Source organism: Ixodes scapularis, unplaced genomic scaffold (assembly GCF_016920785.2).
Source record: "Ixodes scapularis isolate PalLabHiFi unplaced genomic scaffold, ASM1692078v2 PGA_scaffold0__279_contigs__length_252992795, whole genome shotgun sequence".
Classification (NCBI taxonomy): Eukaryota; Metazoa; Arthropoda; class Arachnida; order Ixodida; family Ixodidae; genus Ixodes; species Ixodes scapularis.
Window position 1 is genome coordinate 149,425,391 of NW_024609835.1, and position 72,089 is coordinate 149,497,479.

The 72,089-nt window shown below is 44.8% G+C and overlaps 2 pseudogenes; one reads left to right on the top strand and one right to left on the bottom strand.

The window, feature by feature from the left end:
• Nucleotides 1–7,014: 7,014 nt before the first annotated feature.
• Nucleotides 7,015–8,215, bottom strand: LOC115330214 (annotated as a pseudogene).
• A 2,898-nt stretch (nt 8,216–11,113) lies between these two features.
• Nucleotides 11,114–39,056, top strand: LOC120848859 (annotated as a pseudogene).
• Nucleotides 39,057–72,089: the final 33,033 nt, after the last annotated feature.

Here is a 72,089-nt window from a genome sequence, read left to right on the forward strand (position 1 = left end):
TTTTTCTGATAAACGTTCGGTTTTTGTGGTGTGAGAGGGGACCTTGAGGCTGGTGCTGGTGTCCGCCTCGTTATGCTGTGTAGTGTCCCAGTAGTTCAATTTCCTTTTCGTTCAGTGCAATGGATGGATCGCTGACACACGTGCCGTGCTTCCCTGACACCATGTGGAAGGCTTCTAGATTTCTTCGCTTCTTTCTATTTTTTTATCTCTCCATGACTGGTGTATTTCCAAATAGCGGTTCGCAGCTGCATATTGCGCAATGCGCCGCTAAGTTGGCAGGTGCTTGCAATTGCCCGCATGCATATTTATGTTCTCAGAGTCTGTCATTTCAGCACCTCCCCATCTGCCCGATGTATGAGTTTCCGCACGTCAATGGTATTATGTAGACGATCCTTTCTACGCATTCTACGAACTTGCTTTTTTGCTTTACCCGACACGACTAAGTTGGTGAAGAGGCGCGTCGCCTCTGGGTGCGTATGGGAGGCCATAAAGAAATCTTGCCACCACAGAATGTCAGAAGGCCTACAAAGGCAAATCACCCGACTACAAGCAAGCGGCTACCCAGAACTCCTGCTAGTAGCTGTGGCAAAGAAATGCATAGCAACACTCGGAGGTAATCACAAAATCAAGGAAAAGGACTCAGTCAAAAAACCACTGGTAGTGATGCCATATATTTATAAATTTTCGCACCAACTGAAAAAGATCGCCGAAACGCACGAGGTAAAAGTGGCCCTATCCGCCCCTTTTAAGCTAAAAGGACTGTGCAAAAAGGTTAACAAAGAGGAAGGCGGCACATCGGGTCAATCGTCGTGCCGTGGAGTAACTGGTGCAGATTGAATGTCATTGCTGCAGCTCCATACAGCCTCGCAGTCATGCCCACAATGGTCCAGAGGAGTTTCTCTGAAAGCACAATATGACATTATTAAAGCGATACTTCAACGAAATATACCCGTCGTGTTCAAAAATAGGTTGAATATGATCCACAATATCCGCAAATTACAATCGCACGTTTGTATTTTGAGCCTGGTGGCTGCATTTTTCGTTATAAACGACGTACTCTGGCAAGCGCTCGGAGAGCAGCCAGCAGAGAGAACGTGACATCCCCCGCAATTGTGACGTAGTTGGTCTCGAGACGAGCAAAGCAATGGCGAGGCTGACGTCGAGAGGATGGCCTTGTCGTTCCAGCCACCGGAGCGGCTGCTTTTGTACGCATTTTGAGTAACGGGTTAATCTTCTATGATCTTGTAGAGGGACAGTAGCAACTTCTGGGTTACACAAAAGAGATTCTTGGGGAGAGGGGAGTTCCTCCTTCCCCTCTTCTCTTGTGGTGGCCAGAGGCGAGACAGGCATTGTCACTGCCTGTCAAGGTTCCTAGATGAGCAGTACAAACGGGGCGTTAGCGATATCCACCAGGTGCTCTTTGCTAAGTGTTTAATTTGTTTTAAAATTCCCTTTCGTGTCTTTCTGAAGAGAATATTGGTGTGCCCGATGTAATACTGCTTCTTTGAACACGTATGGACCAAAAAATAAGCGCCGAAGTTTCGTTGTAGTATTCCTTTAAAGCTGGCCCGAAGCAGGACACAAAGAAACCGAAGGGGGAAGTACTCACCAGCAACATCAGTGGATGCTGGTGTTACAGAGTCCCTCAAAAGTGAATGGATGGTCTCCACCAGCTCCTTTATGTGCGGCCAGTATTGGACCGGAAAGACCCCATACATGTAGGGAAGTAGTATAGGAGCCAACGGCGCCATTCGGAAGCCTTCCAGAATTTCCGTGTGCTCAGTGCCCTTGGGAGTCTCGTAAAGCTGTGTGGTGACTCGATTTCAGCCAGCCGGCTGTTGATGACAGCAAGAGAGGCAGCGTTTCCTGTAAATAAAAAGTTAAAAAGTTACTAAATAAATAAAAGCATTTGGCAGCCTCTTTTTGAAAACTGGAGCAGAATCTTTCGCACTTACCAATTAATATGAAACAATTGGCTTAGATAATTTGTCCCTCATAAAAGAGTGCAAACTCTGATAAAACATACACTTGCTTTTCTAATACAAACATCTAGCTTTATGGTGGCATCCGCCCAATATGTAAGTGAAATCAGTGCACACTGCCTGCTAAGGATGGAAAAAAGCGCAGCAACAAAGCAAAACAGTTTAGACGAGACAAAGCACAAATTGCCTTGCGTGGTTTAGTTCCCCAGTTTTGCTCATGATCTTTTCCCGCTTTAACTTCCTATGTTACACAATCTAGCCAAATTATTCGTCTTATTGCTCAGTCCAGTCAGTCTGCAGAAGTCGTTCCAGGCTTACCGCTGATTTCACAAACATCAGTCCAATTGAGGCGCCCCTCCACTTTCTCAAGAAAGCCTCGAGGACCGGCGCACGCCAATCGTGGCCGCCTACTCGTCGTCGCGATTGGTCAGCGCCGGCCCTCGCGCCTTCCTCGAGGAAGAGGAGGGGCACCTCAAATAAAGTGTGGTTTGTGTATTCGGAGATTAATCTTCACAATTCTTTGAGCTCTTTCACAAATTAATAAGCTAGTAAAGTACCTAGAAGCCACATTGACAGAAGTAATAATCTGGTTCCAACCGGCTTGGTGTCTTGCACTATTCTGTTGTGAAATCTCTAGAATTGTATAGCGAACTGACATAATACTCCTCCCCTTTTTCCTACTTTGTGCTAAAAGTTATTTAAAGATTGTACAAACAGTTTTGAAATTGGCACCCTGCATTAGAAAGAATGAAACCGCAGATTTTCTTGATGTTCGCTGCCAAAGTCTCTTATTTAAGCTACCGCGACATACTGTGCATGAACCATACGTGCATAACTGCCTACCCCGTGCTTTTGAAACGTTTGTAAAATAAGCAAAGAGCATACAAAGGACTACAAAGGACTCCTATTAAACAAAAAGGAAAGAAGTCATTCCTAACGAGGAAGAAAATTCCACTGATGTTGATATACTTTTTAGTAAGCTGACCTCTCCGCTTCTTCCATATAACAGAACTATGTAACACTGGACGCAAATGTCACTACATGATGTGAGAAGAGCCTTAAAGAACTGACAGCTGCAGCTTGCGTTGAGGACAGTGCTCAAGTGACAAGTTTAGGCATTTGCCTCTAAATGTCTAATGTAACGTTGCAGCCCAAATGCAGCCCAAAATTTGTTTCTAAACTTAACGACATAGTACCGCTCTCGAGAGTTGAAGGTGCTGAGGAGCAGTTCTGCGATCTGTCTGACCACCCCCAATAGCACGGCGTGCATATATTCAACTGTGAACCCCAAACAAGGTTGAAATGTGGGAGGTTCACAGCTTGTGATGGACCAAAGTACCCATTGACGGGAAAGGTACCGCCCAAGCTCAGGGCCAATTTCATGTCCCTAAGGACACCTGCAGATGTGCGGGGGGTCGTGTCTTCTAGGTTGGTGTACCGCATGCTTCCTGTAAGATTACAATGGGGACAAAATTAAAATGTGCTATTTTTGACAGAATGTGATAACAGATAACAAAGTCAAAATCTTGCCATCGACCATACCCATTTTCACATAAAGTGTGGTTCGCAGCAAGCCTAAAAAACATTCAGAAATAGCCTCAAGCACACATGCTTCGATTGCAATGGGAGCATTGGCTACGTAGCTGGTCATGTTGTTGTAGTATTTCCTTTAAACTAAAATAAAAGTGATTACGCACTAATCTTAGCGGGTGTTTTTGAGGTCGCAAACAAATACATGCATCGAGTTAGTGCGGAGTTCATCGTAAGTCGATCTACTTTTTCTTGTCTTCGTCATTGCGGCGTATTCAATCGAAATTATACATGCCAATCTATAATTTCGTTATTTACGAATTATTATTAACGAAACAATTGTTTCGTTATTTACTATCTGACACGGCCAAGAGAAAAAAGAGTGCTTACTTCATCAAGCAGGGACGTGGGGCAATGCCCGTCAACAGCGTCAAAGGTGTTGCCGAGATAAAAATGAAAACCGTTTACAACTCCCTGTAATGCCGAATTAGAGCGCAGATCTTGAGGAAGAGGAGGGAAGGGTATTGAGGGTCACGTGTTCTCGGGGGGGAGGGTCACGTGACCTCGGGGGGGGAGGGTTCACGTGACCTCGTATCACGTGACCCCCAGAGAAAGTTTCCCGCTAGATTTAGCGGGGAAATTTTTCCACTAGATTTAGCGGGGAAATTTTTCCGCTAGATAATTTTTCCGCTAGATTTAGCGGGAAAAATTTTCCGCAAAATTTATCGGGGAAATTTTTCCGGTAGATTTAGCGGGAAAATTTGCCGCTAGATTTAGCGGGGAAATTTACCCAAATGCACCGCGCGGTTATGCCGACGGCGACGCCGCTCGAGCCGGAAACGGGCAACTAAGAGCTGCGCTCTAAAACAGATGATAGATGCATAATGCGAGGAAACTGAAACCGAAACACTGCGTGCTCCCGCTCCCAGGATGCACCTAGGCGTTCCAGTTTCGCCTATAGCCCATTGAAAATACATGGTCTCTTTGCGCGTTTTCACTTCAAGTACCATAGTAAACAATTATATTATTTTAGAAACACGGGCAAACAATGACATGGGAGTATTTTGTTGAGAGTGCATAGCCGACAATGGCGCATCACAGCGATTTACTACTGGCGCACCCAGAGTGAGTTCAAAATTCCGAGCCGGATGCGGCGTCACGAATAAACTAGGTCCCTTTTCGATGCATGAGCTTTTCGTGCATGCACCCCTTCGTACTTCATGTAAGACATTGTCACATCAAAATGTAGACGACTTAGCAACAGTCCTACCATGAACTCGATAGGACACAGACTCCACAGTCCGCTTCACAATTACGTTGGAAAATGGAGGGGGGAGGAGGGGGACAGGGGTTGCGATTTTCCCACCAGACATTTCAGTTTCCTAGTAAACAAAACAAGGGAAGGAAGCGGTCGTACCCCCTTCCCCCCATCCTTTCCACCTCCCAATCCCCATCTCCCAAAAGAGTTCCGCCGCCAGTACCGCTTCACGACATTAGGCACGAAACACCAACATGCTACAGCAAGGTAATATCTTATCTTGCGCGACAACAGCCGACAACCAATAAGCTACCATATTCAGGCGCAAAGCCAAAGCACTAGTGTAATACAGCATGCTCAAATAATAATTGGGGTTGTGGGGATATTTATACAGCGTGTAGTTGGTCATTAAAGTTGCGACGAGTCACACGCTGTAGATGAGCAATTTAGCCAGTGCAGTACAACCGCTAGCCTGGGGTCTTTAACGTGCATCACGCAGTAGTGATACACGACCGCACGCCTGTACGATGCTCATCCAGATCGAAACGGGCAGGGGTGGGGCTCGAACCCAGGATCCCTGGGTTCTGCAGCGCGCTCAAATTTAGTATTAGCAGTGAAATGCGTCTAGGCTGGATATACACTCCATGCCAACCGTTAGCACGAACGCGGTATTAGCGCTCTTCCAAATTTTGCCGAATCAAGGTACGCTGACGCACAAGCTCGAAATAAGCGGTTTCCACTACACTAGTAGTTTTGACAGCAGCAATATAATTTTTAAAGGGAAAAACTCGGTAATCACTTGCTCGTGATAACAGTGTTGCGCTGTGTACCTGAACGGTGAATGCTAGTTCAGACATTTGTTGAAGTACGACGGACTGAGTTACAACCGTTTGCGACGAGACGCTACTACGACAGTGTTTCCAAAACTGTGGTGCGCTACACCCAGGGGGTGGTCGGGAACAAATTCAAAAACATTCTTGAGCCATGCTGCATGCTATTATGCATAGTGAAGAGCTTGTAGACGCGGACCCCAATGTCTTTCTCTGCTTTGGAGGAGCACAGTGGCATGCGAGCTTCGATGCGTGATTTATAAAAACCCAGTGGCCCAGGCTACGTCGTCTACCCTGGTGCATCACGCAGTGCCACTTTCACTGTATAATCCAGACATTTGTGGTGCCAAAATGGAGAGACTCTCAAAGTTCCAGAATGTATGTACAGGGCATGACCCTAAAACCAGCGTAACTGGCAGGTCTTGCAAAATTCGAGTTTCGAACGTATATACCTCAAATTTGGCATGCGAAAGTCGTTTCACAAAAAGTAGATGTGGTGAAGTCTGAGAAAAATTTATCGGCTATTTACGCTTTTGTGTTCAGAGCTCGGGATCCGCCTGTCATCTCTCCTTCTTCGCTGCGCATTCTGGGGTCCACAACAGTGGATCTGCATAAGATTGCCGCTTGAGTCGCAATAAGTGGCATCCCTTGTACGCACTTTGAACTTTTTCCAATGTTGTTGATTTCGGTCCTTTTTCCGCTCTAAGTTCCGCTTCTCGGATGCAGAGCATACTTTACGTGTGCAAGTCATCCACAATGCATTCACATAAAAAAACCATGGATGACGTCCCCGTAGCTGCTTGCATTAGAGTCACCTGCCACTCCCGTGAATGAACGTGCGAGATACTAGCACCACCCCGTAGTCACCCATGTCCTTGAGTGACCACAAGGAGTGCTTCGGAAGAATGCTGAAAGTGGAGCGCAACCGACGACGCGAAACTGCAAAGTATCCCACTATCTTCTGTTGCAGTAATAAACAAGAAACGACATGCAAGCATTTGCTTGCATGTCGTTTCTTCTTTACCGTCTGAAAACTGGCTGATGAAGGTGGCCTTCTGAGTAAAAGAATGCTGAGAACACTGACAGAGGCTGGCGACAATTGCAAGAAACAATGATTTTAAAGAAGTATGATTTTAATGAACGCAAGCCGCAGCCTCTATGTGTGCATGTGTGTGTTCCTTGGAGGAGGGATCAAGGCAAGCTTAGTTACATACTTGGTGGCTCGCAGGCTAGAATAGTTTGGGGAGCACTGTACGACGGATTACTATAGCAACTAAGCATAATGGAACACAACACAACTTAGTGCAGTGCAGTCAATGCAAATGTCTGAACCGGCCTTAAACATACTTCGCAAAAATTGTAACAATCCCACCCTTCATGTCTAAATTTAAAAAAAATAATCTAGAAATGTTTTCTACAGCGAGCTACTTGTCTTACCATCCAGGTGCTCCCCTCTTGTTAGGCACCACGGGCACCCGATGTAATCGTTGAACAGGGTGCAGTTCCGCACAGCCGCTCTTGCGGGGGCGGCCAGGCACCAGCACAGGATGTACGCCCGAGAGGCATGACTGCGCCCGTCATGCTCCCACGGCACAGGATCCATGGAGTTGAGTCCATCAACAAACTGTTCCAAAAACAGTGCCACGTTATGATGGCCCCTCCCAAACCAGAGCCCCGCAAGTGTACAGTGCTTGAACCTCTCCGGTGCAGGCAGTTCATTCACCAGAAACTGAATAGGCCAAACTGAAGCGCCCGACGATTAGAACACTGGGCTTCCATCCGTGCTTACAGTTTGTGTGACATCATCATTGTTCAATATCCCTGAACTTCTCATCTCCCGGCAGGCTCGACCTTCTGTGACATCAGAGATATCACCAGGGGCAGGGAAAACCTTTGTCAGGGCGTCTTGAAGGAATGTCTTGGTCTTCGTTATTACATGCTGCAGCTGCATAATTAGCGTCACGAAGAAGGCACCCTCATTCTTTAGTTGCCGAGCACTGGTGTGGTGACTGCAGGTTCGGCACGTCAATTCTTCACTGTCAGGTGTTCCAGTCATGCGGTCAGAGCAGCGTGTGCAATAGAAATAATACTGGATCAAGGCGTCAATCTGTTTTGACCATAACTTTCTGAACAAATACTTGCTTCGGGGCAGAACATCTGCAGCTAGTTCAAACATGGTATTCATAACTACTAGGAGGTGGTCGAGGTCGGCTCAGCTTGGCCCGCCAGCTACCAAAAATGACATCACCATGACAACTGCCGTCCCCTTGGGGGTATAACAGTGGGGCAAGCATTCCCTGCCGAATTCTTTGAAGGCGGATGTTAGTGCATCTGTGGCTGGTCGCCGCACCAGCTCGAGGAGGATCGCCGCCGCTCGGTTCTGCACTCGAGAAGCTTGTCGATTCGACATCTACGACGCTCAATTCCAGCTCGTCACTTGCAATGTCACTTTCAGAGATATTCCCCCATGAAGTATCATGTCCGCTGGAGCCGACATTGCAGGCATCGGAGGTTGCATCGCGACTGCCCAAGCTGCTGCCGAGACCACTTAGTCCTTCCTTTCTCATGCGACACAACGTTGACTTGGGGATAGAAGGAGATCCACCCTTCTCCATGTACAACGGCCGTCTGCGTCGCGTTGGCGGCGCGTCCGCCTTGTAGGTAGAAGATGACTGAACCGATGTAAACATACAAAAAGAAAGCCCAACTGCGATTTAAAAAAAAAGTTCGACGCCGCGTTGAGAGCACATCAACGTAGCCACAAGCAACGGCTCTCTACAGCCTACATCAACACACCGTTGACGTTACGGTCGCGAGCATTGCTGGATAGATAAACAGTATGCGTGCGTAGGGGTTATTTTTAAACTTTTAAATGGACGACGTTTAGCGTTAGCTACTCAATGACGAAAATGTCTGAATAATACAAATTTGTTTTTTTCTTCGAATGTACAGGGTGTTTTAACATAAATTTTTGACTCTAAAATCACCCTAAAAAATCATGGTTTGACGAATCAAGTAGAAACTTACATTGAATAAGTCTTTTACCGGTCGAATTTACACAATAAATGTTTAAGTCTCACATCAGAGTACAAAAAAAAAAAAAAAAGTCTTATATGCTTTTAAACGGGTAATTTGTTTTTTTCTTCGCACTTCAAGTAGATAATAGACTACTTCCATAAACCCCTGCATGCAACACTGCGCGCGTTGCACTCTGGGTACTCATTGGCCACGGAGGAGAATGGTATGGTTTCCGTTTCGATCGACACGTCGACAAGAGAATATACACAGCGTATCTCATGTTTTCTTGTCCCGAGAGCGTCACTTTTGGTCTCTAAACTAACCTAAATGACCAGACCTCGAAGCTTTAGCACAAGCCCAATACGTATAGCTTGTCTTAATGCATGCTTGTTGTATTTTTGTATTCGAGCCTTTCTGTTAGCGTTTCGAGGTATGGTGAACGAGCCAGTGTTGGGAATCTCGACGCTGTGAAGCTCGGAGATATTGCTTGTGTACGAGTCAACAAGCTGTAACAACCAATAAGTACGCATACATCGATCTCGCACCTTTAAATTAGTGTTGCTGGTCAGGAAGTTTGTTTGTTTTGTGCGTCCATAGACGAAATATAACTTTTTTTTCAATTACTGCTTTTCTTAATACGCCTAAGTATGCGAGGTAAAACTCGGAGGCGCCATTGAAAAGCTCTAATCGAACACACTTGTTGTCTCTTATCAGTACTGACCCGCAGCACTGCACGAAGCGAAGTCCCCACACGCTTGCATTCCACTAATATTCAACATCGCGTATGCGCATAAAGTTATCCTGCCCAATCCTATAGGCACATTCACACATACAAACCGTTTAAGAAAGCAAAAGTCGAGCACTTGTGTGAAGAATGTGGCACCGTTCGCCGGAAGTGCGCCGGACGGGCATCAACCCCTATGGGGTGTGCCAAGCGAACGAAATTATTCAAAGCGCATTTGACGGTTGCTAATGGCCAAAATATTTGTTATGTGTTTGCTTTCTTCCTGCCTGAGTATGCCGAGATAAGTTCAATTTTCAGACACACCCTTAAGGCACAGATTTCGGGCGTCAGTAAAAGCTCGTCCAAAAAGGCTTAGCAAGGAGTAGGGGACGCTTGTTAGGGCCTCCGTCGTGGCTAGCCGATCTCAGCGTTTGCAAAAATCTAATCCCTATCAGCATAAAATTTCAGTGAGCGAAACATGACGACACGACGAAGACATCATATTAACGTTTGTGCAGTAGTGAGGTCGAGTTGATTGCGTGTCTCTTAAAGTTCATGCGCCAACGCTGCCTGACTTTGATACTCCTGTGAGGATGCTGCTGGTTTTTCGTCGAATGAAGTAACAAGAAGCGGACGTTTGGCAAACAGAATACATGTAGGGCTCATGGTGACATAATTTCAGTTGTGGCTCACTGGTACTAGACAGGATTATTGAAATTGAGCTCAAAGATGCAATCGTGGAGTAAAGTGACTAAGCCACGTCTCACTGCGTTTGTATACGCACGCACAATATCCGGCGTTTCGGGAACCAAAGAAAGCGCCCCGCTATTCGTTTTGTATCGCTCGAGAATGAGAGTATTGTACATTTGTGAAAAGTAAGATAATTGAAAACGCAAGCAGCGCATTCGGCCGCGGCGTGATGACAAGGAATGAAGCTGCATAATCGAAACCAAAACTGATTGGCCAACTACAGGGTGAAACAAGGTGACGCCAGGATCTTTAAATCTTCCGGAAAATTCGGTTTCTTAACCTATCGCGCTCAGACTTTGTGCAGCGTTGCCCACAGATGGCGCATTTTTTTTTTGTAAAATTTGCAAAGAGCGAACTTACCTGAGGAAAAAGTAAAGAAAGAAAAAGGCTTAGCTCCTATGGAAACGCAGCGACGCCACCGGTCTGCAAACAACACGGCGCCGTTTCGCACGGCAGACAAGAGATGGCGCAAGCGGTCGCGACGCCAACTGCCGCCAACGAACGAGCAGACGACGGCGAGAGCCGGCACTTTTGCCGACAAGGAACTGTAGTTCCTTGCTGTTACCGCGCCTGTCTTTTTTGTTTCTGCGACTGTCGCCGCCTGCGGAACGCGCGCCGCTTTTGAGTCGAAAAGATCGTCTGCTAAAAAGGCCTGCTCTCGGCGCCGTATGCTCGTTCGTTGGCGGCGTTCGTTGCGCCATCTCTTGTCTCCCGTGCGAAACGGCGCCGTGTTGTTTGCAGACCGGTGGCGTCGCTGCGTTTCCATAGGAGCTAAGCCTTTTTCTTTCTTTCCTTTTTCCTCAGGTAAGTTCGCTCTTCGCAAATTTTACAAAAAAAAAATGCACCATCTGTGGGCAACGCAGCACAAAGTCGTGGCGCGATAGGTTAAGAAACCGAATTTTCCGGTCGATTTAAAGAGCCTGGCGTCTCCTTGTTTCACCCTGTAGTGTCCAGAGTGCACGGCGTGGTATTTCGCCGCGATGGGACGCTTCGATGTTGGAAAAAGTCTATTGAAATCTTCATGTGTAAACATGACAGGAAAAATGTGTATTCGAGGTAAGTTGTGTAAATGCGTCTAGTAGTAAAAAATCAGCGACAGAACGTACCTAGTTGCACTTACATTGAATACGTATTTTACAACCACCATTTACACATTAAAAATTCGTCTGTACGTTACCAGTGAAACAAATAAAAAATAAAAGAAAAATCCATTTAGTGCACTTTTTTATTTTTTTTTTTTTTTTTTTTTCAATTAGGAATTGAGGCTTAAAGTTAGATGTGTAAATTCGACCAGTAAAAGACGTATTCGAGGTAAGTTTCTATTTGATAAGTTGAGGTCTTGATTTTAACGGGTGATTTTAGTGTCGAAAACAGGGTGTAAGATAGACAGGTGGAGAAACGAGAGCCAAATGAGCGACCGGATTATGTACCCCTCAGTTTTCTCTTTTTCTGTGGCGCCATCTATGTGGAGCACCGCGAACTCTCACTTCAGGTGGGCGACCGGTGGCGACCGGCTAAACTGACGGACATGGTTCCTCGTGGATTTTCGATAGAGGGCTGTCGTGCTCTCGGTTTATTTTGCGCACTCTCTCATAAAGTTCCATGCAAAATCAGATTCCAATTTTTTTCCTCTCGCCGCAGCGCCATCTGTCGCAAATCGGGAGTAACCGCAGGCAGACGAGTACACAATCCGGTCACGGCGCTGCGGTAGGCTTCTATGGGCCGTTTCCCCACCTGCCTATCATACACCCTGGTCAAAACTTTATTTTGAAATACTCAGAATAGCCTGCGCTTTACAGGAAAGACAGAAAAATGAGGCAAATCAAAACCAATAAGTTAGCTTAAAAACTAAAAAAATGAGCATTTAAGAGCAATGATATAATATTACTGTAATAGTTAACTTTTAGAACCAAGTGTACACTTTTATGGGTAGTATTTAGTCGTGTAAATAATTTTTACGCCAACCCGAATTTAGATACTTCCATATCCAATCCAAGCCAAAGTCATAGCCCGGTTTATGCACGTGTTGGCACTTACGCGTTTGTTTTTGGCTGGGAAAGTTCTTTGTGCAAGTTACCTTAAACCTTTCGCTATGTTTGCGATAATGCCGGTTTCTCTAAGGCCCGTGTCCCACTAGAGCAACAGACAGAGGAAAAGAGAGCGACAAGCCTCAAACACATGCAGCATGCTCGCAATGGTACCTTTGGCAGGCGTTTAGTCGTTCGGTGCTCCTGAAGTAAACACGAACGATTGCAAGCCTGATAAAGCCACCCTCGCGTGCATGATGCTCGTGTTTGAGCATAGCCTCCTTTATTCTACAAAGCCTCTCAAATCGCGAACGACTCCGGTTTGAGGCTTGTCGTTGGCTTTTGTTTCTGTATATCACTCTAGTGGGACACGGGCATAATAGAGAATTTCGCTCTAAACTGTACTTCAGACATACCTCCGAAAGTTGTTAGTGCGTATTGGTGCCTCAGTGATGGAGAAAAAGAAGGATATTACGATACAAACGTCGTAATCCTTGGAGGTAAGAAATCGTCTTTTCTAACTAATAATTTTTTTTTTGTTTTGCTTTGTTGCCTGGTCATTTAGAGCCTTGTGCGCCATCAGAATAATGCTCTTTTCATTCCGGAACTATAAGACCGTAAGATCGAGATGTTCCCTGTCAGTTCCTTGCCGAGGAAGCAGCCTGGTACTTAGCTGTGTGGAAGTTGTGCAAATGAACACCTATAAACTATGAACCTATGTTCAGGCCGCGACCGACTTTCAGGCGCCGTAGAGCGCTGGCGAAATCGCCCCTCTACAGCGCTGTAAAAAATCGGAATAATCTCGGGCTTGCTAAGCCTATGATACAACTTGGCTTGATTGAGAACGTTCGAAAGCCAGGTGGCTGACCTAAACTTCTTTGTTCCTATCCGTTCTGTGGATATTATAAGCCCATACTTTTAAGAATGTGTCTACAGTGCCGTCCGACGGCACTCCACTCGCGCCTAAAGTGCCTTCCGAAAGAGATTCGAACGACGCGTGTATCACTGGGGAGCTCCTTAACACCCCCCCCCCCCCCCCTGCGTTCACGCCGCTTCACAGCGACAGTATGCGGCTACTAGTTATAAAACCATTAATACACTTGGCCCCGTCGCACACGCCGTCCATCATGTATCTCCGGAAAGGAAGTCCTATTTTTTTTCCAGCAAACTTTTGTCGAGAACATTCGTTTATTTTCAGTGTAAATCGTAAAAAAAAATAATAATAATAATAAAAAGAATGTTGCGGAAAAAAAAGACAGAAAAATCTTACCACTAAGCTACGCTACCGCTTCGAAAATTCCGTTTTGACAATGCGCTTTACACGACACTTTCGGACAGCACTTGAACGTGTGAGTGGAGTACCGTCGGACGGCACTTGAAGGCTCTGCAAGAGTGCCGTCGGACGGTACTCTAGACACTACATATTTCTTTTTAATTCCAATGAGCCATTACTTTAAATTTGATTGACCAGCTGCTTATTGGTGGTTGGTCTTTGCCTTGCGTCGATGCCTCAAAGATATTTCTTTTTGGATCGCAGATTGAAGAGAGACTCTGATTACGGTACTCAGCAAAAAGACCCGGATGGTGGTTCCGAAAATATTTGAAGACAAGGGAAGCAAGGTATGTTATTTGATAGTTTTTGTTATTATTGTACAGTATCTTATATCATATTCAGTAATGTTACCATAAGCCGCGTTTACATGAATGCGACTTAGTCGCATCGAATCCAGTTGTCGCATTCAATACGGTCATTTAAACGGCTTAATGCGCTAGGGAAGCGCATCGCATTCAAGTCGCTAGACAGAGGTGGATCGAGACGGCGAATACGCATTCACTCAATCCATGTAACAGCAGGTTGCATAGCATTCTGGAATGGGGAGAATTATGGGAAGGCGCTCGTTGGGGGAGCGAGTGTACAGCTGAGAACATAGCGGCGGGCAACCTTGGCGGCGGTCGAGAGCGGTTCAGTGTGGTCACCCGCAGTTTCTCCCGAGAAGAAACGCGAGCTCTTATTGTCAAACTAAATGAGCGGAATATGAGCGGCACGGAGAGGGCGGCCTCCGTCCAAGCCTTGCGATATACGACTTGCGCGTCCGAGGGAGTGTGTAGAGGCTTTGGTGCAAGCACGAACAACGCCGAGCGCTCCGAGCACTGACTGCAAGGTAGCGCAGAACGAGCAGCTTTTACTTCGGTGCCGTTCCTGGCTGCGCCGAAGTCTTTCGGCCCCGGGGTCCGGTTGCGGTTGGCAAGGTTTGGTGAGACGAAGCGCGGTGGCGTCCTGAGGGCGGTTGGAAACTATTTTACTCGCCAGGCCGTGTGCACGCACATTACCTAAACACGCCCAATACTAAACCGAAACTTTCTATACCGGAAACCGACGCGGAAACGGAGTAACGTCTTTCAACATCCGCCATGAGCGGTAGCTGTCAGGCGGGCTAAGTGGACCGCTGGGCCCTATGGGCGTCTCCGCCTCTTTAGGTTTACTATATTACTCTATGATATCTCCCCACCGCTAGCCAACCCGATGCCAGGCCGCGACATTGCGGAACGCACGTTCTTTGTCAAGCAGATCAATTGAGGCCACGCTGACACATGCTGCCCTGCCCTTCTTAATCTCATCCGCCTCGACTATCTCCCTCACAGTTGTTTCCCTGTGCCTCGTCAAAATCTTGCACTCGGAAAACAACGGCACACACTTGCAGCTTTGACTATGATCAGACAGATGACCGTCCCGATAATTTCCTGTTCCCTTAGCCTATCATTAACACACCTACCGGTCTGACCTATATACTTGTTTTCGCATGATAAGGAGATCTCATACACTACTTCCTCCGCACATTCAACGAAGGGTTCCCTGTGTTTCACCGCACACCCAGAAGGAGCCTTGCGAAAAGCATCTGTCATCCTCATAATCCACTAAATTTGTTTGGTGCGGAAAGCATGACTTTTATGTTCGATCTATTGGCCACTTTTTTCAGGCCTTGCGCCGTTTTATGAATATACGGTATCACCGCGACTTTTGTTAATCTCTGAGAACCATTGGGCGAGTGCAATCTTCACTACGCAATCTTTTTAATACGATCTCTTCAACTGACACCACTACATTCTTCGGGAAGCCAGCTGTCAACAACCGCCTTTACTGCGTTCCCAGGCCTTCAGACATCACATGGTGGCATGATTTTTTGAAGGCGTTCAATACGCACATATTGGCAATACTTTTTACCAGTTTCGAATGAGCTGAATTTTAAGGCAAGAGGGGTTATCGGGCTCTAAGGTGCTACATCCAACACACATGTCGTTCAGAGAAGGTAAGTAGGATATCAAGGAACTGCAACACACCATCTACCGGTAGTTCCTTGGTTAGTATAAGGGGGTGTAAAACGTTTTTAAAAACCGTAAAGACGTCATCCACTCTCGACTGGAATTCTGCAGGCCCATGGTTGAACAGAACTAAAAAATCATTCACAAATCTAAAAACTTTGATTTCATTAAAATCGTTGAATTCATTAAAGTGTTCAAAAAGAAGTTTGTCCTGATGGGCTAAATATATGTTACTGAGGATGACTGGATGTTACTGGGGGTTACAAGGGCTATACATGAGCCAATGCATAGCCCTTGTTTTTGCATATAGACCCCGTCATTCCATTCCACAAAAGTCGATTTAAGATAAAACGAGAGCATTTCAATAAAACTCTCTTCCGCCATGCCGATTTTATTCTGGAAGGTCACTGTGCCAAAGCGATCGATACAACGTTCCAAGGATATGAGTAACTTGTCGTGCGGCAAATAATAATATAAATCTTTAATGTCAAATGAACAGGCTGAAAATCCTTTGTGTGAGTTATCTTTCAAAAAAATCTAAAATATCGTCAAAATTTCTTACAAAAAATGGATCGTTAAGGCCCAAAACTTCCAATTTGTCCTAGAGAAAAATCGCGACCGGCTTCTGCCATGAGCCTATCTCTGATAATATGACCCTCAAGGGACATTGTTCTTTGTGGGTCTTGGCGCTAAACATAATCTGCAAGCATCCATCTTTACTCTTATTGATGCTCTGAGCTAGCTGAAGGTTCAACATTTTGCATCGTCTCACTGCCTCTAATCTCAGCTTTTTTAGAGACACATCATCTCGGCGATTAAACACTGATGAGATCACCTCTAAGCTTTGCTACCAAATTCCGCTTCCGTTAAAATTACGAATCCTCCTTCCTTGTCAGCTGGAAGGAGATAAATCCGGTGTTCTTTTAAAAACGACACAACTTTTTTAACATGATTTTGAGACACCGCTGATTTGTTTCGAACAATCACGTCCACTCCCTCCGAAATACACCTTTCTATCTCGCCTTCTGAAGCAAATCTCGAAACTTTACGAACAAGTCCTATAAGTTCTGGTGGACTCAACTTTGGTTAAATGGCGAATTTTGGCCCAAAATCGAGAACTCGTCTTACATCATCCGGGACTGGCACTTGAATCACAGATTGGACATTCCCGCTGGCCACCTAAATGGATGACCTCTTTACTGTTTTTAAAAACGTCTTGCACCGCCTTATACTAACCTTGAACGCCCTCAAAAAGTCATGCCACCATGTGATGCCAGAAGGTCTGGGCACGAAGTATAGGCGGTTGTTGGCAGATGGCTTCCCGAAAAATGTAGTGGCGTCAGTTGCAGAGCTTGTAATAAAAAGATTGCGTAGTGAAGATTGCCCTCGCCCAACGGTTCTCAGCTATAAACAAAAGGTCGCGGTGATACCGTTCATTCACAAAACGGCGCATGGCCTGAAAAAAGTGGCCAATAGATTAACGTAAAAGTAGTGTTTTCCGCACCAAACAAACTTAGTAGATTATGAGGATGACAGATCCTTTTCGTAAGGCTCCTTCTCGGTGTGCGGTGAAACACAGGGAACCCTTTGTTGAATGTGCGGAAAAAGTAGTGCATCAGGTCCCCTTATAACGCGGAAACAAGTATATAGGTCATACCAGTAGGTGTGTTAATGATACGCTAAGGGAACACAAACTTATGTAGGAACGTATTGGGAAGGTCATCTGTCTGATCATTGTCAAAGCTGCTAGTGTGTGCCGTTGTTTTCCGAGTGCAAGATTTTGGCGGGGCACAAGGAAAAAACTGTGAGGGAGATAGTCGAGGCGGATGAGATTAAGAAGGGCGGGGCAGCATTTGTCAGCGTGGCCTCAATTGATCTACATGACAAAGAACGTGCTTTCCTCAATGACGCGGCCTGGCATCGGGTTGGCTAGTGATGGGCGATATCAGAAACTCGGATGTATGTAAGTGTCGTTTCATGTAATAAAGTCAGTTGTTAGTAGCACACTATGGTGTGTGATTCTCTTCTTTTTGTCCTTGTTTTTGAGCGCTAAAATGTATTCCAAGTTCCAAAACCAACTAGCACAACATTCTACTCTACTTCAAGGAGTACTGCACCAGCTGTCCGGGGGGGTTCTTTGACACTGTGGAGCCGCATGGTTTCGCCCGTGAAGAAGAAATGGAGGGCCAACTAGTGGAAGCTGGATGTTCATGTAAGATTGATTACAATGCTGGGAACATAGTGCTCACCATCTTTTGTCTAATTCGAACTATTTGCCTTATATGGGTAGTAATAAATAGTTGAGGTTTGCGAATACTAACATTTTGACTGTGAACTGAGCAGAATATTTTCAAATACGATTATTTTATGTTTACTGTGACCTCCACACCTCCGATACTGGCTTTATTAAGATTTATATATGTACGGGTCTTTAAAGATCTTTTAAAGTGTTTACGTGGCAGAATGCCATTGGCTTTCTCTGACATTGCTGCCAACCTGAGCGTGAACCGGCTGCTTAATCACCGTGCCGCCACTTCGTGAAGTGGCGAAATCCACGAGACTAGCGTGTATGCAGAAGGCATGCACCAATGTTGGCATCGTCTGCTACTCTGTTACCTCAAGCATGATCGCCCCTGCCCCGTCATCCGGTCTGCGCTCTCTCCACTCTGAATCGGGGATAAGAGGGGTGCGTCACCTCGCGCTGTTCGCATTTTTTCTCCCTTGATATGGCTTGCCGCTTTTAAAAATTGAAAATAAAAAAGGGCGTGAAAGTGTGTTTCGTGATGAAATCACGCTACATCAGAAATGAAAGAAACCTTCCACCTGCACTTTACGAATCTCCCACGCTGCATAGCTGGTGTTGGTCGGTCAGCTTGGGCCTTCCAGGGTTGCTGAGTAATGTGTTAATACCTAACATTGACCGAATGTTTTTGATAACCCGAATTTAGCGCATGACATTCACCAATAAATTATTCATGAAATGAGATTTTTTTTCTTTCAGCAAGCAGCGTAATTTTATGAAATTACAATAAACAAGAAACCTGTTTTGCGTGATCCAGCAAAACTCGCTTCCACGCCGTTTTCTTAACTTTTAGTTATTTCTTTGCACATACAAGAAACTGACCGGCGATTACTGGTAAGGGGACAGAGCTGATAACAGGAGTAGCGCTTAAGTTTCGTTAGAAAACAGCCTCGCAGACGTTCTCCACAGTGGCCTCTGCACACGTGCCTACTTGTTGATAATACCACTTCATACCGTGATACTTCGCTGATGTAGCGGCAGGTTGGAGGTCGCGTTATATTGTTAAAAATCTGGAGGTTGTACATTTTTTCTGCACCCCATCCGCCTTTGCTTAAATTTTATTGCTGGAGCCACCCCTTTTGCAGTCTTTTCATGGGTGGCCTGACTGACACGGCCTTAGAGCTGCAGACATAACTATTGAACTTCAAAGAGCTGTTAAAAAAGGGGGGGGGGGGAGGGGAGAGACTTTGAACAGCGCCTTATAGCAAGGCCGTAGTGCTGAAATTCATTGTGTCACCAAGAAAGGCCACCACATGGCATGGATTGAATACGAGTGCTGTGTCAGTGTTTGCCTGGGGCTCGCAACTAATCAGCGCGAGCCCGACTAGATAGTCTGGTTCCTCTCTTTAAATCGCTTTTTCTTTTTAGCTAGGTAATTATATTATTATTCTATAAATTTATATAATTGTGTAAATACTCCCCAGAGTTTTTTTCACATTTTTTGTTATCACAGATGATCCTGACAAATTTATTATAGGTATTTCAATCGATCATTGATGCAAATATTCCCGATTGTAAAATTTGGGAGTAACGACGCCATTGAGCTACTCATCATCGGTACTGCATGACCACTATTAGCTTCTGCAGTGCAAAGGTAAGCTCAGATAGAAGTGTTACTTAAGTAATGTATGTTGTGTTTTGATAATTTATAGTACTTTATAGCCTTCCTCCTACATTTGCATGTCTTTTTCTAGCTGTACTGACATTTGCCTGCTGTGAAATTACCCGGTGGTTATTGCAGATGCTGCACCACCTCAGGCTGGCGCACGGTCCAAGACTGTCGCAATGGCTGCGACGTTTCTGGCTTGCGCACGGCCTGGGATTGTTTCAGAGACTGGGCAAGCACGAGCTGGTGCTCAACCAGAGTTAGTCGCAGCGGCTGCACCGCTACCAGCTGGTCCTCGTCCTGAGCACATCGCAAAGGCAAGGCTCCAACCTGGTGGAGCACAGCCTGAGGAACTTCTGGATGTTGCACGGCGCCCAAGCAGCACAGAGTTGGCCAATCATTGTCCAATGGCTGGCAACGGTCCTTGGCCAAGTGGCCAGACAGTGGCCGGACACTGGCCGGTGACTGGCTTTTATCTGGCCATGGGCCAATGGCCACTGGCCATCAGCCATCGGCCAAGCATTGGCCAATGAATGGCCACTCTCTGGCCACTGGCCAAAAGACAATCGCCAGACATTGGCCATTGCTTGGCCGAAATCCTTGCTGCTTGGGGGCGGGCGGTGCACTGCTACGGCCACTGGAAATAGCCCCAGGTGCTGCAGCACAGCAGAAGCAAGTCCCTTCTGACTGTCCTCATGAGCTGGCGGAAGTTGGTGGCATGGTAAATAGAAAGAAACGAATCATTGCTACACTGCTTTCTTGATTTCTTGTATATTCCAAATGTACTGGACCCTGCCAATCTCTGCAAGTTTCTTTTAGAATGCTAGGGCAAATTTAATAAAACTTTGTTTATATGTCTTTTTGATGGGGTACCGTAAAAAACCCTATTATTCGGGAAGACAAAATATCCAATAATGCTCAGCAGGGCTACAGATGAGGTAGGAAGCAAGTCTAACATGACAATTTAATTTGAATAGAAGTTTACGATTGTGGGGAATTTAGACAGCATTAGAGACGGCTTATGATCGCTACCCGGCGTTTACTGCATATGGTCAACAACACGTTTCTTATCAAGCAGGTGCAGCATCGAACCGGAGGTTGTGATTGCTACTTTGTGCTTAGATCAAATCTTCAACAAGAAGAACAGTCTAGAGCACTCGCGGCCCGTCCTCACTTTCTGTGCAGCTGTGGATATTGACAAACATTTTTAAAGTATCGAGGGCCATGATCCCATCTGCAAACGTGAGCTTTGCGTGATCACTGGTTTTTTGTCTATGTCCTCTTTGCTTTCAACTTCTTTAGTCATAGTGAGATCGGCGATGATGTCCAACATGCTTTTGCAGTTCTGGGCTAACGACATTCTCATTAATTGACGCAGAATTATGAGTGTCGTGGGCTCCCATTCGTGTTGTAGCGTCGTCTAGATCTTGCACATTAAAAGGTTCGTCGGAGGTAAATCCTGCGCACCTTCGGCATTCTACTTCATTACTGCTCAGCCTTGTTCTGTATGTTGTAGCCGTACATTGGGTAGTGCACTACTTTGTCACCTTGCACGAAAAGCGCCATCTTGGAGTACAAAATAAAACTACACTTACAGAACTAAGTCAGAAAGCGTAACTAAACGGTATGGCGGGCCTGTGCATATATTTGGCTCATTTGTCAACGTTTTACACTGTTAACCCTTTCATGGTCGTGTTTGTTTCCAAAGGATGTGCCCTAGTGGTCGGGTTCTTCCCCAATGCTAACGCATAAAAAGCATACTAGCTTATTGCTGGAGGCAATAACCTTTAATAATTAATTCATGGCTGGTACTAACTTCAAAGCTGTTATAAAACACTTTCTTCTTGTGTCTTACTTAGAGTCGAATGTACTTTCCAAACATTTCTTGATTGGGCGGTTAGCTCTTATCCTGTCATGTCCCAGAGGAGTCAGAAGTATGAATTGGAAGAACTGCCGCTTTAATCGACACTAGTACCCAAGTAGCCAAGGCATGCGGGACGCGCGATCGAGTCATTTGTGCTCAGGTGTGGTGTTTGCAAGCCTAGCCTATAGCATGGTGATGTCAACATTCTGAAATATAATCTACCAACGTGCAAACGTAACTAAACATGACAACCATTAGTTAAAGTATACACATGCTAACTGGGACTTCAAAATACCACCTTACTTCCTGACACATCTATAGAAGACTCGCATAAACAGGTAGATCCCTTATCGCTTCTTTCTTGTATCACATACACCTTGACTTTCTCATGCAATAGTTGCTTTCTGTAGTCTAAATATATGGCCATTTACACGAACACAGTTTGCTAGCACAATCACGGCAATGCGCCGGCAAGCCTAAGGACCGGCATCCTTTGTAGGAACTGTCATGGTCTTTTAATCAATTATTCAAGTATTGTCCCGTCTGCCCAATTTACACTAGCCTGTCTGTAAAAGGGATATCATAAACTTATAATTAAGGCTCAACGAACCATCTTTGTGCCATGTATCGTAGCACAACCACTGCATCTGGATTGTTTTTATTTTATTGAATGTGCGCGTTGTCAAAGCTGAGAAAAATCTGGCTCAGCCTATTGAGACGTTGTCTGCCCCCTTTTCATTCTACTTAACGATTTTCTGTTTTTCAAACCACAGTCTCGGGTTTTCAATCATCATGTATAGCTCAGCTTGTTACGGCTCTAAAATGCAATGTCTACCCAGTATCGTTATGCAGCTCATTTGAACCCGCGCGGAAGACTGTGAAAATAAAAGTGGGAGCCACGCCTTCGTGCACTCTTCATCAGCTTTTTCTGAGTGCATTCTTGCAAACCTACGTTGACATGTATGTATAATTTCTCACCGCCCAGCAACTGGCACTTTAAGGAGCTTAGGTTTCCTGCTGTCAGTGGCACGTCAAGAACGGTGTATAAGCTCGAGAGGAGGAAGCTCGGATGGGACAGGAGGAACCTTTCCTTCACACCAAGTTTCTGCCTGCTTCTTCCTTCAGCTCGTACACTTTCTTGACCTGTCATTTCCCATAAGTCTGAAAATAGGCACTGAAAGATTTTCTTTTGTAGTGTCGATGAGACAACTGCAATATCGGTTTCCACAAGCAATCAGTTTCTGGCGAGCAATTTACTCAAGATTTGTTTCTGGTAGAAAAGTATTAACCTGTGGATGTTTTGCTTTTGTAGTACTAGCACATTATTCGAGCCCATATAACACGTACAAAAGAGACGTACAAAAGAGACTTTCTGCTTCTTGGACACCTTTTACTGGATGATGGTGTATCTCTGGAATGTTTTTGTTTTTTTCGACATTTATTTGTAGACACCTTTTGTTTTACAAAGAGCCAACACTTCTTTGTTTTCCTTTAACTTCTTTCAGGCGCACCTGAGGAATGGAGTATTCATAACCAAGAGGCGGATGGACATTTCCCTAAAGATGGCTAAAACTGAATCAAAGTTTATTGCCTGGATTGCCCGCAGTCTGTGGGAGCCGGAGGAACTCTTGGACAGGAGTGTCAAGGGGCTGCCCTGCCGGCGCTTGGTGAAGGATGGGGCCACAGCCAAGAAAGAGCTGACCCGTATAAAGTTTGATGCCATAGTAGGTGAGTGGCTTAAAACAAATCCTGGTACAAACTTGAACTATGTAAAAGGCATGCTTACATTTATTGCAGTGCATTAAGAGTGTTCTTTCAGTTGGATCGGGAAGTTTGTACAGTGAAACAAAATAAAGCAATAATGCATTCTAACAGGCGGGGAAGTGCTGCAAAAGAAAGTGATCACTTTTGCTTGCTTGCCGGTGTGCAACAACTTTAGGCGAGTCCTGCCTCGCTGTCGCACTTTGAAGAACGCTATGGGATTGTTGGGAAAGTAATGTACCGGGAGCAGAGACATGGACAGGCTCAAAGCTGGTGATTGGCTTTCGGGAAACGCTTGCAGGCTACAAAAGCTGCGTGCACCTGCTATTTAAAAGGCGCTAACAGGCAAAGATCACAGGCTTTTTTGAAAGAAATAAATCTGTCGTTTTCTCGAGAGTTCAGGGCTTATTTCCGTTTTATGCCCAAGTGGTGTGGGTTGCTTTTGATGATTGATTTTATAAATGCACGGCTGACATTTCCAGTGTGTGTAGACTGTTCCTACAGGACCACGGTACTTTCTTGCAGGGTTGAGCAGAAATACCCAAAAATGTATTTGGAAATACAAATACTGGGATACATTAAAATAGTAGCTAAAATACTGATACTGAAATACGTATGTAAAAGTGTATCGTGATACGTATGGGAAATACATTTTAAATAGGGGCAACAACTCTTTGGAAATACAAATACAAGAATACATTTTAGGGAAAACAGAAATACAAATACAGAAATACTGATACAGCAATATATTTTTCAAAATTGTTTGAGACGCCAAATGAGATGAAGCTTGAAGTTGGAGGTGGAAGTTTTTGATCCCGATATTTCTTTCTCGTAAGCTTGGCACTTTGCTCTGAAGTTAGTGGTTTCAGACGACGAGAAGTCTTCAATGGGCTCAAAAGAAAGGTTCCATCAAGGACTGACCGCGGTCCCTTCCCTGACATCCTGTCTGTCTGACGAGGAATGCGAAAAGGCTTCGACCTCTAAATAAATTCTATGTCACCCTGAACTTCATCAAAACGTCACAATGCCACTGTCCAAAAAGAACGCCACTGCCCTATTGAAAAATTCACCAGACCGGTTTGGTGTGTCCTAGTGTTTTCTGACGTAAACATCAGACCGGCCTGGTGTGTTCTGGTGCGCACATCAGACCAGCCTAACGTGTTCTGTTGTCCCCACCAGAACACGTTAGGCTGGTTTGGTGTGCCCATCACATCATCCTAGTGTGGTCTGATCTGACGTGCACATCAAAACACACCAGGCTGGTCTGCTGTGCACAACACAGCACACCAGAATGGCTTGATGTGCACACTATGCCACACCAGACTGGTCTAATGTCCACACCAAGGCACACTAAACTGGCCTGACATGCACACCAGGGTGCCTCTGGTGAGCATACATTACGGATATATGTATGGTGTTGAATGAAAACATGTTTTCTTGTAAAATTAAATAAGATGTACAGAGCTCAAACACCACATTTGATTTTATAAGGTGCTTAATTGAAGGGGCGATGCAGCGATTCACTTCAAATAATATGTACTTTGCGTAAGCATGTTGGCACAGTGTAACAAACGTTTACCTATATGCAATAGCCTGATGGAAAGAATACAGGTTTGTCTCGTCAACAATCGTCAGCAGCTTGTCATCAATGAAAACTTGAAAATATTTCAGTCGGCATTTGACATCATCAGAGGCTATAAACATGGGTTCCGCAGGCTCCAGAAAACACCGGTCTTCTTTTCCCCAGTCAAAAACCTGCGGCGGTGACTTGTGCTTCTTTCTTGACGTTGACAGAAGTAGACAGGCGGGCGTTCTGCCTTCAGTTTCGTTATCGCTTGGAAGTTCTCTTGTTAGGCCTTTCGTTGGAAAGTTCTCCTCGTCACTGTCACTCACTTCACTATCACCAGGTCCCGCATCAGACACTGTTCCACTTTCTGGAATCAAAACCACACAGGGACGATCGCGACACCGTGTCTGGTAGAAAGATCCCGATGGAATTTTCTTCGGGCAGCAGTAGAATACGAAGCCTAAAAGGAAAGAGCACCACGTCAAATTCTACCAGAAAACAGGGATGTACTAAACCACGCCAAACAGGAAGCTTTCTCCCGACAATTACAGCCGATTCCTCGTGCACAGGTATGTAAAATTCAGAGTGAACGCCCGCCCCTAAAGTAAACTACTGAAACACTGCCAAATCTAATCACGTAACGGAACACCACAGAAATCGCAGAGCTACTATGCGACTCCTCTCTTAAGACAGTTTCACATGCAACGACTGTGCGGAAAAAAAAAATCGGTGCGACAGCCTACGCAGCGAGTGCGATCGCAATGTTTGGTTTCACATGCACCAACAACCGCGCGATTTCTGTCGGAGCGGCTGGCGCTTCGGGCACGGACGCGACGCGTTTCACTTTGTCTAAAATACAACAAAAACGTCTTAATAAGCATACATGTTTTAGGAATGCAATATGTAACCAGAAATTTATAATAACGAAGCATTAAATCAGAAACTTTTATGTGCCTCCATTTATTTGCGCAGATGAAAGCTGGCTAATGAACGGCTGATTGACGAGAAAGCGATCGCACCGGCTCTGCGGCAAAATACCAGCTTGGTGGAAACCAGTTGCAGAGCCGCTGCGACAATGCGACTGCGATTTTCATCGCACATATACTAGAAATCGCACCGATTTCGGGCCAGAATCAGAGCATGTGAAAGAGCCTTCGCATATCTACTATGTACTTTTTTTTCCTCGACCTTCATACGTTTTAGGGTAAAATACGTCAGCGCTATGGAATCCAGAACTTGTAAAAATTCAAAATTAGCATATTTCAGAGCAAAGTACTGCTTACCTTTGTAAAAGCAGGTCGCAGTGCGTAGCACGGCGTGGACGATACGCATCTTGGGCGCCGCCATGCACATTGCAGCCGACGGAGCGACGGAGTATTTGGAAACCCCTCGCGGCGAAAAGTCGAGACCGCGAAACCGAAACCAGACAATGTATTTCCTAAGATACGTTAAACATTTTGCATGAGTATTGCTTTGTGTCCCAAAAACACTATTTTTATATCGAATGTGTCCTAAAAATACACAAACATTTTTTAAAGTACCTAAAATGGTTAATAAAAATAAAAACGAAAGGAAACCTTTAGTGTTGCTAGAAGTGCTAGCAATCATCGGCGGCGTCTGTGCACACTGGGCAATTTGCCCCGCCAGCGAGCTGCTGAGCGCGAAGGAAAAAACGGTCGTGGGAGAAAAGGTAAGGATTAAGGATATTTCTTTGTTTCTTTTTGTGCTTGCTGCATTACCATGTGGGGATTTCGCATTATTAGGTCTGCTGAGACACTTGTAGCTTTATTTTCAGTGAACGATTCGAGTCTGAATGTATAGCTTTACAGAAGAAAAATTTCCGGGCGGCTATCAGTGCGAAAGTCTTTGTTACCCAGTATTGCTAGCCGGCAAGCATATTCTAGAGTTGTCATTTGGGCACCAGTTTGAGTTCTTCACCACTTGTGGGGTCTCTCTGTAATAATCGCCGCGCGATCGGCATGTGCTTCGCTCGTCTCCCAGGGAGTGACACAATACAACGAGAAGATTGCGAATCGGTTTACTATACTTTCCAGTTGTCCGTCTTCGAGAGCCGGCACTGCGGCCCGCCGAGCCGGGTTGTCGCCCGTCATTCAGAGCTCGCAGTCGCTGTCCGTGTCCAGGCCTGCGGATCGTCCTCCCCACGCCAGCGCTGCGTAAGCAAGCTGTTCCGGGCTATCACAGCCCGAGTCTCGCTGCGGAACCACTCCGGGATCGTCATGGCCTAGGTCGGTGTGGCCAGGGCTCGCTGTTTCCGCCGGTCCTGATCTGAACCTCGCTGGCGGAACGCTCCAGGAGTCGCCATGAGCCAGACCAGCCAGAACGGCTCCATCGTTCCTGCGCAGCCCCAGCCTGGTGCGGCACGCTCTTCCTGTTTCCTCGCGCTCGCCCCCGGCTAGAAAATGTGAGTAATTAGAAACATACTCTGCATGCTAGAGAACAGTATGCGCGTTACAATGGCTGTACCGTGATATGCAAGCCTGGTGTGAAAAGGTGACAGGCAACAAAGTGCACATGTGAGAAGGATATTTACGCTTCACTTGAGCTTTTTCTAAGGAAAAACTTACGCATCCTGTTTTCTGCATGCCGTCACATTTGTTACCAGATTCAGCGTTAAATTTTGTTGCCGAAACAAACAAAGCTTTATGTGCTGCGAAAATTTACTATTTGAGAACTCGCAGGTTTGGAAGGTTTTGGTTACGACCGTGCGTGTGCCGAACGGCTATGCGCACATACAACTACGATTGCCGGGACGGGCCTCTTGCTTCTTGAAGGCCTGATCGCCTGATTGTGGACGTCACAGCGAAGCAACAATCGGCCCAATCGTTCCTATTGTATTTCCCTATGTGGTGTCTATAGTCTGTTGCAACCTAAGAACGAAGGGCGAGGGTAAGACGGGCCGGGGAGGAGGAAGCAGGCGGAACGCTAAAGAGAGAAGGAGGTTTTCCCCTCTCTTTTCCAGCGTTCCGTCTGCTTCCTCCTTCCCGACCCGTCTTACCCTCGCCCTTCGTTCTTAGGTTGCAACGGACTATAGTGACTCGTAGAACAACTTGTATAAATTGTTATTCTGCTGAGTAGTCTGCAAAACAAGTTCGTCAGACCACTTTCCAAGCCTGCACATCTATTTTCGTTCACTTCAACAGCAACATTTACTGTAGAATTTACTTACCTGATGCATCACACTGCAGTGATCCCCTTCTGTGGCCGTGTCACTTCCGAAGATCTCGAGGGGAAGCGGTATAGTTTTACGCTTGAGTAGCCTTCGTGACTGTGACAGTCTTTCACGCAGCAGTAGCGACATTTATTTTTTGGGGGAACCCTATCGAACCCCAGCGCGTTCTATAGGAGTAGGCAAGATGCTACAGAAACCCGCTGGGTTCATGGAGACGTGAAGCCGGGACTTACTTTTAAGAAGAACGGTTCCCAAAAAGGCTGATGCCGATCCAAAATGCCACATTCACACTTGGTATCTTAATGCACCCGCCTGCAGTCCTTGCGATCCGGGCTATCCTGGCCTACCCAGTCTTTTATTTTGCAGCCGCTAGATGGCGCAATACGTAGTGACAAATTGCATTGCGGGTTAATATTTGGGTCACTTAAAGTGAGGGGAGTGGGTGGAGTGGAATGGGGGGGAGAGATTTGTATTATCGAGATTCTGCTGAGTCGTTGCCCAAGACGCCTCCGACTGTACGTTGCAAATCTTAATTTGTTTTTCATCTGTATAAAAGCAGATATTAATTTACTGACAGGATGACAGTGCTGGTGGGCCCAAATCTAATTATGTATTTGCAACCTGAACTGCTGATAATGTAGTTGCAGGTAGTGACAATTTCAATTTAGTGGAGCAAGTCAATTGATTGTTCAGGAGAGGCTCTGCCCAGTACTGTTATTCACATGCTTAAGGCCCTTCTACCGTTAAGAAAATAGTGTTTCGCCCTCTTTGCACACAAGAGCAGAGGGATCAAAAGTCGCTTTTTTAGGGGCAGGACAACACTGTCATACTACTATAGCCAGACTTTTAACTCAACAAATGGTTGATGACAGAACAGGAAGACATCATTTCATGACTTCTTTGTGCAGCGTAGCATGATACAGTCATTGCTTACCTGACAGGCGAGTAGTTGTAATAACGAGAGTTGGTAAGGTTGCCAGTATCCCACATGAATAAATACTATCTTAAAGGCGTGATTTCAAAAGGTAGTGTTCATTTATTTAGTGCACAAAGCAGCCTGGCTGTGGCAACATCATAAGCAACAATACCACCTTAATGGTAGTGACCGCAGCCCTTGTGTCACCTTACTAAAAGTACCGCAAGAAAGAGCTGACATTACCTCTACAGGTTTGCATCGTAATGAATCAAGTTAAAGCGATTTGCTAATGTTCTGAAAATCCTAAAACAAGTGAAAGTGATTTACTGGTGGAGTGAAATTACGAAACATTTTGAGGGCATGCATTGCTGAAATCTCACCCTATTAGCAACTGTAGCATACATTTTGTTTGGGAATACGCATGGTTCCTGCTATTACTACAACAAAGAAATGGGGTTCAATGTTTTGACTAACATAGCTCCTGAGCATAGGGCTAGATTGACGTTGTGAAGGAATATTGTGCTTTATTTATACTGCCTTGCACGTCATTTTGAATATGTTGTGCGGCTATCTTTTTCTTTATTACAGCTACAGTATGTCCTAGCGTATAAACAAATCAAGACATTGATGTTACTCGTCGCTCTAACCTTTAATTTGGTATCCTAGGTGCTGCAGTGGCTGCTCCACCTGGTGAGGCCGTGGCCTCCTCTTGGCCACCTCTCTTTGCTGTCCAAGATGGTGAGGTACGTATCTGGGCCTACAACACATTTTGTTTATTGTTTTCACTTCATTGACTTGTTCAGGAGAACAGACTAATGGCAGAAAAAACAAGGACGCAAACAGTCAGGCACACAAAAAGGCAAACACAGGTACTGACTTAAAGGTGCACTAAAGATGTTTCTCAGATTGTCTCTTCTTGGTGATAACTCATTCGACAGGCTCTAAGCATCCTAAATATCCCAAAAATTATGCTCGTTCCATTCCTATTTTTCTTCTAAAAATAAAAATAAAAGAACATACTTAAGTCTTGCCATAGGACGAGCAGGTGAACTATCTTTGAAAAAGTGTACATGCGGATGACAGTGACATCAATGCTATCTGATAGCCGTGTCCCACAAATTACAGTTTAGCAGTGCCAATAATACCTTTCCAGGGGTTAGTAAGCTAGCCCGCTTCACTAGTATAGACTAGCAAAGAAGACAGAGTATGGATGGATGGTAAGGGCTATATTCTTTGTAATGGGCGGCTGCTTGTGCCACCTAGCCTTACATTTGGTCATCCCTTATTTTTTTTTAAATTGTATAAATTTTGTTCTAACACAACCCCACGTCCCTTTTTAAAGTGATTATATTGCTTATTTATATCATTTTGTTTATCCTTCCCTAGATCTTTTCCACAAATCTTCCAATCTCCTCTTAGTTACCGCAATTCTTTCTCTATCCATTTGTCTATCCATGTCCGGAAAACCCAGTGCCCCCTCCAAATCCGTAGTTATCTGCTCAAGAGGTTGGGACGAAGCCCCGTGCGCCTTAAAATTACATGTTCTATAGTTTCCCTTTCGCGGTTACATACGTCGCACAGAGCGTCCACTTCCTGGAATTTAGCCCTTTACATTCTCGTTCGTAGCACCCCCGTTCTAACTTCAAACAACAAAGAGCTCCCCACTGAATTATCATACAGCTGTTCCTTCTTTATTTTTTTGTTTTTATGCCCTGTACATTGTTAAAGCTGATTTCCCCTGCATTCTCTCTTCCCACAATTTCCTTTCTATTTCCTTTACTCCCTTTTCTTCTGATATGCTCTGATCGGCTCCATTTCGTTGAATGTACTTAAATATCAGCTTGCGGGTTCGGTTTGTCCACTTAGTGTTTAGACTTTTTATATATAGCTACTTGTACACTTTCCTTGCCCACCGTGTCTCCTCAATTTCACCTAGTCTTATTTCAAATTTAACTTTACTTATCGCCTCTCTACTCGAAAGATGCCCAACCCATGTCCCCCTCTACTCCCTCATTTGTAGTATTCCCATGTGCCCCCAAGGCCAACCCCCCCACACTCCTTTGCTGTATCTCTAAACCTGCCTGGATTTCTGACCTCATACACAATACCGTATTCCCAAATCACAGTCCTGGCACCATGACTCCCTTCCTTTCACCCCTAACGACTTCACATCTATTATAGTTCCATAGTGCCCTGTGTTTCATGACAGCTGAATCTCGTTTCCCCTTTTTTATTACAATATCTTCATGGTCTTTTAGGCACTGTCTTCCTTCACTTAACCGTATTCCCAGATATTTGTACTTTTCTATGTGTTCTATCAATGTGTCCTCTATCTCAAGAGGTTCCCCCTTCTCGTCTTTACAACCGACTGCGATTATACCCGACTTGTCCATACTAAATTTTAGTCTTAAATTGTCCCCTTCTCTGCTGCAAATCCTGATGAGTTCCCGTATTGTGTCACGACTTTCTGATACTAGTTCAATGTCGTCTGATACATTAACCGTGGCAATATTTGATTTACTTTATGTCCTTCCTTCACGTTAGCCAGATCAAAACCAAGGTTGCACTGTTCTAACTTTTTCCCATCTCACTGTCTGAGATATCTTTTTATTGCTGCTGGTCTTGTAGTTTCGGCTTCCCATGTTATAATCACCCCTATTTTCCGTATAAACCTATTCTAGAAACTTAACCATGGTTCCCTCTAGCCCATATCCCTTCAATTGGTTCCAGAGTTTTTCCTGATTCACATTGTCATATGCCCCTTTGATGTTTAAAAATGCTACCCATAATGGCCTTTGACTTGTCATTGCTATCTCTATGCACTGAGTGATTTTGAATAAATTTTCATCCAGTCGTCTACCTTTCCTGAAACCATTTTGAAGCTCCCCCAGAATCTGTTTTCTCTTTGCCCATTCTTCCATTCTTCTTTTTACAATTTGCATAGCTAGTCTGTATATTTCTGAAGTTACTGTGATTGGTCGGTATGATTTGACACTGTCTTTTTTTCTCTTGCCCTTATATAATAATCTCATCCTGCTCAATTTCCAGTCCACTGGGTACCTCCCTCCCATAAGTATCTGGTCAATCACCTGCCTTAGTTTCAATTTGCTTGTTTTGCCTAGAACTTTTATCAATCTCATTGGTATGCCGTCTGGACCTGTTTCAGTGCCAGCTAGAACCTTAATTTCCTTCTACTTTTTTCCCATTCCTCTGTGGTCCTTTCCCTTCCTCACTATGATCCTCCGCATGTGTTGTGTAGACGCTACCATTCCCTACGACCTGATTTGATTCTAACTCCGAAAATACTGCTTCAATTGTATGTCTAATGTATTCTTCTGCCTCATCCCCTTCTACCTTTGTCCCTTCCTGTGTTGTTAGTGCCTGCTGGTACGCCTTGGTCATTTTTCCCTGTGCACTGATCTGTTCCCAGAATCTTTTTGCCGCATTCCTATCCTTTCGGCTTATCTCTATCATCTACTGAACCCCTGCTCTCCCAATTTTGGCCTGTATTAATGCTAATGTCTCCTGCTTTCTTTCCTGAAATTCCTCCCATTTTGTCGCTACTTCGGCTAGTGTGGCCCCCTTTTTCTTTGCCCATCTGTGTTCTTTAGATACCGCTTGGCGTCTCGATATTGCTGCCTTAACCTCTTTATCCCACCAGCTTTTGGGCTTGCGTTTTAGTTTTCTTCATCCTTGTTTGATTCAATATTTCTCTCTCTTTTGAAAACACTTAGTCTTCATATGTCCATTCTCTTTCCGGTTGCTTGGATACAATGTTCTTGATCTGCTTAGATGCCTCTTGTAACTGTTTAACATTTAAGTTATTCCTACCCTCTTGTTTTTGATTTTGCATTTCTGGTTTTATTGTGCCAAATCTGATTTTGATTCTCTTATGGTCGCTCCCCAGACCTTAGACCTACATACCTCCTAATCTCTTGTATATTTTACGCGACATTAAACAGTAGTCAATACTCGAGTGCGAGTTCTTTCTTTCCCATGCTATTTTTCCATCACATTTCACCTGAGCGTTAACCCATTAAAATTAACCCATTAACCTTTGCAGAACGCCTCTAACATCCTCCCTGTTGTATCTGTATGTCCGTCAAAGTCTTCCAAATATGCATTCACGTCCCCCAAGATAATTATTTCCTTGCTAGTGCCAATTTCCCTAACGTCTCCTGATATACATGTCAAGTGTTCTGCATTTTCCTCCCCTGCATCACTTCCTGTTTTTAGATAAACAAAACCCAGGATTGTGTCCAAACGCCGAATATTGCCTTTGACCCACATGTGTTCCCTGCAGCCCTCTCGTTCCCTTCCCCATTCCTGAACCTTAACTAACACCCCTAATCCCCCTCCCTTGTGTTCCTCATTGGCCCGGTTGCATCCCATCCAATGATATCCCGGTATGCACGGTAGTGAAATATTCCACACATGATTGTAAGTTTTGGACTTGTGGGATGTTAGAGCACATAGGTTCAGTTAGGAACATAAATAGGCCATCCTGGAATACTAGAGAGTGCGCCTTTAATTTATTTCATTTTTTATATATATCTACAGTTCAGCATTTCAGTGAAACAAAGCAGGAACATGATTGCAGACGAAAGTGGAGAGTCCATTTGTGTTGCCTGTATTTCTCCACTTTTTGTGCATTTTCTTGACAGTGTTACTCACTGCAGATTCATCTTGGACCTGGCATCAAAATACGAGAGGCAGCATTTACACATGCTGTGGAAAAGGCTGCCACTCCTGGCCGCTCTCTCAGAATGGTCAGCCGATCACTGTGGGAGCCTGCGGAGCTCTTCGACAAGGGTGTGTCAGGGCAAGCCTGCAGGCCTCTCCTCTAGGAGGGTGTGGTGGGAAAACAGCCCCTACCACACCAGGTGGGTATATCTGATCAACCTGGAAGGGCACAGCACCTGTTGTAACTGCTGTGCTTAGCTCTGAACAAAAAAAAAAATTGGGTTATGGGATATTTATACAGCGTGTAGTTGGTCTGCCATTAAAGTTGCGACGAGTCACACGCTGTAGATGAGCAGCGTGTGACTCGTCGCAACTTTAATGGCAGACATAATGTTTGTATAGTGTGAGTTATGATTTACTATGATTTGGGGTTTTTATGAACCTATTGTTGATTTTGCCTTGTGCAGCACACATGTACAGTGAGAGGCACTAGGAGGTCAGACAAGGTGAATGTGGACAGAGCAGGAGAAATGCCACTTGGGGTGCAGCGCTTTCTTTGCTCACTAGGAGCGAGGCCACGATGTTCGATCTGCAGTCAAACCTGATATTATCGAACCCGGTTAATTTAAGAACACATGGTAAGGTAAAATTGAAAAAAAAAAATTATTTTAGTTTTTTTTGCAATTTGAAAAGTTTAGTTCTTTCTGCACATTTTCCATTGTCCCAGTGTTTTTGGAAAGCTATGTTTCGTGCTGAAAATCACTTCTTCCGAAAGCAAGTAGCAGGTGACTACGCCTCCTTTTGGGATACACTCCCTGTTTATCGATGAATTCTCCAACAAAACAAAATCAACACAAGACCTAAAAGCTTGTCCAGTAACAGATAATCTAAAAAAATTGTTTTGCAACTATTGGATAGCTTTTTTTCAACCAAGACAATCACGAGACGCTGTGCACGTTTTTCCCAGGTGTGTAGCGTGTGTACATTCAAGTGTTTGTGTTTTCATAACGACAAAATGGCGCCATTGAATGCTGTTCCTTTATTGAATGGTTGCAGCATTGCACAAGCCAATGTTTTGAAGTTTTGTGGATGGAACCCTGTTTGGAAAGCCATCAAGTGGCTGAGGGAAGTTGACGTCACTCTAATATACTTTACGGACCAAGCGACATGGCAGGTCACAAAAGAGGCCCGGCAAGCAAGGCGATAAGCCTAAAGGTGAAGATATGACTTTAGCAATGCCTTTCAAGCTGGCGGCTATTGAAAAAATGACTGTAAGGCTGTTGGTGCCAATAGAAATTCGTTATTCACCAGTTTTTTTACTTTAAACTCAATTATCTCAAAACTGTTTTTTAGTACATAGGTACCATTTTTTCCTTAGCCTGACATTATAGAGGGTTGATTTTTTTATTTCTACCACATACATGGGTGTTCAAAAATACTGAACTAAAATTAAAAATGTGCACCTAGCAGTTTTTGAGTTACAAAGTTTTTATTAGATGAAAAAAAACTAAAATTTCAGTACTAGAATAAAAAAAATATAAAAAAACCTTATTTTAGATTGGTTAAAATAATTCTAGTTCAGTGGATAAAACACAATATTTCGAACAAAATGATATATGCATGACAGAAATACTCCTAATAGTCACCGAAAAAACTGTTCCTCAACATGGCCTCAAATGCATGGGGAGTATAGGACTTACCTTGTGCCCTTAAACTATTTGTTTAACTGGTAGCTGCAATAAAAATGACTGGTAGCTGCAATAAAAATGCATAGCGAAAAATGCAATTACATCGAAAGAAAATTGCAGCGTCTCCCCATGGACCGATCTGCCAAGAGTGCTGTTTAGCTCTGCAAACTGGCTTCCCCCCTTTTTGAGAATCATCCTTGGGGGGAGCCAGCTTGCAGAGAAAGCTGGCTTTTTTTTCTTTTGAGCAGCCGCGTCGGCCGCCCAGGAGTAAAAAAAAAAAGTCTTGTGGGGGGAGAGGGTGAGCCAGTAAACGAAGAAGCGGCCACTATATAACTGCAGTCGGCGTCCCTCATGATGTACAGATGCCCCTTCGAGCGTGAACAACTTTTCTAAATGTGGCGTGCTTGTTCATTGTCAAATTCATTAAAACTTCTATAGAGAATTGCCCGCTATATCAAAGTGGTAGACGGATTTTTGAGAGTTTGATATAGTCAGGTTTGACTGTATTATGTTGCCCACATGTAGGCGAAATCAGATAGAACGTGGGAGGGCGGGCCGAGTGATAAATTGACTGATTATCAGGCTCGACACGACATAACCTCTTGTTTAGTGTTGTAGTTTTGATTTTATTATTTTAAGGCTTTTAGAGCGCAGCTCTTAGGGGCCCGTTTCCGGCTTGAGCGGCGTCGGCGTCGCCGTCGCCGTCGCCGTCGGCGTAACCGCGCGCTGCATCATGGGAAATGTCCCATAATGCACCGCGCGAGCCCCCCACCGGGGTCACGTGACTTCGTGGGGGGCACGTGACCCCCCCCGAGGTCACGTGACCCCCCGAAGTCACGTGACTCCCCTGAGGTCACCTGACCCCCTCCTCGAGGTCACGTGACTCCAATGAGGTCACGTGACCCCCTCCTCGAGGTCACGTGACCCCCCGAGGTCACGTGACTCCCGATAACGTCATCGACACTGATGACGTCACCGGCATCCACATCGTCATCGTCATCATCACTGATGACGTCATCATCAGTGATGATGACGATACGGATGCCGGTGACGTCATCAGTGATGATGACGATGCGGATGCCGGTGACGTCATCAGTGATGATGACGATGACGATGTGGATACCGGTGACGTCATCAGTGATGATGACGATGACGATGTGGATGCCGGTGACGTCATCAGTGATGATGACGATGACGATGTGGATGTCGGTGACGTTACCGACATCCGCATCGTCATCGTCATCACCACTGATGACGTCATCAGTGACGTCACTGATGTCGTCACCGGCATCCGCATCGTCATCGTCATCATCACTGATGACGTCGTCAGCGACATCACTGATGACGTCACCGACATTCGCATCGTCATCGTCATCATCACTGGTGAAGTCATCAGTGACGTCACTAATGACGTCATCGGTACCCGCATCGTCATCGTCACTGATGACATCATCAGTGACGTCAGTGATGACATCATCGGCATTGGGGGTCACGTGACCCCCAAGGTCACGTGACCCCCCAAGGTCACGTGACCCCCCAAGGTCACGTGACCCCCCCCCCCCGGGTTAGTCTAACCCCCCCCCAGCGCCCTTTCCTACTCCTCCTCAAGAGCTGCGCTCTAATTCGGCGTTACAGGGAGTTGTAAGCGGCTTTCACTTTTTTTATAAATAACTGCTCGTGTATTTCTTTTTATGCGCTGCAGGTTTTATCACGCAATACCGACTTGCCGAAGCCATTATCTTAGCCATCCAGATGTGCTGGCAAAAGTGGCATGGAAGAAAAGAGCCATGGACAGCCCAGTCTGCAGGAGAATGTTTGCGAGTGGTGCATGTTGGGAAAAAAATAAAATAGTACGTTCCATTCTCTTTGTCTTTGTAGTTTTGTTTCATGGCAGAATGAGCGCCCAAACCTTCGAAAAAATGGTATTCTTTGTGCACACTTTGCTAGCTGTTGTCATCAGCACTCCTTTCTGCATCTAATTATATTGTGCACGCATGACCAGGTCACCCCAGAAGACACTAGGTCGGCGGGATTACATCAAAACACGTCAAGACACTAGAACACGTCAAGACACTAGAACACGTCAGGACACTAGAACACGTCAAGACTCTAGAACACGTCAGGACACTAGAACACACCAGGACACCAGAACACGCCAAGACCCGTGTCTGAATTTCCGCTCTGATGTAAACGTCAAAAACACATCAGACCCGGGCTGGTGGATTTTTCAATAGGGTGTCAACATTAGTCACATGACGTCACGGTGGAATGAACTAATATTCTTGATCTGTAGGTGTGGGCTTGAACAGGAAACTTTACCACGCTGCTGTATGAAAGGGCAATACGTACTTCCGTTGTAGGATACCTCGTTGAGGATCGTGCAGGCAGTATCATTTGGAATTTACGAGAATAGTGGACCACCTGAAGCATTCTGGAACACATGTTATCTTCTGTTACGGTTGAAAAAACCATAGGGTGGTATCCCTGCTGTGAAGGTCCTTTCTGCCGTTCCTCCGCCACCGACGCAAGGATTGCAATCCTCAAGTTTCGCCTAGCATCATCTAAACAGAGATTTCGTGGATTGCGACCTGATACTGCCATCACAGGTGCGAGCTCTCCGAGAAACAGCGCGCTCGAGACAAGTCGCAGGTGTACGAAGTCTGGATCGGTACCGCGAGGCCACGTCTGACCTCCGTCCTGGGTTTCGGATCACCAGAGCACCGGGTAACCTTCACGTCGGCTGGTGACGTACCCTTGAGCCGTGTAATATTACGGGCGCAGCCGCAGACGCTTTCGAATATGTGTTGAACTTCACTGCGTGAGTCATCCTACTATTTCAAGTCAACCACCACCAGGCTCGAGCTGCGACGGACTGTGACTCAGCTTTGCCGGTTGGGTGTGCTGTGTACGCTAAGGCAAAAGAGACGGTTAGCAGCGGGCATTGGATGCCAGCAAACAATGACTCAAGGAATCCCTACCTAAGGACCTGCTGCAGGAGGTGCTCTGACTTCGCTCCTGGCACACCACCTGGTTCGAATACCCGACTACGCAAGACTTCTCAGAAGAGAGAAGAGGGCGCATAGAAAATAGTTTGAAGAATTGGAAGGAACCTTGCTGAGCATGGTAACAATGCCCCAGCATCTCCTTAACAAGAGTGCCCTAAAAAAAATTGCGCTCGGATTTGTCTGTATTTTTTTTCGTGGGGGGGAGGGGGGAGTATTTCTCAAGAAATGTAGCTAAATAACATATCACCCTGATTGTATTGCGATACACAGAAACATACCAAATGTATTTCGATACAGGAATACAGATACTGGTGAAAAAAATGTATTTCGATACAGGAATACAGATACTGGTGAAACAAATGTATCCCAATACAGAAATACAGATACAAAATGTATTTCTGAAATACTATCGCGATACTTGCCAACCCTGGTTTCTTGAAGCCGCGACATTAAACTTTGGAGTTATCAGATCGAAACACCCAAAAACGAAGTTCCAGATTTAATTGAATAGTTTTCAGCTCCCCGGGACTTTATCACATCCGAGATTTAACTGTAATAGGTTTGAGTTCAGAACTTTTGTCATACTGTATTTAGTTATTGCATGCTTTCACGATAAATTGTAAACAGTGCTGGTGCTTCTCAAGTAATTAGTGTTCAGACGAGTAAAGTAGAATGCAGTGGTATTCATCTAGGAATAATTGGCTCGCTATTATCATTGATATTAGCGAGATAATCTTATGTTTAGGGAATGTGACAATTGAATTTTGAATAAACAGCAAGTACTGTGTTTTCCTTAATCAGTTTCATGTTAACTGCTATTTATATATGAAAGTACAAAATTTAAGTTTGACGTTCGGTTGTTGTTTCTTTTTTTTTTCAGTTGCACTGGGTCAACGGATCAACACACTCCACATGGGGGAGTTGACGAGGACAGAAAGATTAAAAGAAATGCGGACGAAGTTGTCTAACTACCTGTGTTACAGAACCGTGCTGATGAGAAGCCAGCTGCTCGAAGGGCAAAGGAGAAGAACTGAATGGGCAAGTGAAATAAAAAGCAGAGCCGCCATATTTTGTACTGTGTTTTATGTAGCGCGTCATGGTTGTGCTCTTCTACGCTTGGTTGTCAGCATCCTAGTACTGGTTTGCTGCCTTTTGACCTGGTGCGATTTGAGATGTGATATCCTCCTATCCCGTTATATTATCATATATATAATAGGTTTGGCATCGAGAGGCCAGCAACCCGATCCGATTTCCAGAACACACCGTTCCAGACTGGATTCCAGTACTACGTATCCGGCTGGATTTTCGGAAGACACCCTACCGGATCGGGTCCAGTAGTACATACGCGGATTGATTTCCAGAACGGTTCCAGTAGCTGTCGATCCAGATAGATTTCGAGATGGATTTCCGGTTCCATAATCCAGACTGAATTAATCTGGAAAAATGTCTACCGGGTTTTTGGGTAGGGTAGTATCATCATCATTATCATCACCAAAGCGTGCCAGCACAAAGAGCGATGGTTCATTCCTGGGAACTGCAATAAACACTGTGGTGATATACAAAGTGTCGTACAGGGGCTTCTACCTTTTTGTACGGCACTGATGCTCAAAGGGCACCCTATACCCAGGGAAAACACCTCCGCCAGTCGTTTCATCCCGCTGTCGACGGTTTACCAGAGAATTTGCCTCGTTGGGTTCTTCAAAGCCACTTCAAACATGATAATCCAAATATCCAGCTGTGTTTATTTGGAAACATGTTTCACCAATGTCATGTAGTGGTTGAAGGGCCCTCGCGCACACGGAGCGCTCGATGCCGGCCGAGCAGGGAGTCACGGAAAACGCGCACGCCTCATCGTCGTCAGAAGCTCGGGCATGCATGTTTACGGCCAAACCTGGTCCCCAGTTATAACTTTTGTGGTGCCATAAAAAAAGTCTTGCAATGATTTCATTCTGTGGTCATTTATAAGGTGCAAACTGCTGTCCAGGCGGAGACGCGACGCCCTTCCAAAAGTGTTTTTTTTTTGTTTGCAGGGCATGGAAAGGCCACTTACAGGTGGTGCAAGTGCATTCGGCTTCAGAGGGAGTATGTAGAAAAGGTGGGCATATCTACCGACCTCTAAGTAGCCGGTTTTGCCAACAAAATATAAGGTGTAATTCAAAACGGTACGCCCCTTATATCAACAGCCGTTGTCTGAAGCCCAGTGCCGTCTTTATACACACAGCGTCTTAGCTGAGACTGGCTGAAAGAAATCCTGTCAAGTCTGGGTCGCCCGGGTCAAAAAATTATTCTCGCGTACGTTCGTGCATTGCCGCCTTCTTGGTTGAACTGCTGCCTTGATCAAGATGACGCCCGTGGGACCGGAGCCCCAGAAGACGGGATCTGCAATCCAGCTTTTGTAGCAAGCATTAAAGTTTCCTGCTTTAGGTTTTTTTTTTTTTTTACATTTCAAGTTGTTGGTGTTTAGATTTATGAATGGCCGGCGTTTAGGGATCTCGTCGCGTCTCCATACCCATGGTCGGCATAAAAATACGAAATATTGATATGAAAGTTTTTGCTTTGTGAATCACCTCAACCTGGATCTGATGAGGTCGGCTATTACAAAGGGTCATAGGCATCAGCTCTTACTTTGTGATCTCATCTTAGAGTGAGTAGATAAACAAAAATAGCAATCGGTGCAGCACACGTATGCATATACGCTTTGCTCTTGTTTGATCTTTTATAATATGAACGGAGTACATGAAATGTCGTATCAATAATTCAGTCTTCGTAATGGCTTCATTACGTATGTTTCCTTTAATGACTTCATTGTCGCTATCCTTAATAACTTTCAGGGCACATTTATGTCTGGACTTTAATTCAAGACCATTCTAATGTAGTACTCAGTGGGCAAGTGTAATACCTTTTCCTCTTTAGTAAATTATTTTTAGATGTTGCCGTCCGTGCAGTTCAATACCTTGACGCTAATTTTCCACCCTCAGTAAAGATACGACCATTTTCACGCGCCAAGGTGAGTCTGCAGATTCTCTACTTTCACAGCACGTACTTTGATGTTTCGGGATTCAATATTTTTGCCTCAGTTAAAGTAACGCTGACATGACTAAGTACCTGGCGCTGGCATCCGGTACAACACTGCCTCAACAACAACTTCAGGCACATTGATCCACCACTCACCACGCAATAAGTACAAGCAACTGTGAAGATTTAGTTCATTTCATTTGTCTAAACGGCAGTTGTTAATTTCTTTTTCTTTAATTTTAGGCTTGAAATCGCTTCTAGCTTGCCTAGCCTTTTTAGCTCTGACTGTCTAAATATTATGTTTTCAGCCAACGGAACTTTCCGTGAAGTAGTGATTTCTCCGCCGCCAAGAAGTTCAGGAAGTCTTTGAGCACGTAATGCACTGAAGGAGCACTAAGTTACGGACGAATTTTAGCTCAACTCGCTGGCACAGGGCAAAGAAGGTTGCTTCTAAATGCGCGCGAAGCAATTCCGGCAGATTATCCAGTACCCTTTATCACATCAGCGCTGTGAGCTGACCGGGTGACCTCAGAAGATTCACGTTGAGAATACTTTTAGAGCGAAAACGTTCATTTTAATATGCGTTCCTTTTTTATGCGACCATCATAAGGAGGTTCGACCAAAGCTGTGAACGTCGGCCATTTGTAACAATAGACACAAGCAACTTCTAAAGAAACTGGAGCAGGTGACTCCAATGCTAGCCACAACACCAGGTCTACCTTTGTATATCTCGTCTTCTGGATTTCAAAATCCGTTGGGATCGAGTCGGTACACTCTTCCGAAAGAAGAGAGGGGGGGCGGGGGGGGGGGGGGTTGACATTACAAGCAGGAAAGCACAGAGAAGGCGAGAGGAAGAACAATATTATATACACTAATCACAAGTAAACAACTATGCACACGTAATAAAGTGTTTTCATTTAAAGTAAAAGAAAAAAAAACTGGTTTGCTTGAATATGCGACATAGACCATGCCGGGAAGTCAGAATTTGTCCCGCGCGCCCCATAGGCGTGCGAGACATTAGCACGAGCCATATCTCGTGTGTGGTTTGTGGTAGTTATTTTTTTACTGTACATCACAGATGTCCGCCAGGGTGATATCAAGCAAACAAGCACTCCGCACAGCTCTTGCATGGCTCTTGCACGATGCATAACATCAGTAAGGTGAGCGGTCAAGTTGTATGACGTCATACCCACCTTATTGACACGTTCTGCTGGGGATCAACCTATCCAGGGACACTGCTACACAGCTCAGTTCGAACGGCCGCCGACGAAGCAACCTGCAAATGTTCCGGTAGCACCTACAAGCCCGGCGACGGGGAAGTCACGGCTCTAGGGCTCGCCGTGACGGTGAAGAGCCAGGCGTCGGAATCCGATGAAGGGTAGTATGTTGTGTTCGAGGAGGCCACTGACGACGACTACGACCTGAGCGACTCCCGTGAGAACCTGAACCGCCCCCTAGACAACCACGTTGACAACGATGACCAAGCGCAGCGGTCGGGCCGGAAGTGGCGAAAGGTCACCGGTTCATGACGGGCCAGGTTCAAGCCAGCGCTACGACCTCACACGGAAGAACACCGCCCGAAACCACCAGAGTAGATGGGGGAATCCTGTTCTTTCTTTCGCTCTTCACCGGCTACAAGTCTTAACGACAACGGGTAAACTAAAGCATGAAACGTATAAAGTTTCCTACACAAAACTGCATTAGTTTATTACCGCAACCACGCAAAGATTGGGTGTTGAACGTCTTTCACGAAATAAGATAGACGTGACATTTCTGCAAGAAACTAAACTTTACACAAGAAGACAAGTTGATATTATTGCTAGTTTTGTGGTGAGGCACAACGCGATTTTTATTTCTACCGCTAAAAGCCAGAGCGGGGGAACGGCAGTCATGGTTAGAAAAAGCAGGCGCATAATTGTGTGCCCGTAGATAGAAAATTGTATTTTTTACCCACAATGTGTGAAAAAATGGAAGCGATAGCTGTAGCACGGTCGCGCAATGCGGTTAGAATTGGGCCGTCACGCACCTGAGGATGGAGGTGCGACGTGGTTAATTCCCATAGCCGTGGTGATTGACGTCGCAGATGCCACTGACGACTGCCACCAGTAATCTGTGAAGTGGGTAATCGCGGTGAAAGTCTCTAAAACAATCCAAAATTACGTAGCAACTGGATATTGTCAAAGTGGAATTTCGCACAACGCGAGTAATGTTTGAAAGGAAATATTTCAATCAGACGACACGATTCATCTTCTCGTCATGAATCATCGCGTTATCTGCTCCAAGCAGAGGACACGAAAATTCAAGCGCGTATGCCATCGTTGTCCAACGATCTCATCATCCAGTTTGACTACGCCACGGCTGCCGCAATCCATCGAGGGAACTTTAGTCTTTCTGCAAGTGCGACAACCCCGCTGGAGCTCTGCGCGAGTGGAGCACGAGACAGCACGTGCGCTCTAGTGCACGGCCGTTAGCCTCCTTTGAACTAAAGTTATGGCGACATCACGGATGCGGCGAACGCTTGGTGAGATCGGTCTATTCTTGGCGAGACTCAGAGCTGCCCTCTTCGTTTGTCTTCGCTCGCTACGCGCGGCACAGCGCACGGAGTCCCAAATTCCCTCTCCTCGAGGAAAAAAGGTAGGGAAGAAAGCTTCTTCCATTCTTCGCGCGCGCTGACGACGGGTTATGAAGTTAAAATCTCTGCGAAGTGACGTTTTGAAACATATAAATGGGAGAATTCGCGGTGTAGTAATGATCTACCAAGACGAAATTTACGAGTTGGTATCGGACCGTCGGTCCACGCTCCAAATGACGCAGCGAACCAGAAACAACTTTTCGCGTCCTTCCAGTAGTACGGGGACACCCCGTGCAAAACTGTGCTTGGCGGTGACTTCAATTGTGTCTTGAAAGCGGCGGATAGTTCGAAGGGTGCAAAAGCAGACTCAAACTCGATCAAGCTCCGCAACCTACTTGGAGACTTCGACCATCAAACGTCGCAGAGCTGACAGTCTATGTTTCAGGCGATCTCGCTGCCGCCGGTCTTATCTACAAAGCAGTCTCCATTCCTCTTTTGGATCATGCATGAGTCATCGTTTCCTTGGTAAACGCTACTCACAAAATCGTAGCGCCATCATGGTGGAACAGCTGAATAATGAACGAAAGTCTTTTGGAAGACGAGCTGCTTTGCGAGACGATAAGGGAAATCATTCGAGAGGCCCGAGAAAAGCACCCGATCAACGCAGTACACTGAAAAGGGGTGAAAGAAGTTTTCGCGGATCCGCCTTCATATACAGTAAACAAAAGGCAGCCCAAGCACGAGTGGAAAAGCATGAATTAACGAAAACGCTTTCGACTCTGCTCAAGAAAGGAAACACGACTCCTGAGGTCTTCACTGAAGACATCAGAGACTACAAGGGGTGACGTCTTGAGATCCTGGACATGCAGTACAAGGAAGCAAGGATTATGTGTCGCATGCTGGCGTTGGAGAGACGAAGGGCCAAGAATTGTATCCAAAACGAAAGAAAGAATTCCGTCTCGCAGCGGGTGGCGTCACTTCGCGTCCAAGACATCACGGTGACGGAGCAAGGAGCTATGGCAAATGCTTTCATCCCAGCGTAGAAGAATTTGTTTACGGAAACGGAACACCTCCAGCCTCTCCGGCCGCTAGGAGCGCGGCTCCCGAAGGGGTCGGAGGAGTTGCGAAATAAAATTAACAAAATTTTCGTCCCAGACATCAAGTGGGCAATCTAAAAACTCGCTCCACGGAAGTCTCCAAGAATCAAACGTCTTGGCAGTGCCGTCTATAAGACGATCCTGAGTGAACTTGCACAGATCCTTCGTGACGTCTTCAAAAACGCCCTGCGACGCAATCTGCTGCCACCACTCATGCGGCAGGCACTGCCCGTTCTCATCCCGAAGAAGGAGGGAAAGGGAAACCCGAGTGTAGACAGCTTTCGTCCCATCAGCATTCTAACCACGGACTACGAGGTATACTGGACAAGGTACTCGCCCGACGACTTAGTGTTGGTCTAAGGGATGTTGTAGGCGAACCCCAGACCAACGGTCTCAAAGGGAGATAATTCGGCACCATTCTACACAATATGCAAATCTTGTGCGAAGCCGCACAGTTGCTCGAGCTGTCCCTCGCGGCACTTCAATTCGGCCTGAGCAAGACCTTCGATCGAGTTTCTCACTCTTACCTTTTTGGCATCCTAGAGGGTTGTGGGGTGGGAGCGCGGCTGCTGAAGTACGTGCAGTTGTGCTTCCGAGACGTCTCGACTTAACTGTTTGTGAACGGGAACAGGACTCCCTCTATCCCCATCAGCAGATATGTACGTCAAGGATGCCCAATGTCGCCCATACTGCTCGCGCTTTACCTGGAATTTTTGTGCTGAGATATCGCGGCTAATGTGAATAACCACGAATTAACTTTGCCGGCGGGATCACTGAATGTGCTTGGATATGCGGACGATGTGACAGTGCTGTGTTCGTTGGATGGACAAGTTAGAGCTCTGCACGGGCCGGAATTTCTAGGCCCGGGCCGACCCGGCCCGGTAGAAGCACAGCCCGGGCCCGGCCCGAGCCCGACAGAATTTCTAATTTCTAGGCCCGGCCCGACCCGGCCGAGAAAAGACAGGGCCTGGGCCCGGCAGAATTTTTAGACAGGAGCTTGAACCTAACCCAAGCCCGCAAAATTTTAAATATAAGCCTGAGCCCGGCCCGAGGCCGACAGATTATATACATGAGCCCGAAAAAGTTTGCAGGCTTTATCCTAAAAACTGTCTAAGCATAAAGCGAGCATATTTGATTTAAATTTCTTTTAAACTTGGACCGAGCTTTTTTTTTCTTTTGACACGCTAAATATCCCGACTTCACAATGAATTTTCGAGAATATGGGCGAAATATGCACTTCATAGGTGATCTTAAGAAAAAAAAACTGGGCAATAGTTTATTTATGCATTTCTTGAAGAGGTGTAGGACTTTTGGTTGTTCAATTCATTTATCAGATAACTTTCTTCCTACACGTTTTTGTGAAGAAACAATCAGAATCACGCTAGTGCATTTTCAAAAGGCTGTATAAGCATAAAATGGTAGTTAGCTTGTCGTTGCTGGCATAGTAAGGCTCCCTGCACCAAGTGCAAAGTCAAGCTCAAGTTTTTCTTCCATTTTTTTTTTGTTTGTTTGAAAAGCAGACGAAAAAGACACTCATGTTGTATCCTGCTACCTGAGTGCCCTCGATTTCTTGACCGCACTTTCCCACTGTGCTGTTGGAATCCATGCGTCTCCTTTTATCCACGTAAAAGCTTTCCAAAAACAAAACGTCTTTTTTTTTTTTTGAACGGCGTCGGAAGTGATTTTGCATTTCGCTTGTTTGTTTTAAAAAAAAACCTAAACGATCATTGAGCAGACTTTTTGTTATCAACAATTTAGAATTTGAGGCAAACGATTGCCCAGCCACGGCCCGAAAAATATTTTGTTCAAGCCCGAGCCCGGAACTGGCCCGAGAAAATGCCTGCTACCCGGCCCGAGGCCGGCCCACGGTCCGGGCCGGGCTCGGGCTTTTGGGCTGGCCCGGGCCCGTGCAGTGCTCTAGGACAAGTTCACGTGGCGGTACATCAAATCGGCGCCCTCCGCAGTGCCTCCGGTGCCCAAGTGAATGCCATGATGTTGACGGGAGTTTGGCTCGGAAACTAGGACTTTAAGCCGGAGCAATTTCTCGGCATCAGTTTGTCTGACTTGGTCACGAACTATTTAGGAGTATATTCGAACTCCGGGTGGGCATTAGCACGGGACGTGGGGGAATGGCGCTGAGTCGATTAAGAGTCAAAATGTTAGAATGGCACGGTAAACAGATGTCCCTGTCCATTCGGGCCTTTGCGGGCATTGATCTTTTACTTTCTATCCAAATGGTGTGCGGCACAAGTTCGGCAGTGCACGCCAGTGAAATCTGCAAAGTGCACCATTTACTGGCCACTTTCGTGTGGGAATCACCTTTTAAGTGCATGAAATGGGCCAACTTGTTTCTGGGTCAGAGAAAGGGTGGCCTTGGTTTAGTAAACGTCGTGCGTAAGTTAAAAGTGCAGCGTTTTATGTTTTTCAGCTGGCAATGGAACGTAAATTTTTTATCGTCCTTAAAGATACTGGTAGGAAATTTTCTAGGACGATGGTTACAGAGCGAAGCTTCGGCTTCCCGTTCGCGGTTACTTAGGTTTTATAAAGAAACTAAATCTGCCGAAAATTTTGTTAAGGACCCTTTTTCTGAAGCATACCTTGACAAGGTAAAAAAGAAGATGTTTTACTGGAACGCGCTCGGCATGAAAATTCCAGTTCTACATTAGTGAATGCGGAGGGAGCGGCAATTGAGAGAGACGTTTTCATACCACTTCATTACCCCCTAAAACAGCAGCAACATTGTTTTCTTCGATTGCATTTAGGAGCTTTAACCATCAAAACATGGTTTGTGAAGAAGGGGGTGTTCTATCCTTGATCCACTAATTGCACTCTTTTTTTTTTCTTTTTCTCTAGAAACGTTGAGGCATGATATTCTCTGTTGAACTGATTCAGAACTCTTTTTGGCACAATTGCGTGGGGCGCAAAGAGTGGATCTGTATGTGTCGTGGCGGTGTGCGATGTTTCTTGAGCATGGGCCAGGCGAAAGTGGTAGAGCATTTTAGTTTCTAACCATACCGGGCCTTAATTCACTGTGGAGGTCAAGAACGGACCACCTCCTTGTTGTCAAGGGAGGGAAGCCAGCGTGCATGCATTTGGTTGGTGGTTTTCCTTTTGCCAGTTTACTGATAGTGGCTTCAGAGCAGGAAGGACTACAGTTTTGGGAGACACTGAAGGCTGGGCTCAGAGCACTTAGGCTATCCTAGACCACCAGGTTAGGACTGCTATTTGCTGGCTGGTGTTTTGTTCCTGTCCGGTCCCGATTGTTGATTTCGTTTTGATTTATAGACTGAAAATAGTGTGTTGTATCCCCGTATTTCTTTTTTGAAGGGAAGCTTGCATTGTATGTGGGACAATTTGGGGGTATTTTCGGCCATGTAAAATCAATTGTCCTTTAATAAAAATAAAACTATGCAGTTCAGTGATGTGCCAGCACACAGACCCACGTACCAGCCCCGGTGGGGCTCGAGCATCATGTATAACCTTAAATATGTAACACTCTTGGTGTGTCAATCGCTCATGACTCTCGATTATCATGATTCTCTTATAAACGAACGACTAGTAATTTCAATCCCACGTTAAAACAAAAGAAAGCACGCGCAGCCAGTCGTGTAGAAACAGCGAACGCTTCGGGGCAGATTTCTTTTTTTTTTTTCGTTAATGGTGGCACGTTTACATAACACACCTCTTTTTACCTCTGTTGCTTTTTCACCCCTATTATCATTTCGTCGATTGGGGTCCGCCGATCTGTGTTGGTCACTTCTACATACATGCAACAAAAATGGGAAACTGATTATGCGAAAAGATAGGTGACATCATCAAAACTAAAAGCAAATATCTGTAAAAAAAAAACGAGCATTTAAAAAAATGTAGCTCAAAATAAGGCTAAATCTAATGTTTAATAAAATTTAAAACTGTGTATATATTATTTCCCGAAAATATAAACTAATTTGGTGCCAGACTGGTACCACTTTAGTTTAATTTATTTCGGGAAGTAATCTATATAATGTATTAGATCTTATCACAAATTAAATATCGTCATATTTTGAACTACCTTTATTTAAAAACATCTTTTTTTTTCTTTCTTAGTTGTTTTTTTTTTTTCTTATCCTTTATAATGATGTCACCTATCTTTTGCTATAATCAGAGTTCCCCCTTTTTTGTATACCGGTAGAGGGCCTATGTAGAGCACCGCACCAGTATTATTCAGTAAGCAATACTAGTGATGAATCCAAAAATACGAGACTCCAGATATGTCACCAATCCGTCAAAAGTTTGATTTTTAGCGGGTTGTTTTCGTTTTATTTCTGACATAAATTACACCAAAACAGTTTTTTTACGAAGTAATAGACGGCACATCTACGCGTTATTTTTTTTTTCAACATTTATAACAACCGACGAAAATGGGTACAAAAATCAAGCAGCCGAATTGTACCATTACACCTTGCAGTCTAAAAAATGTTTGGGGCAAAAATAAATTTAAAAACATTTTAAGAGCTGTTTTATTCATTACAAAAGTGAATATATTTCTTGACTGAAATCAAAATACCCACCGCGACACGCGGGTTTGGTGTCAAATGCCCCTAGAATTTTGCGTTTAGAATTGTCTTCTGAAGTTGCGCTCGGCTCCATAAAGCGTGAGATTTTGTAACCGCTCAGCTTACGCCCACGGCACGAATTTACATTAACACTTTACTGCGCTGAACGAAACCGTTCTAAGTTTTACGAATGACGACGTTGCAACTGCAGTGTGTAAAATCTAGTTTATTGTATCATAAATATAGCTTAAAGCCCACTTTGCCTTTTTTAATTTATACCCACCGAGTAGCGCGGAGCTCTAAAATGAAAATATTAAACTTGGTGCCAATGCAAAGATAAAAAAAATTGCATGCTTTGTAATTCCGGAAATATCTAATTGCATGTTCATTTAATTGAGATAATTGTATGTGTTTCGATAGGTAATACATTTGACCGATTTAACTAAGCGGTCTACGCATGTGCGACGTCGCCGTAACTATGTCGCAGGAGGCATGGACCATTAAATAGTCGGCAGTTTTTGCCGCCAGCTCTACTCGTGCAGACCCAGAGTGGGGTTGTCGCGTCTGCCGAAAATCTTCAGTTAACTCGACACACTCCGTCCACGGCGATAAAACAAAATTTACAGAAGATATCGGTCTAGTATTAGGAGTTGTCTTATAGCCTTTTAGAGGGTTTTCAGACTGTACAAGCCCTTTGAATGTTTTGTGTGCGTATCTGTAAAGCCAACTTTGAACGAGTTTTCCACGGCCTTCGTTTCGTCTAAAGAAGTTTTGTTTACGTTTATTTCTCTATCAAATCCACCATAATGACAGGGATTGATATTATTACTTAGAGACTATAGGTATGTCATATATTCGCATAATTTATTTATTTCTAACGCCATCTAAACCTTAACCTATTCAACACCGAAAACATTAAGAGCAGTCTCGTAGGTTAGGTGTCTCACAAGTTACCTACCAGACGTCCACAGCAAACGAACGCAAGGGTTGACTAGTTAATGCGTTCGTTTCGCTGTTTCCTAAATTTGATGAGGTTGACGAACACAACATAATAGAGTTTTGTTAGAGTTTCGTCGCAGTAAGTGGGCTTTTATATCGTAATTCTGTCGGTATATATGTAAACTTGATACTTCGCAGTTTTCAGCAACCAAGACCATCTACGCAATGGTCGTGGGCGTAGCGATTTCCGTAGACCTCACATTGCGTCGTGTGTTCGTATATAATTCTCGACTGCCAGCGGGCCACACTTCAACAGTCAACGAGTCACCTGTCTTATAACGTGTCTTTCTGGCCCCTGAAAAGATCCACAGACAAACGTGTAGAAGTCGTCGCAAGGTTGAACGCTCCGGTTCAACGAGCTGCTCAGGACACTGGCAACCAGGCGGCAGTCAGCAGAGTTGCAGAGTCGATCGGGCATAACCTGGGAGCAAAGTCCGATCTAAAAGAAGGGCACTCAACTCGCGGCATTCTGTTTACGCCAAACAAAAAACGGTTGCTCTGGTCATTCGTATATATACATATTACTTCATGGCTGGGACAAACTCGCATCTGAGTAATTGGCTATTCAGATTGTCTTAGTTCAACTACCAGACCGTATTTCCAGAACATATCATCATACAGTTCAGATTAATATTAGCCATGCATGTAGCGCGGCCTAATTCCAGCTTGGACAACCGCCGGGTTTTTATTTACAGAAAAAGAACCTTCAGCGCCGAAAAACTTCGGCATTATAGCAGGTACAGCCCATGGATTAAAACGCTCAATAAAATAAAAACAGAACACTTGAATATACAACCTGGGCTGTCCATAAAGAAAATACATAAACATTGAACATAAACAACATTAAAAATCAAGACCATTTCCTGAGATAAATGGTCCCACGGCTAAATGAAAGTTTTCATGCTATTCATTTTACTGCGCAAATGCGCATCCTTTCGAAGTTCTCATTTTACTTGAGTACGCAACCACCTTTCTTCTACATTTTTTAACAAAGCCGAAGCGTGCCAGATATAGCAATGTAGTAGAGTGCCCCGAACAAACCCCAGTGTGTACGGCTATTGGCAGATGGCACCAAAGGAGGTGATTTCCATTTACTGTACGGAAGGTCACATATAAATTGCATGGTTATTGTTTTAAAGATTGATTATGTATTTTTTAGATGTCTTCCACTCGCTTAGCACTAATTTCGCAACTATTGTATCGAATAAAGACACGAGCCGTGGAGTAGCGATTGAAGAAAAAAGGATAAAGTTTAATGGTGCGTCCCTTAAATAGGCCAGCGGTGGCGCTGCCCACGATGCAGCAGGTTGCCAGAGTAGCAGCACCGTTACACCTCCCTTTCTTTATGAGGGATGGCGAAAGCAGTGAAGTCACGGGTGCTGCTGAAAACGCCCGTCGTACCACAACCTTGCGGGTGGTTGTCGCGCACGTGTTCGCTTCGCGGCAGTTCCCTGATCTGTGGACAGCTGCCCTGTCTCCACGGGCGTGTCTGCCCTGAAGTTGCTCTGCGCGGGCGCTTGAAAATAAGTTTCTTTACTTTCAGTTTCTTCACTTTCTGCTGAGGGGCCGGAAGCGTAACCAGGTTCTGTGGCACGGGTCTCGGGGTGGTCTGCATATAGCACAAAGTCTTCGTAGGTGGCACGGAGGTGCGCCCTGTTTCTTCTCAATTCTTGTTTATCTTCCGTGCTTACTATATATGAACGTGGAGCTACACCTCGCTGTACCTGAGCCTTTTTGTTCCACCCCCGATCGTCCCGGATTCGCACGACTTGACCCTCAGCAAGAGGAACCTGTGTAGATCTCCGATTGCGGCACTGAGAGCGCTTCTGTACTGGTGATGGGGCCCGTGGCGCAAAGTCGGGAATGGGAGACCGCAATCTCCATCCCATGAGCAGCTGGCTCGGGCTCCGACCATCGTCCAAGGGAGTTGATCTGTAATTTAACAGTCCAAGCCAAAAATCTTCGTTGGCGTCAATCTTTTTTGTTCAAATTTCGCTTAACTATCTGGACTCCTTTTTCGGCGAGTCCCTTTGAGCGAGGAAAGCGAGGGCTTGATGTTGTGTGTACGAAGTCGTACTTGTGAGCGAATTGCCGAAACTCGTGTGAAGAAAACTGTGGACCATTATCCGAGCATAGTTCCAGTGGTATTCCATGTCTTGAGAATAAGCTGCTAAGTTTCTCCACCACAGCCACTGACGTGACCTCTCGAAGTTTTTCGACTTCCGGAAAGTTAGAGAAAGTGTCATAGGCCACGAGGTAAGAGGAACCAGCATACTCGAAAAGATCAACGCCAATTCGATTCCACGGGAGGTCAGGAACTGACCGCATAAGGAAGGGCTCACTTGGCAGCCTGTACGCATACTGCTGACAAACCCGACATCACTGAACAAGAGACTGGACGTCTTCATTGATACCAGGCCAAAAAACCAGTTCTCTTGCTCTGGCCTTACACTTGTTAATGCCGAGATGACCAGCGTGAATTCTTTCAAGAATTATTTTTCTCATGCTGTGAGGAATGACAACTTTTGTGCCCTTGAAAAGAATTCCTTCTACTACTGTTGACTCCCCTTCAAAGGCCCTGTATAGACCTTGAATAGGTTTTTGATGTTCAAGGCTATTGATTATTTAAGCAAGAGTTTCATCACTAGCTGTCGCAGCTATTAGCTGTTCCCGCGTTTTCGGACTGACCATACTGTATTCAACCCCTACAGCATATAGCTCAACGTCTGATTCCGATTGTTCTTCCTTTTTACTCTTTGAGAATGCTCTGGAGAGGGCATCCGGAACGACTAGATCCTTTTTAGGAAAAAACTTCAACTCAAAGTCGTATTTCATTAATCGCAGAAAGAACCTTTGCAATCGTGGGGGCATGTCACCCACAGACTTCTTTGCTATGGCGATAAGAGGTTTGTGGTCCGTTTCAACTAAAACCTTCCTCCCGTACACAGTGTCATGAAACCTCTCGAGCCCGTAAGTGACTCCCAGGGTCTCCTTTTCAATCTGGGAGTACCTGGTCTCTGTATCTGACAGAGCCCGCGAGGCGTACGCCACTGGCCGCCACCCAGTTTCGTGCAGTTGCATTAATGCAGCACCTAATCCGTATTGCGACGAATCTGTCGATACTCTCACTGGTTTTACAGGGTCAAAGAGCGCAAGTTTCGGAGCGGTCACTAGGAGTGTCTTCAGGCCCTCCCACTCTGTTTGATGCGCCCCAGTCCACTCAAATACAGTTCTATCTTTGATGATGTCACGTAATAAGTTTGTTTTCGACGACAAATTAGGTATGTACTTGCAAAAATAGTTTATAAATCCCAACAAACGCTGCGCATCATTTTTGTTCTCTGGCGTCGGAAAGTCATGGACACCCTGGACTAGGGTTGGGCTCGGTTTGATTCCGTTTTGATTTATCACGTCTCCTAGGAAAGTGACTTCTTTGCAGGATAACTTGCACTTCTCTAAATTAAGTGTGAGACCTTCTTGCGTTGCTCGGCTTAACAGTGCCCGTAGACGTTCATCATGTTCGGCTTCGGTCTTTCCCCAGACAAGTATGTCGTCTATATACACACGAACTCCCGGCAAACCTTCAAGTGTTTCTGACATCGTTTTTTGAAAGACTGCAGGAGCTGAGGCAATTCCAAAAGGTAGTCGCGTGTACTGATACCGCCCAAACAGAGTGGCGAACGTGCCAATGTCTGCGGTCTCATCGTCTACCGGTATCTGATGAAAACCGGAGTTAGCGTCTAGGGTAGAAAACCACTGTGCTCCTCAAAGTTCTGCCTCAATGTCCTCGCGTTTCAGAAGCTGAAAATGTTCACGCTTCACCCATTCATTAATATGACGAGGGTCTAAGCACACTCGAATGTTCCCGTCTTGTTTGTGGGCAATCACCAACGGGCTTACCCAGCTGGTGGGCTTGTCAACTTTCCGGATGATTCCGGCGGCTGTCAGACGTTGCAGCTCTGGCTCCAATGGTTTTCGCAACGGTTGAGGAACCCTCCGTGCTACTTGAACAACCGGCTGGGCTCCTTCCTTAAGCACCATGTGGTAGGTTTTCTTGATGCAGCCTAGGCCATTGAATACCTCGGGAAAGTCAGAAATGTCTGCGTTGGTGTTGTCGCTGACCGCTGATATTCGGTTTACCAAACCAAACTGCTCGCAGGCTTGGAGTCCCAAAATCGGAGTGCGGGATTTCTACACCACAAAAAATTCCAGTAGGCCTTGCTTGTTGTTGCATGACACCATCAAGCTGGTTTTTCCTTTATGGGAAATCAAACCGCCGTTGTAGCTTCACAGGACTGCAGCACTCTTTTGCAGCACAATGTTCTTTCTGGTACGCAGCAGCCACGAGAGCGGCAGTAAGTTTGCTTGAGCTCCGGTGTCCACTTTGAAGGAGATCTCCTTGCCAGCCACAGTTGCCGGTGCCAGCCACTCAGAACCACGTCCTTCACTGCATCCGCTGATTTCAAGAACGTCGAAATCTTGGCTGCCTTCACTTCCTTGTTCCTCGATGTTTTCATGCACTCGGTCCGTCTCGCAACAAGCCTCAAAATGGCATTTCTTGTTACACCTTCTACAAACTTTGCCCAAAGCTGGACAAGTAGGGCCCCGGTGAATTAAGTTGCACTTTTCGCACCGGTCTTTCCGTTCGCCTTGTTTGTGAATAGAGACTCGCCCCTCCGACGCTCTACCCTTAATGAGGTGGACCGTTTTTTTCTGGCTCCTCCCATGCCTTCATCTGCTTGGCAGCGATTTCGTCCGCTTTGCACATTTCCACAGCCTGTTCTAACGTCAGATTGGGTTCCCGCAGAAGTCTTTGGCGCAATTTCTTGCTTGCAGTTAAATATACGATTTGGTCTCGGATCATTGACCCTGTCAGCATCGAAAACTCGCACGATTTGGATTTCAACTGTAGGTCGCGATAGAATTGCTCGAATGGCTCACCCTCTGCCTGGATGCGTGTTCTGAAGACGTATCTCTCATACGTTTCATTCTTCTTCGGTGTGCAGTAGTCCTCAAATCTCGCTACGACTTGAGCGTACGTCGCTTGCTCACCAAGCTGGAAGGTGCTGTAGACCTCCTGGGCCTCTTCACCAGCAACATGAAGGATCAGCGCTGTCTTCTGCCGATCGTTCCTTTTAGCGGTGGGTTCTGTTGCCGTCATGAAGACCTCGAGCCGCAACTTGAAGCGACGCCAGTTCTCGGCAACATTGCCCGTCAGCTGTAGCTCTGTACGTGCTCTTAATCCTTCCATACCCCACTTCTGACACCACGTATCGAATAAAGACACGAGCCGTGGTGTAGCGATTGAAGAAAAGGGGATAATGTTTAATGGTGCGTCCCTTAAATAGGCCAGCGGTGGCACTGCCCACGATGCAGCAGGTTGCCAGAGTAGCAGCACCGTTACAACTATGCACGCAGGTTCTCACAAAAACTGGACATTACAATGCATTGAGACACAACAACGGACTGTCCCGGCCGAACAGAAACGTCTGGTCACTCTACATACACCAAATAGTTTTGCCCGCTAATTTTTGACTGAACATAGATGTCAGTTGACCAGACGTGACGTGGCCTCTACTCCAATTCAGTTTCCAGCTAAACTTGGAGGGGAAAATTGATGTCGAGGGGATATTGATGTCGAGGGGACATTGATGTCGAGGGGACATTGATGTCACGTGAACAAACATTAAGTGAAATATACACCGATTTAGTTTCCCTACCTGATGTAGCAGGGACATTGACGCGTGTGACACGACATCACTTGATCTATACGTTTTTATGTTTATCGATGGAAGTGACATATACTATAAACGAGGGTATATAATCTTCGAAATTATTAAAACAATCGCTTCTTAAATACTGCATTACATCCATTATAGGACTTTTAAGGAGAAATTCGCTGACAATACATATATTTAATAGAAGCCATTTCAGTGCATGATGGTGTTTAATAAATGTGTGTCAATTTATTGGCACACACTGAAGAAAGACTGCACCCGCAAATTAGCATTAGCGCAAAGGTGGACTCGTTTTGAAAAATACTCTCCATACAGTAAAATCAGGCTCTTAATTTATTACTCCTTACTGAGGCATGATCATTCTTCAAAATTTTGACGCATTAAATTTGCCGCCTTTGGCCACTTTACAAAATCTTAGCAAGTTGTGCTAATGAGACGATTCACGCAGTCACTTTATAGGGCAAACGATTTATTCGACTCATGTGATCCCTCATAATTCACAAAGCATGGTTCAGTATACGTTTCACAGCCAAGACCGCGCACATTCGTCTCTTCGGAGATCCAGGCGAAGCAGGCGGTAATTGCGCTGCATGTATGTTTGAACAGATCATGTTAATCTGCCTAACAGTACGCCCCATGTCACCGCTGTAGACGATAAATTTAGCGAGCGTAGAAGCTTGGTGTCCTGAACGTACATCACAGAGAAGTGACAGATGACCGTATGCCGCGAAACAGACAAACGCTGAAACGGTCTCTAGGGAGCGTTTTCTTAAAGGAATCTGATGGCCTTTCTTCTTAAAGAACACTGTCCATTATTATTTACTGTTAGAGGCTTTTTGGTTCCTGAGTGTTGCGAAAAGAAGAACATCGTTGAGAGCTATAGCGCAAGGACATGAACGAACGATCCTCCCCTGTGTATACATATAAATGTTCCGCAGTTTTATTTATATAAAAGTGCTGTTTGGACAACCTGACAGGCTGATGAATTCGCAACTACTCGAACAAAACGTGCAATCAAAACGGGTCAGCCAGTGCTACCTAGAATCCAATGCCTCTCCATTACATTATCGTGCGTTGATCCCCGACCCTCCCCAATAGGTAAACACGCGGAACTTCAACGAGTGTACGTGACAAAGCAGCAAACGCGCGTGTCTTGAAGTTGGCGCCTGCTACAATTGCAGGATGCTGTTCAAAACAATTGCGGCGTCACGTACCTCAGCAAGGCGGTATTACGTGGATTCACTAGCGATGGCGTGTGTAACGTGCGTGTCTGTACGTAACAACAATACCGACTAAGGAGCGGAGGCAACCGTAGTACTGAGGAGGCCGACCCTAGTCGTCGTTCCAAAGTAAGACAAGGCAGTGAGATTTCGTGGGGATTATCGTGTCAACAGTAACTCTACCTTTGAAGTTAGATCACTGCCCGCTCTCATTGCCCGAAGACATTTTAGCGGCAGTAGGGAGGGGAACAGTTTTTACCGTCCTCTACCTGTCGAAAGCTCATTGCAACTAGAGCTCGAGGAGCGCTCGCAAGAGCTTCTAACGGTGAATACCAACCTCAGGTTATACCGGTTCTGACGACTTCCCTACGGCTTGACAAGTGCACTTGCATTGCTCCAGTCAGTGATGGATCAGATCCTTAAAGAAATTTCAAGGACTGCTTACTACCTCGACGATGTTCTAATATCCTGTAGAACACAAGGAATGCTCAGAAGAAGACCGAGCGTGTTTTGGACCGACTAAGCAAGCACCAAATCGGCGTAAATTCCAAGAAGTGTACTTTTTTTTCAGAGAAGTGTCCGTTATCTCGGACATGACATAAGCAGCAATGGACTCCAATCAACAAAAGAAAAGGTCGAAGCAGTGTTTAAAGCGCCAGAGCCACAGAACGAGAAAAAGTTCAGGGCTTTCTGAGGCTTATTGAACTTTTACGCGAAATTGTTACCACGAGAACCGATGCACTAACGGCTCAGGAAAGAAGCACATGGAACTTGACGCGGGAATGTAAAGAAATTTTTGAATGTTGCAAACCGCTACTGTGCCGCAACGCTGTCCTTGAGCTCTATGACACAGCAAAACCTCTCAAAATGACCTGTGATGGATCTCCTTACGGTGTTGGTGCACCGTAAGGAGATGTTGCCAACGCTTCTCCATGACAACATCTCTCATGCTGTCAACGGAGAAGAAAGACCAGTCGCTTATTCGCCTCAAACGTTAAGTGCCGCTGAGCGGAGGTACGCTCATATCGAAAGAGAAACGTTGGCGATCGTGTATGGCGCACAGAAATTTTACAAGTATCTATATGGGCGTCTGTTTATCATCGTAAAAGACCATCTACCGCTCACCTACATTTTCGATCTGAAAAAGCATTCTACTTCTGTAGCCGCAGCAAGAATGCACCTCTGTTCTAGCTTAGTTCCCAGTTACGAGTACACCATCCAGTATCGATGGGGTGACTGAATTGTAAATGCAGACGGGTTCTCAGGGTGCCCGTACATTGCCTGCGGGCGAAGGAAACTCATTACTTCTCGCCCGTTGCAAATATGCCGCTAACAGCTGAAGATATTGCAAAAGAAATTGAGAAAAAAGAGCAGCTAAGGCAAGTTCTCGAAGTGACTTGGCAGGGTCGGCCCAAATTTATTGACAAGGAACTTAAACCGTACTTAATCAGGCGGTACGAACTATGATTGGATATGAAACGTCTCCTATAGAACAACCGCGTGGTTATTCCAAGTTTCTTGAACAGACGTGTAAGGGATCCTCTCCACGAAGAACATCCCTGCATTGACAAGATGAAAATGCTTGCTGGGGGGTCATGTGGTGACCCAACATTGACAAAGACTTTGAACAGCCTCTCAAAGAGTGTGATATTTGTGCCGATGTCCTCACTTCGGAACCAGTGGCACCGTTACAACCGTGGTTGTTGTGTTCCAACAATTGGGAACGCGTCCACCTGGACTTCGCCGAACGAGATAGCAAGACGTTTCTCGTTATGGTTGACTCGCACTTTAACTGGATTGAAGTCAAACTATTGTCTAGCAAGACCGCTCTACAGACAGTAGAGGTTGTACGACCGGTGTTTACGTCCTATGGACTGCCGGTCGAAGTTGTGACAGACAATGGCCCACAATTCGCTTGTCACAAGTTTCAAGAATTCCTTCGCCAGAACGTAGTCAACCATATGCTAACGCTACCACACCACCCGCAGTCAAATGGGGCCGCTGAACGAACAGTTCAGACTATAAAGAAGGCTCTGTTGAAATCGTCGTCGGCAGACCAAAATAGTGACTGCACAAGAAGCATGCAGCACAAGGCTGACAATTTTCATTTTTCATAGAGAATGACACCGCATTCGTTTACGGGCAAAACACTTAGGGAACTTTTTCCCTGGAAAAACCTGAGCACGTGATCATCTATTTCGAAACCAGACGCGACATAAACAATAAAAACTAAAATGGAGATCATATGGAAGAGCTCAAATAAACGCCGTGATTTTGCTCGGACCTTTTCTGTGGGGGATGCGGTAATGGTGTAATCCGTGAGGTGAGAGTGACAAATGTTTTAGTAGAGAAGTAATCTAGGTTGTGCGTAATGTTTTATTTTTGGTGCCGGTACAGCGGCGGATTAGATTTGTGCAGGCAGATTATTTGAGAAACGCGAACCCTGTACATAATCCTGTGCCAGAGCAAGTCGCTCAACTGTACTGGCCTGCTCTGCTTGAGAGTGCTCACGCCGAGGATACACGTCTGGAGACGGCTGACAACACAGGTCGCGCAGAAACTAGTCGTAGTAGTCCCGTTCACCCACACGTCTCCCCTAAATGAAACACTCGTTCCAGAAGACCAGCAAACAGGCTGACGTACCATTGAGTGTAAACATTGAATTTGATTGTGTTACTTATATATCTTGTTTATACCAGTGCCTTAGAAAGTGTTTACGTTTATGTAATGGTGACTGTAAACTCAATGGGGAAGGAATGTTGTGTCGGTGACTTGCATCGTCACATGGCTGTGTGATGTATCCTCCCCACGCACGCGTGCCCTGTGTTATCGCTTGGTGCTCTGGCTATAAGACAGGAGCGCCTCTGCTGTGACCGTTCACTTCATCGTTGTTCCTTCTTGATGATTGACCATGTTTCCAATAAAGCAGTAAGCCCTGCTGCCCCGGCGTCTGTCTGTACTTCCCACACCATAACAAATATCAACCAGCCTGTGATTTTTTCAAGCAATATATGACCCGGCCAAAGTATGAGGCAGTCTGTTCTTTAATACCTCCAACCTAGAACTTTATGATATGTGCGACATTAGATTAGTAATCATTTCGAAAGGAAAAAAACGCTGTTCTTAAATTGAACTAAGTATATCCAATGTCCCTTGCTATGCATAACATATCTACATTATTTAGAAAAAAATGCTTATATCTGCATCAGCGTCATTATTATTGTCTTCAACAGCAGTGGCAGCTCCAGATCACAATGCGTAGTTTGGCGCTTTGAAATATGGCATGCGGTACAAAGTTGACGCATTTGTTTTGACTGCAGATACTAAGTATTGTGAGATTTTGTCCCAGCCTACACAGCGATAAGTTACAATTTAAAGAGCACCCGTTCAGTTGCAGGGCGCCAGTTACTTCCATCAAGCAAAGACGAAAACACACCATAGCGTTCGGTACAGCAATGCTGACAGCGCTGTGTCACTAAATACGCGAAACGCTGCAATGTGACAGTTCTGTTCTCGTTTCATTGTAAACATATTGTTCATTGTCCAGTCATTTCCCTATGACATTCATGTGATTGCAGTGGATGCCTCTTGCATCCCCTGCGTTGTGCCTAGTGACAACCCGTACGAAAATGTCGGATATGGCCCTGATATAGTTTGTATACGGCCCTATATAATAATATAAGGAGTCAAATATGGCCATATGCCGCCATATATGGGAGCAAATACGGCCATATTTCGCCATATAGGTGGGCAAATACGGCCAGATGTGGCAATATAAGTGCGTAAATACGGCCATATATCGCCATATACGCGTGCAAATATAGCCCCTGATAATGATATATGGGCCCATTTCGGTCGTGCAAGCAATAAGTCATATGTACTCGCCAAGACACTAGTTGATTGAGCTATATTGCATGAGTCTCATGTAATTGGTTAACTATTGTTAACATTCTTAAAGTGAAGTTATTCCAAGTACTTGGGCCAATTAATCATTTGCGCATTTTGAAGATTGAAAGACAAATGAAATTTGGTTGTATGTTTTACGCGTGACAAAATGACGAAGTGCATAAGATCGGAAAGCGAGTTAATCAAATAATGGACCTTAGATCGCAGCTCTTAGGTCCCTGTTTTTGAGTTAAGCGGAGTCGGCGTTGCCATCGGTGTAACCACCCCGCTCAATTTAGCGAGAAATTGAATTGGTACGTATGTCACGTGAAGTTAATTTTTGCCACTAAATCTAGCAGTAAAACTAATTTTGTTCATGTTTCCCCGCTAAATTGAGTGGGGAAACACGAACCGCTAGCTTACTGAAGATGCAAGACGCTACTTCGTCGTCCCAAATCTTTTTTTCCTTCGAACGGCTGCGAAGCAGTCGCGCCCGAAGTATTTTACGCAGCACCTTTGAGAAACCGTCCGCGCAGCATCGCAACCTTCCGATTGCGAGCATCTGCGATTCATTGTCTGTTGACAGACGGAAGATGTGCTGTCCGTAGTGTCTTTTATGTGTTACTTTGTCGTAAAAAATTTGAAATTTAAAAACGCAAACCTAACAGTGTACACATAATTTTAAATTTATTGGTAAAAAATATCTACATATTTATTTATCTATGTATTTGTGGACATCGTGCCAAAAAATTTGTCGCGCTTATTTCTTCATTTTGGTTGATAATGTGGGTTATACAATGTAAAACATAGTATCTTCAAACTCGCATCGTTTTGGGTCAACTTTGAGCTGGACAGCAGCTTTGGAAGTTCAAAAGCTGGACTTCATAAAGCTGTATGTTCACTCGGTATGGACAGCAGGGTAGACGCTATGCATGTTTTAGGCCCGTCGTATCTCCGGTTAGGTTCACGTGACTACAGTCTAGAAGCTGGTGATAAAGCAGAACACGGCACCTGCCTGGAGCCCAAGGCCCACACATAGCATTCACTGCACTATCAACCTTGGGCAGAAGTGACAAATCTGCTCGTTGTGGTCGCTGATGTCCCATAAGATAAGTCTTTTGTTTTTGCACTTCCGTTTTGGCCGTTCCTTCTCTCCTTTTGTCTCTCTCCCTAAGCGCAAACCGTGGTAGAAGGTGAAGGGCACGTGGTTTGACGGATGACGCATTAGCCGTTGGCAATCTCGGCATGCGTTCTGCCGGATCTAGTTTGGCGTGTGTTGCGCCCTGCGTGGCTGCTGCTGATTTCTGCTTCTGCAAGCGATTTCTTCAAAGAAGCCCAAGAATTTTTTGTGGTGCGTTTAGCGTTCCGTTCTACAAATGACAGCTTGTGCTACATCGTGTTGAATCTTCACGGACCCCTTCCTTCTTGTTTTTGTGTTTAAGTGGTGGTTCTGCCGCAGCTGTGTCGACATGTGTCTCGGATTACACCTTTCAAGTCTCGTCTTGTCAACGTAAGTGCGCTGCAACCTACTTCGCGACAAATGATCGTTTTCCTAAAGGTACTCTTCCAGATTACCTCTAGAATTAGGCCGTGTCTATCTCCTGGCAGCCGGGAGAATAATTTCTTCGAAATTCTAAAATCATGTCACAACTTCAGGTAGAATACTGATATTTTTATATTCTCCCTTCGTTTCGTGATAACTCGTTCCACGGCCACCTTCTCGTGGATACACGTTTCATAGACTCACGTTCTGTCGACATTAACGTTTCATCGACATTCGTTAAGCCAATGTCGATAATCCTGCTTTCCCTGGGAATTCAGTTGAGCGAAATCAGGAGTGGCGTAGAGGGCAGCTCACGTAAAAATTTAACAAAAGTTGGTACATGCTCAATATCTAATTGGTATTTTTTTATACATATGAGAAGTCACTTTTGGCAGTTCTTTATTGAAAATAACAATATACCGGGTGGTTTTGTTTTTTTGTTATTCTTGCAGATTTGTTTTAAAAGAAGCCGAGAAAGCTACACTTATGCGGTTTGTGCGAGTGAGTTATACGCCCAGGGGAACATTATGTGGTTTGTTAATCTTTGCGATATGTCAGCTAATTAAATAAAACTCTCTAATTATCTTTTAATTAGTGAAAATAGACATATAGCTTCAAATAGAAACTTGTTAAGCGTCTTCCAAAACCCCTAAAGCAGTAATTTTTAGAAAGACTTTGAGCGCGTGTGAAACGCAGTAGTACGCTGAAGTTGCCACTCGTGGAGCAGGTACAAGGCCGGGGCTAGATAAGAGACGGAAAAATTTCGCGGGCTCCTTACTGAAACCGCTAGCCTTGCACCTGCTCTACGAGTGGTAACTTTAGTCCACTACTACGCTTCCCACGCGCTGAAAGTCTTTCTAAAAATTACTTATTTAGGGGTTTGGACGACACTCAGCACGTTTCTAATCGGAGTCATATATGTGTTTTCACTAATTCAAAAGTTAAGTAGTGAATTTCAAATAATTAGCCCACTTATCGCAAAGATTAGCCACCCACATAATGTCCCCCTGGGCGTATAACTTACTCGCAAAGAGCACATAAGTGTAGCTTTCATGACTTTTTTAAAAACAAATCTGCAAGTATAAAAGACACCCTGTATATAAAGGTTGCCTTATTTGATTGGGACATATCTGGCCTGACATGGGAGGCAGATATACCCCTATCTGGCAGACCCAGATATGTATATATAAAACATTGGGGCAGATCTGGCTAGATAAACCTTATATAAACGGATGTGCTTGATATGGCCAGACATGCGCAATTTTTATATAGCCATATTTGTTTTTGTTTTTTATATAAGTCCAGATATGCGATTTTCGTAAGGAAAGACCCGAAGACGGGCGGAGCACATGCTCACGAGGACACAAGTGTGGGCAAAGAAACTAAACGGGAGTCTTCGTTTCTATGGTCGTCTCGTCGTGCTCATATAATAGTAATACATTCATATCTCATCAAAGCAATGCGGAAGGTTGGGGAAAAAAGCTCAAAAATCAGCTTGACAAGCTCCGTCCTTACAAGAAACTTATACAATTAAAGATCTCGAAGGCATACAGTAGACTACATAGATTGGGCAAAGGCACTTGACATGATGGCAACTATGAAGTTAGCGATCCCAAAATGTCAACGGCACTTGCGGCAGGTTTTCAATGAATGTGAACCAACTTGGGATGTTTTAAGCAAGATAGGGCACGGCCGAAGCAGAAAGCACTCTGTTCTTGAATCCCTCCAACCTAGAATTTTCTAAGACGCTCGACTTCAGACAGAAACCCAAATGACGGTCGGAGATAGATTGCAAGATGGAAGTGATATTCAATTACACCCGGACTCCGTCTCCGAGACTAATCGGCCCAGCTGAACACTTTACGCTATGGGACGAAAATGCGATGACGTGCTGTTTTCACTGAATTTGATAAGCGACTAGTTTAACGTAAACTCAACCGGGAAAGACAATGTAGTCACTTTCACTATTTGTTCCGCATGACAATGTCACCCTTAACAGGGTTAGGCTTAACACCAAATAGAAAAAAAAAGCTCATGAGATGCCAGAAGGCGCCTCGTAAACTGACCTAAGGGAGATGGCAGACGCTTGTAACTAAGGCAATCTAAGGCCTGATCAGGAATCCGCTAGTCGTAGGTCTTCTGGAGAAGATGTTAAGCGAAAAGCTACAATTTGACGTAAAACTTACGCCACTAAAGGCAAATGAATTAGCTCAAAACTCTGAAACGGTCAAACTACAGTTATACAGATTGCGTGACCACGAACACGCACACCTTGATGGGGAGAGAATTCGAAACTGGCACAGAGGTCGGAAAATTCCACAACATCACGACCGACCAAGGCGACCTGCCGCGTCTCAAAAATCGTGATTCTCGAGATGGTGCAGTGGCAAGCCGAGGCACGGCAAGGCCTTGCGAATAACAAGAAATTCAATGATTATAAAATCTCGGGCCATTTCAATTTTCTTTGCGTGGCCAGTAATTATGGGAAGCCATCGAAGTCCAGCGCGGAAGAGTCATTCTTGGAGCAGGTAGTTCATTCAACGAACAGTCAACCGTGAACAGACAGGATCAGAGTTGTACAAAAGTCACTAGCGTTCGTGGTTGAATACGGTGCAGACGTCACAATGATTATATGTACGGAATAGGACGAGCATGCCATGGGTACCCTGGCTGTTGGCATCAAGATACTTTTTACAGCCGGCAGGTCAGAACTCTGCACCTTTGGACAGTTTTTCTGGACCAATCATTTGAATAACAATACAATATAACAGATAATTCTTGCTTTCATGTGTCTCCAATGTGCGTTACTTAGACGCCCAACAGTCCGGGCTCTCAACGTGCTAACTATTTTGCACAAGGTCAGCGCCACCAGCAGCCATTGTCCGAAGGAATGCCAGTTGCTCCTTGAGAGTCTCTCGGGAATGATGAAGGAGATATATAAATTTGCACATCATGCAATGGCCAACATTTTATACTAAAACATTCTCTATTTGCCCCTCTTCCCCCTGCCAAAACTCCGACAGGAAATTCAGCAGCCGTTGGACAGGAGAGAAAACCAGAATGCATAACACGCAACGCGGTTTTATGCACTAATGGTGGTCGCTAACAAGAAAGGTGACAGCTTAAGGATCTGTGTTGTTCATGTGAAGCTCAACAATCATATCATTTGGAGGGCGTCAGTTTGTCGACTGTTAAAGAAAACTTGCCAAAACGTGGTGGCTAGTGGTTATTCACAAAACTGGATATAACCGCGGGACACTAACAGGTTTTTTTGGCATCCGAATTCAGGGAGCGGATAATCTTCCGCATTCACGAAGGACACTTACAGCTCCAACGGCTGCCGTAATCTTTTCAAAAGAAAGTAATTTCTTTATAAAAAAAAACTCAGACTTTTTCAAGGAGTACCAGGTCACGTCTGTTATATAAATTACATGCTGGTGTTCGCCACTAACAAGCAAAAACATGGCAGGAACCTCGGACATGAGCTTAATGTTCACGCAATGCTAGCGATTCTTAAGGCCCCTTCGCACATTTGCGTTTGAGAGCGTTTGAGTGCGTTCGACTGCGTTGCGTCGAGAAACGAAAGGGAGTAACCGGCACATGTGTCTCGTACGAAGCGCTGAATCCAATTCAACGATTAGCATCGCATGCGACATAAAAAGCAGGGATGTCCTGGTTTCTCGCAGTCGCAACGCAGTCAAATGCTCTCAAACTCAACTGTGTGGAGGGGCCTTTAATAAAAAACATTCAGAGTTAAAAAATCCCAAAATTATCTTCTTAGGGCACGTCCTCAATAGGAATTTCACTGCTGCTGATTCTGGGAAGACAGGTGCAGTCGCTAAAATGGGCTTCCGAACCGAAACCCGCTAAGATAGCTTTTAGGAATGGTCAACAATTTTGTCAATTTCTTTCCCATTATGGCCATGAAGACATGGCCATTGAGGAACTTGCTACACAGCGACGCAAGTTGGTGCTGGAAGGAACCAGAAAAGAGCAGCTTTTAACGAATCGAGTCCGGCCTGTGTACTACTTCAGTCTTCACCTAATACAAACCCCGCATGCATCACCCCTTTTAAGACGCCTGATGACACAAACTTGGAACCACTTAACTGCAAGAAGATTGAGAGGGCGAAAGGATTTCTGTGGTTTCACTCCTCAAGCTATGACGAAAGGAAAAAAAAATGTTCAAGTCGAATAGGAAGACCTCGCTCTCAGGTGGGCACCTGAACATTATCGAATGTACTTATTATGAACATATTTAAAGATGTCGCTCAAAGCCACAGGACAAATTGAAGGAACATAAGAAAAACGCGTGCTGTTTTTCCTTCCTTTCTTTTGTACGATCTCTAGGTGTCGGTTTTTATCCCGTCTAAAGATCACAAAATAGCCCAACTTACCACTTTGCTGTAGTCACAATTAGGAGCTAGGACTTCATTAGAAAAGGTACCATAAGCCGCTGGCGCACGCGTGTGAAGGTGGATAGCCAGCGAAGCTGTTTAGGACACGACACAGACCCCGTCCCGAGGTGCAGGAGGAAACTAGACACGCGCGACGGGACCGCCACCCCGGGAGAGCGGAAGGAAAGGAAACAAGGCGCGCAAACGCTTGGAATGACGACGAAGGGAGGGCGGTGCGGGCGTGGACATGGCCGACGAGGGTCGCACAGCGGCAAATCTTTGAAAAACCTTTGTTATCTGCCTGCGAGTCTACTGATCTAAAAAAAGGCGCCTATTGATAACTAGTCTATTGAATAGACCTATTCATAAATTACCCAAGCATCAAGGAGACTGGACAGAATGATGTTCCACTCGCCAAACGTGCCGGGCGTCTGCAGCAGTGACTGTTTTAAAGCAAAAGCCTAAAACAAAGGACACCTTGCACGCCCGTGCATCGGCGCTTTATTTTGGTTATTTACTTGAGATTTTTTGTTCGGGGAAGGCGTGCGCGTGCAGCGCGTGCGGTGGTGCGAACGTATAATTTTTAATCACGCACACGAACAATCCACGGAACCCTAGCCCCATAAACAGCTTCTCTGTAAAAGAAGCGCACTATAAATTCAAACGCGTCACATTAGAAGAAACAGCAGTACTGAACTGACACCTACATTCTAAACAAAAGGGTATCTATCACCTTACATCCTTTTGTCCAATATAATACACCCCAAAAATTCAGTTCCACGTTCAGAGCCCTATAGTCGAACAGACGGCCCCAAATTTTACGAGGGGCTTGATAACGGTGCGATAAGATTTTTTTAATTGCTAAAGTACGTATCAAAGACCAGATAAAGAAAACACTGAGTTTTTGCAGCAGGGCCAGGAAAACCCCAATAAGTTCTTTTTGTAGTCAGTAACACGCACACTAGCTATTTTAGTAAGTTGTACCACACGGCTATCAAGCCACTCGTAAAATTTTAGGCCGTCTGTTCGACTATAGGGCGCTGTACGTCGAACTGAAGTTTTGGGTCTATTATATGAGACGAGGGGTGTAAGAACATACCCCTTTATCTTATAGTGTACACAAGCAGTTTGGATCCACGCAGATGCCGCACCCCGAAGTGCTGTGTTGACATATGACAAATGGCCGACGGTCACATACAATACACACATTTTACACAAGATCCGCCACTTCGCTCAACCAGACACTCACAAACCGCACAATAAAACATCACGTCAAGGGTGGTAGCAGACAAGGAACCACGAACTTCACCTTCCTGCAACGGCATCTATGTTAAGGGACATGAAAGGGTTTCAAAATGTCCGTCTAGTTATGGAGAGTAGTTCTTAGTAAGGGAGGTGCCCTGTCCAGTGACGAGAACAGAAGGTGACCAAGCACACGTTCACGAGGACACAAGGGCAGAAACTCCATGATTAAACGCAGTCGTTGTTTTGTAGGCTCATCTCGTTTCATTCATAATAGGCGTTCAGACTCGCGACACTCTGCGAGTAAGTTCAGACGCAGGAATTGATGAGTACATTCATCGGCTCAACGCGCGTGTTTTGTTTGGCTTATATTTTTTGCGTTGTGATTTCTTACCAGTCTGCGGAAAAGAAGCGTCGAGAACGTCAAGATCAATATAAGGAGCACGCTTAGCAGTATCCCGGGTACGAGGAGCATCCGGTCGAACGGCTTTGAGCGTTTGTGTCCAGGAAGCACTTTGCCATTCTCCACCGCCGCCGGTGCTGCTGTGGGCACACTCGGGTCGGATCCAGTGGCCTGGCCGAAAAGAGAGTAAAGCATACATCACCTGTGTATCCTTCATTTTAAGCTGAAAAAAAGTAAATGTCTATTTTTGTAACATTAAAGGGGCACTGATAGTTTTTTTATGCTCGCCAAAGTTTTGAGTTGTGCATGACATGTAGCCCAAATACTCAGAACACAATTTGCGGCTCGAAATTCCTTTCTTTCCGCCTCAAAACTGTCGATCAAGAGCTGGCCGGTTTGAGTCGCGCTAACTATCTTCTCCTTGGCCACGTGCCGTTCCCTGTATTTTAGAGACACACACAAAACATAATCAAAGTCGTGGGCCATCGAAGGCGCACACTCAATATTAACTATGAATAAAAAAGTATGGTTGCCATACTTGTGGCTTATAAGCACTCTGTGCATACTCTGTGCAATGCTCAACATGCCGCGGGAGTCGTGGGCTGGACGAAGCCGAGTAATCAATGGCGGCGGTCGACGGCCTGGGGCCTGTACTTTAGAACTGTTGCTCGCGGTACCGGCGAATCTGTCTACAGGGAGAAATCTTTTACCGATCATAACAATTAGGGTTTATTCCATACGACACGCCCGACCACCAAGCTGATTCGCCCAAAGACGTCGCCGAGTCGTCGTTTCTCCTCCTGGCTAAAGACATCACTAGTCTTACGAGCACAAATTGTTGAGAGCTTGAAAAACACGCAAAACACCAAGTACAAAGTACTTGTCTTTGCCGCTTTTTGTGCGACGTGAGCGCTTTTCGTCTGCTTCGCACAACCAGAAAAACGAAGGGAAAAACAAAAAAACGCGGTCGCGTGTAGCCACGTCACTTCTGGCCAACTTTCTCCTTCTCTACATGTCTTCTTCCCCAGTTCAGTTTTGGTTTCGGTTTCGAGCAGTTGTGGTTTCTTACATTATTAAAAATATGCGTGACGCTGTCGCGAAATATTGATTGGGTAGTCTTCTGACACCATCTTGAATCTCCCACCAAAAAATTAAACACATTTTTGGGAGGTGTCGGTGTCCCTTGAAAGATAAAATAAAATTATTTACGGTGCTGGGAGTAGAAATTTCACATTTATAAAGCGTACAACTGGCATCCGTTTTTGTTTGCCCCTACTTTTTCCCGCCAAATAAAATTCTCTATATTGCTGAGAGTTCCCAAATGGGCAATCATGCCACCTTTTGTAATAGGCAGAAGAAGGGTTGCTTCTCAGCGAGTAATTATTTGGTTGCTCACATAGGGGCGAAATAAAACTGCAGGTTTTCCCGCTCATTTTAATCCAAACGACGGCCACTTTAATCCAAGTGCTAAACAATTTATTTCAAGCGCTATCCAATTTAATCCTAGCGCTATCCAACTTAATCCCGGATTCAGTCAATCTAGTCCAAAATATGTACATGCACTTATTCGTATTCAACTGGGTAAAATTAGCGCAAAGACAAGAGAGGAAGAACGTAGAGACAGGATAATTTACTAGCCCACCAGATGATTGTAATATTTGTCTTCAACGATCTTGTTTTGTTTACACCATTCATAACTAGGAGTAATTGTTTATAGTGTTAAATTTCATTGTGAACAACTGATATTTTTATCCTTATTTGGACTTATTTGAGTAACTTGTTCCAGAATTGACGAGCTATAATTGATATCTACTTTTTTTATAACCTTGAGTTATCATAGCGCACTCGACTTTCTTTCAGCTGAGTGGACGTTTTGTTTACTCTTGCTTATTACTCGACTTTTCATTGATACAATTCACATATTATAAGTCGTATTGCACTATTTGATTACACTTTTGATTACTTTGCACTAAGATTGACACGCTGACGTCATTCCTAGTTTAGTGCACATACGGCTTCCACTTCTAATTATTTTAGCATTATAAGAACATAGTTCACGTGATAAAAGTTCAACAAGCATTTTTTTATTACTCCCTTGATTACTTCCAGGGATTCTTGACAAAAATATAACTTAGTAGAAGCTCACTCCTTACTTAACATTCTGATCACTTTTTGCTTATATACATATATCGACACGAATAACTTTAGAGTAGCAAAACTTGTTATTACCCAGTCGATTACTTTGAATTATTATTGACAAATTCGACACAATATAAGCTCAGCTAAAATTTTAATTACTCCATTGATTACTCCGTGTCATTAATCACCCAACTGGCATTGAATTACCTCAAATTAACGTAGCAACTAATTTTTAATATTTAACCTATATATTAGTCAGAAAAATGAGTTCCTATATGTACTATTCACACCTTGATAACTTTGAGTTACTAGTGACCTCGGATTTTAAATTGGCCTCAATAACATATTCATTACTCTTTATTACTTTGAGTTACTGTTCCAACCAAGAGATTTATTCTCAGCTCGGACAACATCATGATCCCTATTTTGATTACCTTGAGTCACTATTCACCGGGTGAACTTCTATTCGGCCAGATAGACATCATAGTCACTCTTGTCATTACATTGAGTCAATATTGAACTAACTGATTGATTACGACCACAAGTAATATTATGATCACTTTTTTTTAATTTTAATTTGGCCTAACTGGCATCTTGATGATTTTTATTATGTTGAACTAATAAACCAAGTGATTTGTTATGAGGTCGATTGACGTTATCATTAATATTTTGATTAATCCGAGTTTCTATTAACTCAATACATTGTTCGCCAGCCTAATTCACATATTGCCGATTCACTTGATTACTTTGACTTATTAGATCACTAAGTGATTTGCTTATGATCTCAAATCATATTTGTATTACTCTTTTGACTATACTTCCAATTACATTTAACAAATGAACTTTAATTCGGCCTAAATTACGTATCAATGACTCTTTAATTTTTGGGCTAATATTCAACTGATTGAATACTTGTGAGCTGAATTTCCAGTATGGTTACTCTTGATTACTTTCCGTTAATATTGACTGACTCAACTTTAATTCGGCATAATTGACATTTTGGTTATTCTTTCATTACTTTGCGCTATTATACCAATTAACCTATTATCAGCTAAATTAACATTAATAATAATCTTCATTGCTTCTAGTTACTATTGACCCAATATACTTCCATTCGGTTTATTTTTCGACCTCCCTAGTTTTCCCATTCATTGATGACGTGGCGACACACAAAGACTTGTTTTCGCAAGTGCTACCGCGTGCTTTGATATTTTTTTTATACAAGCAAGCATGTTTTTTTGTTTGCTGTTTGTTTTTTATTCGGTAAGTTTTTTTTACGACA